Here is a 72089-nt window from a genome sequence, read left to right as displayed (position 1 = left end):
AGGGATCTTATTATGTAATTTTTGCTAGCTCATATTTTATTTTTTCCTTAAGAATATGATTTCTCTCTCAAAACATTCAATTTAGATCAATTGATAGTATGAACACAATGTAAAGGCTATCAAACTGCCTTCTGTGGGGAGGGGTGGGGGGGAGAGAAAAGCCAGATTGGGGAAACAATTGTAAAATTCAAAAAAACAATAAATAATAAAGTGAATGATGTAATCTTCCTCAGATTCTGAACAACTTTTTGTTTTATTTTGTTTTGTTTTTCTACTTCTGTATAGGGCTAGTATTTTCCATAGCCAGTCTAATAGAGTTGTCCTAGTTCTCTGAACTGCTGAGAGCAGATACATCCAACAGGACTGATCATCTCACAATGTTGTTGTTAATGTGTATATTGTTCTCTTGGTTCTGCACCCTTCATTTAGTCTCAGATCCTGTAATTCCTTCCATGCTTCTCTAGAGTCTGACCAATTATGAGTTCTTATTGAACAATACTATTCTATACTATTCATGAGCCATAACTTTTTTTAACAATTATCCAATTGATAGGCATCCCCTCAATTTCCCATTCATCAAACTTTTTTGATGTTGAAAAGAATTGGGAAATTGAGGGGGGCACCTATCAACTGGGAAATTGTTGAAAAACTTTTAATAAATGAATGCTATGGAATACTATTATTGTATACAGTCCTATTCTGAATTCTTTCTATAAGAACTATATTTTCTAAAATAAATCATGGATGGTAGAACTTTAGAGAAGCAAGGAAAGAATTACATATATTGATGCTGAGCAAACAGAGCAGAATGAAAAGAACATTGTACACAATAACACCAAAATTGTGAGTTGATCAGCTATGATGGATGCTGCTCTTTTCAGCAATTCAAAGATCTAGGACAACCCTGGGAAATTTGTTATGGACAACACCACACACATACAGAAAGGGAAAAAACAGAATATGAATGGATGCTATGTTGATTTAAAAAAACCAAAATCTTCTCTTATGCTTTTCCTTCCTATCCCACAATTTTCTTTCTTTTCTCTTAGTCCTAATTCCTCATACACAAAATGATTTATATGTAAACATGTTAAATGAAAATATACATGTGCAACTTTTAACAGATTGTTCCCTGTTGAGGGGAGGGGGAGTGGGAAGAAAGGGTGATGGGAAAATGTGTAACATAAACATGCAAGTGCATGAATATATAAAATCTTTTATAACAAGAAAATAAAATAAAATATGAATTAAAAAGAAGAAAAGACAATCAAGTGAGGAAGATAGAGGGAAAATTTGGAAGAAAAATGGGATTGATGTGGGAAAATCATGAAAATCTAGTCAGAACCTCAGTAAAGGAAAAAAATGCTAAGGTAAATACTACCATAGAACCAAAGTAGGTCAAATGGAAAAAAAGAAGTACAGAAAGCCAATGAGGAGAAAAATGTCTTAAAAAGCAGAATTGAGGAGGCAGCTAGATGGTGCAGTGGATAGAGCACAGCCCTGGAGTCAGGAGTACCTGAGTTCATATCTGACCTCAGACACTTAATAATTATCTAGCTGTGTGACCTTGGGCAAGCCAGTTAACCCCATTGCCTTACAAATACCTTTTAAAAAAGCAGAATTGAATAAATGTAAAAGGAGAAAAAATTCACAGGAGGGAAAAATATTCCTTAAAAAGTAGAATTAACTAAATATAAAAGAGGTACAATAGCTCATTGAAAGAATTAATTCCTTAAAAATTATAATTGAGCCAATGGAAACTAAAGAAACTTTTTGAAAAGTCAGAAATAATCTCACAAAAATGAAAAAATAAAAGACAATATGAAATATCTCATAGGAAAAACAGTCTTGAAAATAGATCAAGGAGAGTTAAGTAGAAAAAAAATCTTCAACTACCTGAAAATCATAGTAAATATAAACTGCCTAGACACCACCTTTCAATGAATTATCAAGGAAAACTTCCCTGATATTCCAGGAACAGAGGGTAAAATGGAAATTGAAAGAATCTACCAGTTGCCTCCTGAAAGAGTTCTCAAAATGAAGCATCCCAGGAATATTATAGCCAAATTCCAGATCAAGGGAAAATATTGTAACCAGTAAGAAAGCAATAATTTAAGTATTGTGGATCCCCAGCAAGAATATTACAAAGTTTAACATCTTATATATTAATGGATCATAGGTCTTGAAATATGATGTTCCTAAAGACAAAAGAGCTTGAATTACAAGCAAGAATAAACTACTTAGCAAAACTGAGCCAATTCTTTCAGGGAAAAAGATAGGCATTCAATTAAATAATGGAATTAAAAACTTTCCTGATGAAAAGATCAGAGTTGAACAGAAAACTCGATCTTCAATTATTAAACTAAAGAGAATCATAAAATGATAAACAGGAAAGGGAAATCACTAGACAATGTTGAACTGTTTATATTCCTACCTGCGAGGATGATGCTAGTAGCTCATAAGAACTCTCTCATTATTAGCTCAGTTAGAAGGAATATATATATATATATATATATATATATATATATATATATATATATATATATATATGAAAACAGAGGATACAGGTTACAGGTATGGGTTGAATATGAAGGGAGGATATCTAAAAAATTAAATTGAGTGACAACTAATGGCCTTGGAGAAAGGGAAATTGGGAGGCAAAATGGGATAAATTTTCTCACATAAAGAGGTGAAGAAAAGCTTTTACAGTGGAGTGGAAGGGAGAGAGGTAAGGGAAGGTGACTGTTATCAGAACTGGCTCACAGAAGGAATATTATACACAATAAATTGAGTTCAGAAATCTGTTTTACCAAAAAATTGAAATTCTGAGGAAAAAATTCTGGAGTCTGGAGTTAGACCACAGCATACTATTTTACCTTCCTAAAACTTGTTTTATATTTTTCCCGCCTTCTCAAATTATTTCCCTTTTAACCATATTTCTTCTTTCATAACATGGCCAATATGGAAATATGTTAAAATGATTGTACATGTATAACATAACAAATAGCTTGCTGTCATGGGGAGAGGAGAGTGAAGGGAGGGAGAAAAAAAGATGTGGAACTCAAAACTTACAAAAAGACCAATGTTGCAAACTATCTTTGCATATAATTGAAAAATAAAATAAAATTACATTCAAAAATATTCTATGATAAAAGATTTATTTCAAAAATACATAAAGAACTGATTCAAATTTATGAGAGCAAGAGTCATTCCTCAATTGATAAATGATCTATATGAACTGACAGTTTAAGGGAAGGAACTCAGGATATCGCTAATCCACATTAAGACACAATTCTCAAAATAAATAATAATTAGAAAAATTCAAATCACAATTCTGACATTCTTCTTCACACTCATAAGTTGGGCAAAAGTAACAATATAGATAGGTGCCAACTGTTGGAGGTACTGTGATATATTGGTGAGCTGCTGATAGACTTGTGAAAAGGTACAACTGTTCTGGAAAGTAATTTTGAATTATTTACTAATTGTAATTTAATACCAAATGACTTTCCCTGGGGATGAACATCACAGGGATGATGCATTTTTTTTATCTTGAAAAGGCTACAAACCAAGACCAAAGTGGAACAAAGTACATGATCTTTTCTTTGAAGAAGATTGTGCACTGAATGCAACCTCTGAAGCTGAGATGCAAAAATGTATGGATCAATTCTCTCCTGCTTGTGAAAACATTGGTCTAACAATTAACAATAAGAAAATTTAGATGTTACATCAGTCAGCATTGCACAATCCATATGTTTGATTATAGCAAATGGAAAAATTTTGAATACTCATAGGTTCACTTACCTCAGCAGTGTTCTCATAAACAAGGTATGAGATCAATACCCACATTGCCAGAGTTAGCTCAGTATTTGTGACGATCCAAAAGAAAGTGTAGGTGAAAAAGCGATATTAGACTGTTTACTAAACTGAAGGTCCATAGAGCCATTGTTCTGACCTCATTGCTATGAAAATTGGACAGTCTAACAGCTCCAAGACAGGAAACTGAATTGCTTTCATTTAAATTGTTTTAGGAAGATTCCAAAGATCATTTCACATGAGAAGACACCAGACCCTGAGGTCCTTTCTTGAGCTAAAATGAGAAGCATTTATACTGCTACAGAGGGCATAAGTATGATGGGCTGACCATTGTTAGAATGCCAAAAATATGTTTGCCAAAAGATTATTTTATGGAGAACTCACATAGGGAAAGAACTCATAAGGAGGTAAGAAGCAATACTGAGACACTCTGAAGGTCTTTCTTAAGAATTTTAGAATTGGTTATGCAACATGGAAGACACTGGCACAGGACCATGCAGTATCAGAAAGGGTGTTGCACATTATGAGCAAGGCAGAATTGTACAGTTCAATGGAAGCATGAGATACTTATGTTTAGAGTACACATCTCTGGTGTTCAAATGGACTATTTGTGCCCAACTTGTGGTAGAGCATTCTGAGCACATATTAGTCTGATCAGCCACAGTTGTACATGCTGTAATTCGTCTCTAACATAGTGATGTCATTTTGATCTTCTTTGATAACAAAGGAAAGAATCCAAACAATCAATCAAACAAAAACCAAGTGTCTTTTACCCAGGTATAACAATTCTAGATAAAAAGAGATAAAATAAATAACAAATTTGTAGAGATACAAGTTTATTACAGCTTTTATTGAATATTGTGAAAAATTCCTGGAATTAAATTTATGCTCATAAGTTGATGAATGACTGAATAAATAGTGATATATGAATAAAATTAAAAACTATTATACTGTAACAAATAAGAAACAGGTAATTTCAAAAAGATATAGAATGATTTGTTTGAACTGATGCAAAGAGAAACAAGCACATTCCCAAGGATAATTTATTCTGACATTAATATTATAAAAATAATTTTGAAGACATTCATAAACTTATGAAAAGTAGGGTTTTTATAATAGTAATATTATTATAAAACAAGCACCTTTAAAAGTTATAATGAGGAAACATAGTATCTCTAGATGAGAATTCATGGATGTATGGTACAGAATGAAATATTTACTGTTTTTTGTATACAGACTTTGAGGAAACTATTTTGCTCCAAAAATTTTGTTCCAAAGAATTAAATTTTTGTTTTCTCCTTTGTTCAGTGATTGGGAAAGGACAAACATAGATTTCTGCTAATTAAATAGCATACTTAAAGTAGAAGGGTTGAAGGGTTATAGGCATAGGCTTTTTCAAATACTTCTGGATGTGTTCATTGTTAGTTTTAGAGGATTATTTTCTTTTGTTACAAGAAAGATTACTCTCACTGTGAGAGTAATTTGAATTTGCAATTTAAAAAATTGTAGATTAAACTTTTTCCCTTTGTTTTAAGAAGTTATGGCCTCACTGCATTTGATTAGATAGGGGAATCAAATGGTAAGATCTGAATGTGGCAGCTAATGTGAAAGTCATGAAGCAGAGACCAATTGGAATGCTGTTGTAATGATCTAGTCAAGAAATTGTGTGGGTATAAAATAATCATTAAAGAAAATATTTAAAGGCAAAGACAGATGAATATTGATTGATGCTATCTGAGAAGGGCCTGAAGTAGGTCAAGAAATGTGTGAACTAATAATCTACAGAAGAGAGTAGGCGAGGATTAGCCTGACTTGAAGAGATTTCTTTATTAAAAAAGGAGCTTTGTTTGCAAAGACCAAGGTACAAAACATAATCATGGAAAAGGAGAGTGAAGCATTAGGGATAAAATAAATATTGATATTAATGTTGGCAGAAGTAATAGGACATGTATTTTCATCAAAGAAGAGAGAAATTCTGAATTATAGGTACTGGTGAAGGAAAAATGCAGGTATTGTTTAGTCAAAGTGAAAAGAGCAGAACATGTACATGGAAACTAAATTAGAATAGTGGGCAAGTCTACGTGTGTACCTGAGCAATGAGATGGATCCTTATCACTGGATTACAGGGTCAGAGGACATATTTATCAGAAAGCATTAACTTTTGTAACCACTGATAAACATTTTGCAAGTGTTTCCAACTATGTTTTTCACCATGAGTTTTGAGAGACCTGAGGAGTTGAGAAAATGTCTTGATGGAACAGGAGTCAATGTCCTAGCATTATCTTCTCCATTTTCTCATCCAAGCATTCTACACCCTTAGATTATATTGATGCTCTACCATGATTCATTGAAACAAAACTTTTGCTATCATAAAACAAATGAGAGTATAGCACCTCTTGCTGGCCTAGACATAGTCATGGAATGATTTAGAAAACAGTCTCTTCACCTATACAAGAGCATAAAACAAACACTAGACATTGCCATTACAATTAAGATCAATACCACTCTTCACGATAAACAATCTCTTGAAGGGTGAACAGTCAAAAAGTCCTATAGCAAACAACCTCCCAATTCTTCTTCAAATTCTAGTAAGGAAGAACTTGTGTTAATTGAAAATCATTTTCTTCCCTTCAAGTACTCTCCAACTCTTTACCTTCATCTACCTCACACTTCTAAGTCCTTATCAAATTCTGTTCTCTCTTGAACCTAGCTTTATATATGCTTACACTATCATCTCTGTTTTCTCTTATCTTCAATCTTAACCTTTTAACTTATTTCTTTCCTACAGACTATAATTATGGTTTGCTAAGCAAACATTTTCTCATCTTATACATTTTAAGCTTGTTTTTCTTCACCTTTCTGTTTCAGACTCTTGGTTCCTCTGGAAGGAACAATATTTATTTTAGAAATGCTCCCTTGCTAGAGACAATTTAACAATCTTCAGATTGTCATAATAAAGAAATTTATGAATATTCAGCATCATTACCATCAACAAGTTTAGATGAAGTCACAATTCCAAAAGCTTTTTAGAGTTCCTGCTCCTGTAAAATGACATTCTGACTCTGCTTTGCTGCCCTGGAAAAAGTAAAAGTATAACAGCACTTGTTTCATCCATGGATGTTTTATTTGCAATCTGGTCCTGTACTTGAATCAGTGAACTAGATTGAACTAGAGCTACATTAGGATAAATAGTATTGTAAGCAAATATCGATCTCAATAACTTTGTGCATCTCATTGTCAAATGTTGGGAAAGGGTGATACAGGAAAAAAGGGGAACTTTGGGAACTGCATAGGCAGACAGATAAGTCTGGTACCTGGCGATTAAAAGATTATTACATTGTTATGAACCTTTTCATTGGATTAAATCTCACCTCTTAGAATTAGTTAGATGTCTGTTTAAAAAACTTGACAAAGAGAGTAATAAGCACATAGGCAAAAAAGATAGAAATACATGGATAAGTAAATAGAGGAACTAATTGACGAATGAATGAATGAATGAATGAACAAATCTTTAATGCCATTATCCTTTGATTTTTACTAACAGTTTTTTAAAAATATTGATAACCAGTCCAAGTAAATGAAATAGTTACTAGATCTGTGATTTCATTGGAATAGAGAAGCCCCCCCCCCAAAAAAAAACTCTACTTATGCAGGTTAGCAATTCTTTTTGCAACTTGGGAGTCTTAGATAGTTGCTTAGAGGACTGAGAGGTTAAGTGAATTCCTTAAGCTCAAACAGTGAATGTATGTTGTAAAAATGATTTGGATTATAAAGGAAGCTAGAATATTGGAATCATTAGGAAAAATGGAAGAAAACCAAATGAAAATACTGTATACTTATATATGCAGAAGTTAAGTAGTATATAGAGGGTGTATAGAGAGGCAGGCTTGGAGTTAAAAAAGAACTGAGTACAAATCTAGTCTCAGACACTTGCACATTTTGTGACCCTGGACAAGTCACTTAATGACTGTCTATTTCAGGTTTCTCAACTGTAAGATGGAAATAATAATAACAACAACTACCTCCCAGGGTTATTGTAAGAATAGAATAATATTTGTAAAGTGTTTGGTACAGTGTCACAAGTAGGTGTTTAATAAATACTTGTTTCATTATATATGTCTACAAATATGCAAAAATATGTATGTGAATATAAAGGTATACTAATTAGATTTTTATTTTAACTCTCAAGTATTCTTCCTTGTATTGAATTACCCATAATCCTTTATCCATTTTCCCCAGTTTTCCCCACTCAAGCCAAGATGTATTTCATCTTTCCTACTTTCAGCAACAGCCCTTTGAATATTTGATGACAACAAGGATACTCCCAATTTATCTCTTTAACTGTGATATTCAAGAAGTTAATGAGGATGCCAATTTTGCTTTAACTTCATAAGTTTGAGGTTGAATTAACATATACAAGATAGATAAAACCAATAGATGGGCTTCTTTAAATAATCTGAGAGACATACAAGTACGAATAGAAATACACACAGACAGATGTATAAAAACACATGAGAACAGATTTAAACCTGGAATGCACTTTAAAGACTAATGCTTCCATTTTATTCATTAGTAAACTGAGGCCCAGAGAGATTAATTGACTTGTCCTGAGTCATATGGCTTAGGCAGCATTGGAAGTCATGTCTTTCTGACATATAATTCTAGTCTTATGCCCTATCCCCTGTAAAACTCTTGTCTTTTTCTTATACTCTCTTTCATCCTCACACAATGGCAAGTGTGAACACTTGGAACAAAATACCTCCCCCTCCAAAGAAACAGATGAAATCATATCTATAAGGATGCATCAATGAATACGAAGGAACTCCCATGGAAAAAAAAATATATAGACACACACATACGCAGTAGGAGAAACTTAAACTAATAGAACTTATTGGTATTTTTTACTATGGGTTTGTTTGCTGTAGATTTTATATGCAGTTTTAAGTAGGTCTTGCATGTAAGTGTTTAAGGGTTCTAAAAGGCTTAATTTAGGTCTTCTCTGTTTAGCATCTTGAATTAGAAACCTCTTAACATGAATCTTAGAAGTATGCTATCCTGAAGAGAGACAGATCTTCCCTTCTCCCTTGGGGACTGACTGCCGCTTACAACTGCCGAGTGAATAATTAGTTGTAATTAGCAGGAGAAATTAATGCCTTTGGAGATAGTCTGCCAAGTTTTTAAGCACTTTAATACTAATGGATTTTTTTTCCTTTGGAATAAATCTTTATAGAGGAAGCAAGTGCAAATTGATTTTTAAAAAGGCGCATTAGAATACTCAATTTATCTTTCAAAAACATTATGTTGAAAAACAATTAGATTTACCTTTTCTTTTATCTCCAATGCTGTTCATGGCTCCTTGCACATAGTAGGTGAAACTTAGTTATAGAAACTCAATGTTTGCTAAACTGAATTGAAATGCTTTGAGTTACATAATGAGGAATATCATGATCTTACCTGACACATAATGAACTCATCCAACTCCTAAATCACTCATCTCTTACTGGGAAAAAAAAAAGTAGAATATAGAATAAAATGTCAAAGCAGCAAGGAATCTGAGAGGTTATATAATTCAAAATGTCTAATTTTCACAAGATGGAAGTGAAGATCAGAGAGGAAAAATAACTTATGTGAGGCTGCACAATGAGCTAAAGCCATCATCCTACTAAAGTCCATATCTTTCACCTCTTAACCATGGTTTCTTCTGCAAGTGAAAACTCCTTCTCTTTGGTGATAATTTATGACCCTTAGCCATACTATATGTTACTACAAGTGACCATATCTCATGCACACATATATTTGTGCATAAATAATCTAGGAATCTTTAAAAATGCTCAATATGTATTCATATTAAGAAGTAAAGTAACAAAATGAGTGACAAAACTAGGGTTCCAAGGATGGATCAGCCTCTTTCTTACTTTACAGAGACCCAGAACTCAAACAGTACTTTTTTTTGATTTTCGATACCAAGTAGTTTCTATTATAACATTATATTCCACCAGAAAACCTTGTTTCTGCCCCATTTTGACATCATTTCTGATAGGTCATCTTTTGGCTTAATTTGCTAAGTTAAGTGGAACTTCATTCCATTTTCTTATAGGCTTCTATGCTATGCCTCCAAGTACATACCTTCTATGTCTTCCATCTCAACCTCTAGCTCCCCATTAGAATATTTCTTCCTTGATGGTGACGAACTATATTATTTGCTTCTATTTGTTTCTCTGGGAGCTTAGTACAGTGACTGAAACATAGCAAGTACTTTCAAAATATCTCAGTTCTCTCTCTCTCTCTCTTCTCTCTCTCTCTCTCTCTCTCTCTCTCTCTCTCATCTATAATCTATCTCTCTAGCTACCTATCTTGAGGAAAATTGTGTTTTAGCCTTTTTCGGTTGTGCCTGACTTTTCAAGGCCCCATTTGAGATTTTCTTAGCACAGTCACTTCCTTCTTAAACTCATTTTGACAGAGAAGGAAACTGAACCAAACAGAGTTGGGTGAGTTGCCCAGTATCACACAAGCTCAGAAATGTCTGAAGTCAAATTTTGAATTCAGGAAGATGAGTCTTCCTTTCTCCAGGTCCAGCACTCTGTCCAGTATAACACTTAGCTGCCCTATGGGGAGAAATTGGGACCTTAAATATTTTGCAACATCTTAATGATCTACCAATGTATACATTTCCAAACCATTTGGTAGTCTAATATTAGAAACTACTGAATTCCTAAGAAAGTACACAGTAAAGCAGATGGTCTCATCAACTATTGTAACAACTACTTGCTATCTTTGGATAAGAGACCCAGTAGCTTTGTCTAAATCTAAAAAGGAATTTATTGTCCATTGTATTTGATCTCTTCCTTTTGTATCCTGCCATTCAATAGGGACTGTTTTCTTATTCAGATAATAAATTTTACCGTTTATATTCCAAATTCTCTATTTCTCTCCCCTGGCTGATCCCTCACCTTTTCTATTTCCCTATCTCCTGTGAAATGCTTTATTTAGTTTAAATTGTTGCAGAATGCTATTGAATTGACTGGGTACTCTAAGAAGACTGTAGAAATTTTAAAAATCAAATGTGCAAACCAGAAATCTGATTGTACTATCAGCAAGAATAGATTCCATGGCATTCTAATAAATCTCTTTGTTTTAATTTTGGCTTATTTCTTTGACCCACAACATACCGTGCTTACAGACATGTCTTTTCCAATATGTTGAGAAAATTCTCTAACACTATCATTTATCTACCTCTCTATCTAATGCAAATCCAAACAAAATGCATAAGATTAAACAGATATAGACTCATTCAAGCCCTCTCTTCTCCCCTCCACCACCATTACTTCTGTTTTCACTAAGACATGGTGTATAAAATGTTACTTATTAAGTAAGGATAGCTTAAGAAAATTCATCAAGGAGATACTACTATATCATCTGAAAAGTAAGAGACACAGTAAAACAAGAAATTATCTGGAAATGTAACATGCTTCTTTAGAGTATTGATTTACATGCTGAACTTGGAGTCATAGGAACTGATTTCAAATCCACTCTCTGGAATTTATTAACTATTTGACCCTAGATGAGTCAATTAATCTCTCTGAGTCTTAGGTTTTTAGCCTATAAAAAGGGAAATAAGAGTGGCACTTACCTCCCAGGGATATTGTGAGGATCAAATAAGATCATGTACACAAAGCATTTAGAGTTCAAATTCCATTTCTGTTACCTCCTACTAGTGTGACTATGAACAAATTACTTAAATTTTCCAGGTCTCATTTGCCTCATCTTTAAAATGAGAGGGTTGTATTAGATAAAATGTCTTCCTTTACTAGATTTTTGCTGCTAAGTACTTATTGGAATTTTAGAAAACAATCAATGCTTCTCAAATTCTAGACAGAAGAACCAGTTGATAGAAATATTTGGTATCTGTGGAAAGTATATCTTTATAGCATATAATCACTGACACTTTCTGAACTGATGATATGTGATTTTTTTTTTTTTGATTAGCATGGAGTTTACCTTGATCAGACCAAGGAATTACAGCCCATTTTCATGGAACCTTCTTAACATCTATCTTGAATATTAAATAAGGGGAAATTATCAGAGTGAGCAAGATGATACCACAGAATCCCTGCAGTAAGTACAACCACTAGGAACAAACTCACACTTTTTAATTTTTTGAAATTGAAGCATAAAAATATGATTTTAAACCATATTTCATATTATAAATAAGATTTTAGCAATTTTTACTGTTTTTCTAAAATTCAAATGTCCTTATTCAAAATGTTCATATTTAATTATAAATTACTTTAAAAAATTCCTGTACAATGGAGATAGTTGCATAACAGTAACATGAAATAATTATATTCAGTAAAACTATTTTGTTTTACATATCACTTTCCTCAAAATAATTCCTTGAGATAATTTTTTTTTTAGGTTTTTGCAAGGCAAATAGGGTTAAGTGGCTTCCCAAGGCCACACAGAGGGGTAATTATTAAGTGTCTGAGACCGGATTCGAACCCAGGTACTCCTGGCTTGATGCTTTATCCACTATGCCATCTAGCCGCCCTGAGATAATATTTTGGACTAACATTTATAAAGTATTTTATGTTCTGATTCAAGTGCTTTAAATATATTATTTCATTTCATTTTCACAATGATCCTTGGAGGTAGGATCTTTTATTACTCTCATATTACAACTGAAAAACTAAGGTAGATAGAGGTTATGACTTGTCCAGGCTCACACAGAGTGAGACACTTAATTTAGATTTATAGTAAAATCTTTTTAACTCCAGGCCACTGAGCCTGCAATTCTCTCTCTCTCTCTCTCTCTCTCTCTCTCTCTCTCTCTCTCTCTCTCACACACACACACACACACACACAGTCACACACACACATGCACACACATGTATGTAAATGTTTATGCATTTATTTATATATGTATACATATATGCAAACATATATTATATCTTTGTGGTCATTATTATTGTTCAGTTGTTTCAGTCTTGTCAGACTGTGACCCCATTTGGAGTTTCCTTGGCAAAGATATTGTAGTAATTTGACATTTTCTTTTCCTGGTCATTTTGCAGAAGATGAAATTGAGACAAACAGGAAAAAGTCCCCAGGTTCACACAATAAACAAGTGCTCCTTGAAGGTAGGGACTATTTCATTTCTTTCTCTGTACTCTCAGTACCTAATGTAATACCTGGTGCTAATATATGCATTTAATAAATATTTGCTGATTGATTGATTGATATTCATTTCATTTTCTAGATGGACTTTTCTCCTGCAAGAGAATACTGACCCTGTTCCATGGCTCTGATTAGATTTTTCAGTGACTATTAATAAATTGGGGGACAAGTTTTTCAATCAGTCTCTGCCATATATGGTTAACAATACTCAGTCATTTTCTTTCCAACAATCTCTGAATAAAGTAAAAACATGAATGATTTGGAGCATGCAGAGTTTAAGAGTCACTGAAAGAAAGTCTCTCTGAGAGCCAAGAAGGACTAGTCAGAGTTTAGAATGATTAGTTGCTCAATCTTGTTTAACATTGGATCACTATCCTCAAGAACATGGAGGGGCAGTGAGAAGCAATAAAGTAGAAAGGACAAATAGTGTTGAATAAGGAATTGAGTAATAGGAGCTCAGAATAAATCCTGACTGTCACTTAAGGCCTCTATATTTGGCTGTCACTTCTCTTTGGACTTCAGTTTTCTCATTACTATAATGAGGGATGCTGGACTAGATGACATCTTATCCCTACTGACCTTAGATCCATGACATCTGGAAGAAGGAATGCAGAGGGGTTCAGTTCTACTAAAAATAACAGTAAGAGGAAAAAATATTATAATATTTAATATAACATATAAATATAATATAATATATAAAATGTAAATTTTAAAACAACTAGAAATAACTTGATTAAAAGGGATAAGCCTTTGGGCTTATAGGGGCAGTTCCCCAAATTTCTATTAGGTGACGAAAATTTTGTTCATCAAACTTCTTACATCTCGGGCCCATCTATTTTTTTAATTGCAAATATATACAGGATTCAGTTGTATGCATCACTCTCATCTGTATTGACCTGCTTGATACTTCTTAGCTGTCAGGGATGAATCATGGAACATATCATGACCTCTACTAGGACAAATCAAACTGTTTGTTAAGGGAAGTATATAAGATAAAAATAATATATTACTTATATCACAGGGTTAAACTGAAGTCCCTCCAGACTCCCTAAAATCTGGAAGTTGTGCAAACAATGATATCTTGAGAGAATTTGCCACCTGAAAATAGTCACTATTCAGGACCAAATATCCTGACAGGTATCGCAGAGGGTGACTGAAAATTCCTGTGCAAACTCCAGATATAGAAGACAGTAATTCTACACACATATCTGACATATATCTTACAACACTGTGATGTCTGCTTTCATCCTGAGACTTGGGACCAGAAAACAGTGGAGAAACTGCCAACAAATGTCAAATTTGTCAAATCAGAAAACTACTGCCCACATCTAGGGAGTCATCTGGGCACAAATTATACTACCAGAGACAATTCTAAACAGGAGAGGTCAGCCTATAAAAGAAAATCCCTTTCAAGAAGGAAATTCAGAAGCTAGAAAAAAAGACACTTAAACAAGAGGAGAAAAATGAAATCATCTAAATAAATTTATAGGAAAATAATTGACCAATGATACAGATTTTAAATAGACATGTACAAATGAAAAATATTTTAAAAAAAAATCCACATTATTTCTTCCAATCAGTAATCACTAAGCACTTATTAAACCTCTATTATATGTGGGGGTACTATGTATTCAAAGGAAAAAATAACTTTCAGAGAATTTAAGTTCTTAATCCAAATATATTTATTATGTCTAATATGTGGCATGCACTTTGCTAAGTCCTGGGGATACAGAAAAAAAGTCAAAAAGACAATTCCTACTCTCAAATGGAGAGACCAAGTTTGAGAAAACAAGCTATGTAGAGAATAAATTGTAAATAATCAGCAAAGAGAAGTTATTAAAATGAAGGGGAATCAGAAAGGGTTTCCTGTTGAATTTGGGATTTTAGATGAGGTATAAAAGAAACCAGGGAAACCAAAAGACAAAGAGTATTGCAGTATACAAAACAGTTGGTGAAAATGTCTAGAGAATAGAAAATGAAATATCATGTACAAAGAGCAGCAAGTAAGGCATTGTTTTTGGATCACAGAATATGTAGCATGGTATAAAAAGTGAGCAGATTGGGAAGAATGTGGTGATGTGGTGAGGGGAAGATTATGGAGGACATTGTAAGCTAGATTATATTTGATTCTGGAGCCACTGGAATTAATTGATTAGGACTGGTGGCATGATCAGACCTGTCCTTTTGGAAGATCAATGCAAGCACTTTGTAGAAGAGAAATTGGATTGTTAAGAAACATGTTAGGGAGAACCTTTAGGAGGCTGTAGTAATGGTCCAGCCATGGGGTGGTGAGGACCTGAAACACCAGTGGGAATGCAATGTTAAAGGAGAGATGTTGTTATACATAAGCCATAAATTTAAAGTAATATTAATAACAGATTGGATATTAGAGTATTTTGGGAAAGTAAAGTAATAAGAATGATGTATAAGATGCAAAGAGTGAAAGTTTTGTTTCCTCAATGCCAATTCTAATTTCTTCAATTTCTTTTTCTTCTCTTGTTGCTAAAGTTAACATTTCTAATTCAATACTGAATAGTAATGGTGATAATAGAATCCTTATTTCATTCCTGATCTTTTTGAGGAATGTTTTAACTTATTCCCATTACTTATAATGCTTATAATGCTTTTAGATAGATACCACGTATCATTTTAAGAAAACCTCCATTTATATATTCTCTAGTGTGTTAAATAGGAATAGATACTGTATTTTGTTAGACTTGTTCAGCAGCTTTTGAATTAATCATATGTTTCCTGTTAGTTTTATTATTGATATAGTCACTTATCTTGATTGTTATCCTAATACTGAACCTTCCCTGCCTACCTGGTACAAATCCTCCCTAATCATGGTATATTAAATAAGTAATAATTTGTAATTGCTTTGCTAAAACTTTTACATCCATATTCATTTGGGAGACTGGGCTATAAATTTTCTTTTCTACTATGGCTCTTCTTGGTTTAAGTATCAGCACCAGATTGATGTCATAAAAGGAATTTAGGAGAACTCCTCCTATTTTTAAAAATAGTTTATATAGAACTTGGATTAAATCTTACTTAAATGTTCAGTAGAATATCCTTGTAAATCCATCTAGATCTGGAGATTTTTTCTTGGGGAGTTTATTTATAATTTCTTCAATATCTTTTTTTCTGAAATATAAAGTATTTTATTTCCTCTTCTATTACTCTGGGTAGCTTATATTTTTGTAAAAATATCTTTATTTCACTCAGATTAACAAATTTGTTGCCATACAGTTGAGCAAAATATTTCCAAATTATCCCTTTAATTTTCTTCTCATTGGTGACGAGTTTACGCTTTTCTTTTTGATGATGATAATTTAATATTCTTTCTTTTTCAAATCATATTAACTAAATCATTTTGTATTTTATTATTTTTTATACAACCTACTGCATTTTTATTTTATTAGTTCAATATTTTAAAAATTTTATTAATTTCTTCTTTGCTTTTTCAGAATTTCTAATTTGGCATTTAATTGGGGAATTTTAAATTACTCCTTTTTCCAGTCTTTTTTTTTAATTTGCATGCCCAATTCATTGATCTACTCTTTATTTTATTAATTATAAGCATATAGAGATATAAAATTAAAGCTAAAAATTTTGATGGTTGCTACCCACAAATTTTGGTGTGATGTCTCATTGTCATTGTCTTGGATGACATTTTTTATTATTTTTTTTATTAATTCCTTCTTTAAATTTAGTTTATTATTTACTTTCCAATTAATTTTTAGTTTTTCTTTCATGAACCTTTATTACATATAATTTTTGTTTTCTCTGAAAAGGATGCATTCAATATTTCTGCCTTTCTGCATTTGATTATTTGGTTTTTCATGCCTTAGTATATAATAAATATTTGTGTAGGTGCCATGCAGAGCAAAAGGTATCTTCATTTATAGAATCATTCAATTTTCTCCAGAGGTCTATCATATCTAAATTTTCTAAAGTTCTATTCACCATTATTTTGTGGTTAGATATGTCTAATTCTGAGAGAAGTAGGTTGAGGTCCCCCAATATTATAGTTTTGCTTTCTATTTTATATCATGATGTATATACATATTTATGTTTAATAATGATATTACTTCATTTCCTATTAAAATGTATTTCCCTTCCTTTTCCCTTTTAATGTTTTTTATTTTGCTTTGTCTGAGGTAAGGATTGTTATCCCTGATTTCTTTTCTTTTCTTTTTTTTTAACTTTAGGTGAAGCATAATATATTCTGCTCTAGCCTTTTGCCTTTACTCTGTATGTATCTCTCTGCTTCAAATGAGTTTCTTGTAAACAATACATTGTAGGATTAGAGTTTATAATCCACTCTACTACCTCCTTCCCTTTTATGGGAGAATTCATCCCATTAGTATTTACAGTTAAGACTACTAACTCTGTATTTCCCTACCTCCCTGCTATTTTCATCATTTATACTTTTCTTTTTCCTTTCCCCTTATCCATCCTCACCAGTGTTGTGCTTTTTACTGCTCCCTTTTTATTACTCCTTTATTCCTATTAGCCACTTTCCTTTCCTTTCCTTCTCCCTTGCCCCTTTAACTTTTTTTTTAAACTTTAACCTTACTTTTACTTCTACTTTGGCCCTCTATTTTATCAATCTCATCTTTGCCTGTCTTTCACCCCCCCCTTCCTGCTGATTAGGATACTTTTTTAAACCTAAGTGGGAATATGTTATTCCCTTTTTGGACCAAATCTGTTGAGAGTAGGATTTACTCTGTGTCCACACTATCTAGTTTTCCTCTATGATAACTGTTCTTGTGCTTCTTCTGTAGTATTATTTATCTTCTTATGCCTAGCCTCCCCTGGTATAATACGTCTTTACATGTCTTGATTGTTTTAACCCTATATTGTACTCACAACCCCTCTGTACAAATTTACTCCTTTTATCTGTCCTGATATAAGAACAATTCTCAAGGGTTGATGATTGATTGTTTGATTTATTAAGCAACATTACCTCACAGTCAATTCATATCCAAAATCTCTATCTAAGTACACTCCTTTCATCTGTTTCATTAGAAATATACTTCTTAAGAGTCATAAGTAAAATTAAATTATAATCAATATATACCCAACCCTCTTCCCAAGTACCTTCTATAGAGATACAATCCTCATGTCCTAATGGATCATATAGTACAAAATCACTTCATGAATCATTTATACCCTTCTCTCTAAGTATACTCCCTCTAATTGTAGCTAAAATGTCAAATAATACAAAATCACTTCTTGATCTATTTATATTCTTACCCTCTAAGCATATTCTCTTCCTTTGTCCACATAGTACTACAACCCTCTTTAACTAAAATATTGAGTATTTGCTAACTAAATATTCAATAAAGATCAATTCATGATCTATTTATGTACAGATCTTCTCTAAGTGCCTTCCCTGCCTTTGGCCCAAATAGAAATATAATCCTTTTTAATTAGTATTAAGATCATTTCATATCTATTTATAGCCAAGCCCTCTAAGTAGAATACTCCAACTATATTCAGCCCTCATGAGCTAAAATATAAGTTAAAGCACTGTCACTTTTATGGTCAATCTCTACCACTAACCTCCCTCTAAGCATATTTATTTTTAAATTTCAGAAGAGAAATGTAATTCTTAAAGTTGCAAATATTGTCTTCCCATGTAGTGATGGAAACAATTTAATATTATATACATGTGTTTTTCTTCTTTCTGTCTACCTTTTTAAATATGTCTTGAGTCATGTATTTGAGGATCAATTATTCAACTCACTTCTGATCTTTTTTATCAGAAAAATTTGAAATTCCTCTATTTCATGAAAACCCATCTTTTCCCTGAAAATTCAGATCAGCAGTCAAAGTTTCAATTTCAACTTGTATTCCAAGATACTTTGCCCCTGGAATATATTTCAGATCTTAATTATTATGCAATCATGACTGTGATTCCTTGATATTTAAATTGTTTTTATGGTATACTTGCAGTATTTTCTCCTGTGGCTGAGAATTATGGAATTTGGCTTTGAATATTACTTGGAATTTTTATTCTGGAATCTTTTTCCTGGAGAGATTTATTGATTCTATCAAGGACTATTTTGTCTTTTTTGTTCCAGATATTAGAACACATTTCTTTGATATGTTCTTTTGTTTTTTACTATATACATTTTTTCCAACTACATACATTAGCAGTTTCTACTTATCATTTTTGGTGAAATTATTGACTTTTACACTTTCCCCGCCCCACTTACCCTTCCCTCTCCCCTTGCCCTGTACAGAAGACAACAGGATAGTCTTTACATTATTTTCACTCTATGCACTGATCAAAACTGAATGTGTTAAGAAAAAAAATTGAGGAAAAAATAAAATATTAGAGATAGCAAAATTATGTTTTAATTTTAAAGTTGTAGTTGTAGACAACATTTTATTAAATATTGAAAGCAATAATCTTTGATCTTTGTTTAAACCCCACAGTTCTTTCTCTGGATGAGATGATGAGATGGTATTCTTTGTCACAGATATCCTATATTATCCCTGGTTATTTGCACTAATGGAATTAGCAAGTCCATTAAGGTTGATCATCACCCCCATGTTGCTGTTAGGGTGTTTAATGTTCTTCTGGTTCTTCTCATCTTGTTCAGCATCAATTCATGAAAGTCTTTCCAGGCTTCTCTGAAATGATAATATCTTGATAGATATTTCCCATATTATTTTTTGATAGAGGCTTTCAGGTAGACCAGTAATTCATTAATTATCTCTTCTGGATCTATTTTCTAGGTAATTCATTTTTTCTAATAGGTACTTCACATTTACTTCTACTTTTCTGGTTCTTTTGTTTTTGTTTGATGAAAATTTGGTGTCTCATAGGTTTATTAGTTTCCATATTCCAATTCTACTTTTTAGGGTTTTATTTGCTTTAATTAACATTTGTGTTTCTTTTTCTAGTTGGTTAATTTTATTTTTAAATTAATTCCACCCCCCCCTTTCCAGTTTGTTAATTTGACTTTTTGTTGAGTTGTATCCTTCTCCAGTTGGTCATTTTTATTTTTAAAAGAATTGAATTCTTCAGAAAATATTTCATATTTTTTGCATGGCTCTCATTTCTTTTCTCCATTTTTCTTTTTCCTCTCTTATTCATTTTTAAAATCCCTTTTTTTTGAGATGATCCAAGAGATCTTGTAGGATTTCAAGCCAATTCATAAACTCCTTTGAGGCTTTACCTGTAGGCACTTTGGCACCATTTTTCTCTTCTGAGATGGCATTTTTATTTTATCTATTAGGATAGTAGCTATCTAAGCCGTCTTTTTACGTGTTTTTTTTTTTTGCTCATTTTGATACTTCAACTCTGCTCCTGGGCTAAAAGGAGTATAGTCCCAATCTTTTTGTGCTGTGACTAGGATCTAAATCCTGGCTTATCACTTGCCAAGTTGTTGTCCATGAAGGAGTTTACTCCCTACTTTACACCAAGCCATTGCTTAAGCAGTGGTTTCTTTCCTGCATTGGAGTAACCTAACCCAACCTCTTTTGTTGCGCCAGCATTCTCAGGGCTCAAACTACATCTCATCAAACAGAAATTGGAACTTTCACTGATCTGCTTCCATTCTGGCTTGCTGAACTTGACCTAAGCCATGCTGTGGCTAAGAACCACTTACTGACTTTTCAGTTCTCCCACCTATGCTAGGCTATAGTTCCCTTTTACCCAGAAGAGACAGATAGACCTTTGCTGAAATTCCTCCATGATATCTTGTGTTGAAATCTTGTTTCACTCTTTTTTTGGATCTGTAGTCATAAGATCTGAGTAGAAATTTCATTTAAAGATGTTTTAGGAAAATCTCTAGGTGATTCCTAATTTCATGCTCCCATCTTGTCTCTGTGATAGCTGTACAAGTGTCTGAGGCAGGATTTGAACTCAGGTACTCCTGACTCCAGGGCCAGTGCTCTATCCACTGTGCCACCCAGGTGCCCCAGTAATATAAATTTCTGCAGGCAACAGTCTATGTTTCTCCTTCTATGACACAAATATGATGAGTATAAGGATTGGGTCAAAGAGGGAGTAACATTCACACTCAGGTGCCTCTTCTCCCAGTAAGATTCATTTCTTCACCCCTTTATATTTTTTATCTTAACATCAAAATCAATTTATACCCATACCTTCTGCTTATGTAAGCTTCTAACTTTCCTAATAGAGACACAATTACAAGAATCATCTTCCTGTTACAGAAGCAAGCAGTTAAATTTTACTGAATAACATTTTTCCTTGTTTGACTTTTTATGGATCTCTTGAGGCTTAATTGTGAAGATCAAATTTTCTGTTCAGCTCCAGCCTTTTCATTAGGAAAATTTAAATATCCCTTATTTAACTGAATGTCCAAATTTCTCCTGAAAGATTCTGCTCAGTTTTGCTAAATAATTGATTTTTTATTCTATTCCAAGTTCTGTTTCCTTCCAGAATATCATATTCCAAGTCATCTGATGCTTTAATATAGCAGTTGCTAAGTCATATGAAATCTGGACTGTGGTTCATTGATATTTGAATTGTTTATTTCTGGCTGCCTGAAATATTTTCTCTTTGACTTGATGATTCAGAAATTTTTCCAATAGCCTGAACTAAGTAAAAATCATCCTTTGAAGAATCCACCAGGTCTTCGGGCCAAAATATCAGAGAGAAAACAGGCAATGTTATAAGTGCTCCTCTTTTCCCTCAAAAATAGCATGAAAGAAACATCTTTTTTGGTTTTGTTTTATGTATTTTATTTATTTATTTATCTATTTATTTATTTACTTAATATTTATTTTTTATTTATTCATCTATTCATTTATTCATTCCTTCATTCATTTATTGATTGATTGATTTTTGTTTTTGTACAAATGATGTTTTTATACATTCCTAAAATATTCTTGTTTCAGAGTAATCATAATACTCCTTCCCCCCTAAAAATATAGACCCACATAAGTGATAAAGTAAAGGAAAGAGAAAAAAATTAAAATTAAAAAAATAATGACAATAATAGGCACAGCCAGGTGGTGCAGTGGATGGAGCACTGGCCCTGGAGCCAGGAGCACCTCAGCCCAAATCTGGGCCCAGGCACCGAACAATCACCCAGCTGTGTGACCCAGGGCAAGCCACCTCAACCCCATTGCCCTACAAAAACCACCCCCAAATATGATAATAATAATAATAATAATAATAATGGTAATGACAATATTAATAATGATGATGATAAAGGTGGTCAGGTGGTGCAGCGGGCAGAGAACTAGCCCTGGGGCCAGGAGCACCTCAGCCCAAATCCAGCCCCAGACACCCAACAATCACCCAACTGTGTGACACTGGGCAAGCCACCCTAACCCCAATGTCCTACAAAAACCAAAAAATGGACCCAAAGTAAAATAATAATAATAATAATAATAATAATAATAATGATAATGATAGGGGCTGCAAGGTGGCACAGTGGAAAGATCACTAGCCCCAGAGCCAAGAGCACCAGGGAACAAATCTGGCCTCAGACATCCAACAATCACCCAGTTGTGCAGCCCCAGGCAAGCCACCCAGCCCCATTTGCCCTGCCACCCCCCAAAATAATAACAATAAAAATGTGCTTCAGTCTGTGTTAAAACACCTCCAACCCTGTCATGGGTGGATCATATTCTTTATGATAAGTCCATCATAAAAACTACTTCCATATTTTTCCACTATTGCCATTGCTGATTGCAACTCCCTACATTTGTTCTTCCCCACTACCATGTATTATATTTTCTCTCTCCTTTCACTCTGTTCCTCTTCTTAAATGTGCTGTAGGGTAGCTGAGTGGAACAGCAGACAGATTCCTGGTCCTGGGGACAAGAGGCCCTGAGCCAAACATACCACCCCTTAGACCTACCATCCACCTGAAATTATGGTCCTGGACAGGCCATCCAATTCAAGCTCCTTGCAAGAAGTAAAAAAAGTGAATGTGTTATATCTGATCAATCTCCCACAACGGTCCATCCTCTACTCCATCACTCACATCCCCCATTCCCCATCCTCCTTCCTGTTACCCCATAGAGGAGTGTGTGTGTGTGTGTGTGTGTGTGTGTGTGTGTGTGTGTGTATACATATATATATATATATATATATATATGTATATATATATATATATATATATATATATATATATATATATGCTGTTTCCTTTTCTAGCCACCTCTGATGAGAGTGAACGTTCCCCCATTCCCCTTTGCTTTCCCCCTTCCATATCATTGCAACAGCTCATTGTAAAAAAAATCTTATTATATGAAATATCTTAGCCTATTCTACCTCACCTTTTTCTTTTTCCCATTACATTTCCTTTTTTAGCCATTGACTCCATTTTTTATACCACAATATACCTTCATATTCAGTTTTCTCCTGTGCTTCATCTATAAAGGCTCTTTCTACCTTCTCTATTAAATGAGAAGGTTCATATGAGTATTATCAGTATCATTTTTCTCTGCAGGAATATATGTAGTCCATCATCATTATGTCCCTCATAGTTTACCTTTGTCCTCCACTCTCTATTCTTCACCCGAGTCCTGCATTTGAAGATCAAACCTTCTGTTCAGCTCTGGCCATTCCAACAGGAACATTTCAAATTCCCCTGGTTCATTGAAAGTCCATCCTTTTCCCTGGAAGATGTCATTCAGTTTTGCTGGGTAGTTGCTTCTTGGTTGCATTCTGAGCTCTTTTGCCTACCAGAATATTATATTCCAGGCCCTATGGGCTATTAATGTAATTGCTGCTAAGTCTTGTGTGATCCTGACTGCAGCTCCACGATATTTGAGTTGTGTCCTTCTGGCTGCTTGTAATATTTTCTCTTTGACTTGAGAGCTCTGGAACTTGGCTATAATATTCCTAGGGTTTTTTTTTTCTTGGATCTCTTTCTCAGGAACATCGGTGGATTCTCTCAATTTCTATTTTGCTCTCTGCTTCTGGGATATCAGGGCAATTTTCCTGTAATAATTCTTTGAAAATGATATCAATGCTCTTTTCCTGATCATGACTTTCATGTATTCCAATAATTTTAATATTATCTTTCCTGAATCTGTTTTCCATATCAGTTGTTTTTCAATGAGATGTTTCACATTTTCTTCTAATTTGTCCTTATTTTTGGTTTTGAAGTATTGTGTTTTCATTTCTCATAAAATCAGCCGATGCCCTCAGTTCCATTCTACCTCTGAACTATTTGTTTTCCTCAGAAAGATTTCTTATCTCTTTTTTCCATCTGACCAATTCTGCTTTTTAAAGCATTCTTCTCCTCAATAACTTTTTGAATTGTTTCATCCATTTTACCTATGCTGGTTTTTTTTAACATGTTATCTTCTTCAGCATTTTTTTTGGATCTCCTTGAGTAAGCTAGTGACTTCATTTTCATGTTTTTCCTGCATCTCTCTCATTTCTTTACCCAATGTTTCTTCTATCTCCCTCACTTGATTTTCAGAGTCTTTTTTGCACTTTATCATAGTCTGAGCCCAATTTCCATTTTTTCTTGCAGTCTTTAGATGCTGGAGCTTGTACTTCCTCATCTTGAGATTGAGTATTTTGATTCTTCTTGGAATCATAGACAATGTATTTCTCAATGGTATTCCTCTTTTTTCCTCTGCTTACTCACTTCTCCAGCCTGTGCCTGGTTTGGGGGCTCTTCCTGAGATTTTAAGTATTATTGGGACACCACCCCACAGGGATCTCCATGTGTGAGACTCTGTACTCCCTCCTGGTCTATGAATGACCACAAGTGCACTCCTCTGCCATGGGGCTGCAGTGGGGGGGGGTGCCCTGCTGTTCTATGTGGGTCCTAGAGTGTGATCAGTATCTGAATGTGGTCTGATCCCCAGAGTCCTGTTTCAGGGCCAGAGGAAAGACCTAGGCAGTCTCTCTCCTCTCTCCACTCAGCACTCATGCCTAGAGGCTCCTGCTTACTAGCTCTGCCTGCTTCTGATTCCTGGATCTGGGCTGCCCAGAGGGCCATGCTGCTCACTGACTGCCCTGAGGGCTGGGCTTCACGCACTTGTTCTGGCAAAAGTCCCCTTGCTTATTCCCCAAGTTGTGCCCAGTGTTCCCCGGGGTGTAAATCAGGAAAGTGCCCCAGCTGCCATGAACTGCAGCTCCCATCACCCTGGGGCTACCTCCAGGAGGCTGACATTCCTTCACTCTGGCAGATTGCCCCTCTAACCCCATGGACCCCAGTCTTTGCATTGTTTTACAGGTTACCTTGGGCTGGAGAATTGCCTCAATGGATCTCTCTGAGGGTTCTGTCTCTCGAAAATTCAGTTAGAGTCCTTAGTTTATAAGTTTGGAAATATCAAAGAGAGAGCACCTAAGAAATATCCTCTCCTTTGACCTCCGCCCCTGAAAGAAATACCTTAACAGAAATTCGATCAACAAAACCCAGAAAGAGAAACCAGGTGGAAAATGAGAATTGGTCTCCAACCCAGAAAGACTTCCTTAAAGAAATCAGGGAGGAGTTTAAAAATAAATTGGAAAATTTGTGAGAGAAAATCTACACCTTGCAATAAGAAAGAAATCCTTGGAAAATACAATTGGACAAATGCAAAATGAGACTAAGTCTCTCATATCTTCTTTTGGGCAAATGTGAAAACAAAATGATTCCCTCAAAACTACACTTGGGCAAGTGGAAAACTTCCTCAAAAATAGAATTGTCCAACTGCAAAAGCAGTTGCAAAAGGTAAATGAAGAAAATTCTTCTCTAAAAAATGAATGGAATTGAAGGAAACTAATGACTTCATGAGATGAAACAAATAAAATCAAAGGATTGAAAAAAATAGAAGAAAATGTAAAAAACCTAATCAGCAAAATCACTGACCTTGAGAACAGATCCAGAACATACAACCTGAGAATTATAGGCTTTTATGAAAACATTAAAGAGAAAAAAGCCTGGACATAATATTGCAGGGCTTAGTGATGGAAAATTGCCCTGATATCATGGAACCAGAGGGCAAAATAGTTATTGAAAGAATACATTGATCACCTCCAGAAAGAGATCCTAAAATATAAACACTCAGGAATGTTGTAGTCAAATTCCAGAACTATCAGATAAAAGAGAAAATCCTGCAAGTATCCAGAAAGAAACAATTTAAATACAAAGGAGCCATAAGAAGGATTACCTAGGACCTGACAGCACCAACATTAAGGGATTGAAGGTCCAGGAATGAGATATTCTGAAGAGCAAGGGAGCTCAGAATGCAGGCAAGAAACCAATACCCAGCAAAGCTGAGCTTTCTCTTCCAGGGGAAAAGATGGATATTTAATGAAATTGGAGACCGCCAATATTTCCTGATGAAAAGACCAGAGTTAAATCAAAAATTTGGACATCAAAGGAGGGGGCTGAAGAGACACATGGAAAGGTTAAAAAAAGGGAAAAGAAAAAAGAACTGCTATCTAATAAGATGAAACTGGTTATATAACCACTTTGGAGAAAGAGTTTCATAACTCTTGAGAATTGTAATTCTATTAGAGAGAGAATATACTTAACCAGAAGTGATGGACACTCATAAATTTTCTGTGACTCAGATGGAATGATAGAAAAACAATATCTCCTGAAAAAAACGGACAGTAAGGAGAGGGGAGTATGGAGGAGACTGAATGGGGTAAATCTCATTACATCAAGAGATACAAAAGCCCCACTGTAATAGAGGGGAAGAAGGGAGGATGTGAGAACCACCTGAATCGTTATCTCATCAGACTTAGCTTAAAGTTAAATTAGACACACTCAGTTAAGAAACTTATCTTACATTTCAAGTATATAAAAGGAAAAGGGGAGGGGGGAAAGGGAGGGGGTAAAAAAGGGGAGCTAACAAAAGGAAGGAAAGAAGGGGAAAAGAGATAATGGAAAGAATGGGGAGGGGGTTAATATAGGAGGGCAAACACACTGAATGTGGCATTATTTAGAAAGAAAACATTGCTAAATATGGATAAAGGGAAAAGGGGGGAAAATGCAAACAGAAGGAAGATAGCATGGAGGGCAATAAAGAGTTAGTAATTATTACTTTGAATGTGAAAGGGATGAACTCTCCCTTAAAATGTAGGTGAATTAAATGGATTAAAAACCAGAATCCTACAATATGCTGCTTACAAGAAACCCATTTGAAGCAGAGAGATACATATAGAGTAAAGATAAATGTTTGGTGCAAAATAAATTTTGCTTCAGCTGATGTGAAAAAGGCAGGGGTAGCAATCCTTAGCTCAGACAAAGCAACTGCAAAAATAGATGGCATTAAAAGAGATAAGGAAACTATATCTTCCTAAAAGTTGCCATAGTCAATGAAGTAATTTCAATAATATATAAATTCATAGAGGAGACGTTGAAAGAGCTACAGGAAGACAGAGACAGCAAACTCTACTATTGGGAGACCTCAACCTCCTGCTCTCAAATGTATATAAATCTAATCATAAAATAAACAAGAAGGAAGTTAATGGGGTAAATAGATTGTTAGAAAACCTAGGAAATGATAGAGCTATGGAGGAAATTGAATGGGGATAGGAAAGAATATACTTTTTTCCTTCAGTACATGGCACTTACACAAACACTGACCATGTACTAGTGCAAAAAAATATAATGACTAACGGCAAAAAGGCAGAAATAGTGAATACATATTTCTAAGATCATAATGCAATAAAACCCATAAGCAATATTTCACCAGGGAGAAATACACCCAGAACATATTGGAAACTAAATCACCTCATTTTAAAGAATGAGTGGATCAAGCAACAAATTACAGAATGAATTAATTATATCATTCTAGATAATGAAAATAATGAAACAACAGACCAAAACATATGGGATTCACTCAAAGCTGCTGTCAGGTGATTATATTATATCTTTAAATGGTTACATGAATAAACTGGAGAAAGAGGAAATCAATGAACTAAATATGCAATGACAAAACTAGAGAAAGAACAAATTAAAAACCAAATTTGAAATTCTAAAAATTAAATGTGAATTTAATAAAATTGAAAGGAAGAAAACTATTGAACTAATAAATAAAACCAAGACCTGATTTTATGGAAAAACCAATAAAATTGATAAATCTCTGGCAAATTTTATTAAAGAAAAGAAAGAAGAAAACCTAATTGCTAATTTCATAAATGAAAAAATGAACTCACCACCAATAAGGAGGAAGTTAAAATCATAATTTGGAATTATTTTGCCCAATGCTATGCCAATAAATTTGACAATCTAAGTGAAATGGATGAATATTTACAAAAATATAAGTTGCCCAGATTAAATGAAGAGGAAATTAAATATCTAAATAACCCTGTCTCAGAAAAAGAAATTCAAGAAGTTATTTTTGAACTCCCTATCCAAAAATCTCCTGGGCCAGATGGATTCACAAGTGAATTCAATCAAACATTTAAGGAACAATTCGTTCCAATTCAAAATAAACTTTTTGAAAAAATAGGTGAAGACGGAACTCTGCCTAACTCTTCCTATAACATCAATATGGTGCTGATACCAAAACCAGGAAGAGTTAATTAGAGAAAGAAAATTATAGACCTATCTCCTTGATGAATATAGATGCAAAAATCTTTAATAAAATCTTAGCAAAATGATTACAGGAAATAATCACTAGGATAATACATTATGATCAAGTAGGATTTATCCCAGGAATGCAGGATTGGCTCAATATTAGGAAAAATGTTAGTATAATTAATTATATCAATAACAAACCTATCAGAAATCATATGATCATATGAATGGATGCTGGAAAAGCTTTTGACAAAATACAGAACCCATTCCTATTAAAAACATCAGCTAGTGTAGGAATAAATGTGTTGTTCCTCAGAGTAAGAAGCAGTATCTATCTGAAACCATCAACAAGCATTATATGCAATAGAGTTTGGCTAGAAACATTCCCAATAAGATCAGGGGGAAAAACAAGGATGCCCATTATCACCAATACTATTCAATATTGTATTAGAAATGATAGTTTCAGCAAAAAGAGAAGGAAAATAAATGGCAGGAATTTGAATTGGGTAGGAAGGGACAGAACTCTCACTCTTTGCAGATGACATGATGGTATATCTAGAGAATCCCCCCAAAAATCATACACAAAACTAATAGAAATTATTAGCAACTTTAGCAAATTCACAGGATATAAAACATATCCTTTTAAATCCTCAACAATTCTATATATGGCTAACAAGACATAGCAGAAACAGCTAGAAAGAACAATCCCATTCAAAATATCCTCATACAATATAAAATACCTGGGAGTCTATTTGCCAAGACAGATTCAACAACTTTTTTGAAAACAATTACAAAAACCCTTCCCACACAAATAAAATCAGATTTAAATAATTGCACAAGCGTCAATTGCTTCTGGATAGGTCAGGGTAATATAATAAAAATGGCAATTCTACCAAAATTAACCTACTTGTTTAGTGCCCCTTCCAATCAAAATTTCAACAAATTAATTAGTTATAATCATCAGTCATCAAAACTGTCTGGTATTGGCTAAGTAATAGAGGGGTGGCTCAGTGGAATACACTAGGTGCAATAGCAGGAAATGATTATCGTAATCTGCTGTTTGATAAACCCAAAGAGTTCAATTATTGGGATAAAAACTCTCTATTCAATAGAAACTGTTGGGAAATTTGGATGTTAGTTTGGAAGAAATTTAGATTAGACCAGCACTTCACAACTTATACCAAGATAAGACCCAAATGGATACAGCATTTAGACAAAAATATAATATTATAAGCAAACTAAAAGATCAAAGAGTAGTTTACCTGTCAGATCTATTGAAAGGGAAGCAGTTTATGAGCAAGGAAGAGATGGAGAGCATCATTAAAAACAAATTAGATAATTTTGATTACATTAAATTAAAAAAATTGCATAGACAAAATCCACTATAACTTAGATCAAAAGAAATGTAGTAAATTGGGAAACAATTTTTAGAACTAGTACTTCAGACAAAGGATTCATTTCTAAAATATAAAGAAAACTGAGTCAAATTTTCTGAAAAGCAAGCCATTACCCAATTGGCAAATGGTCAAAGGATATGGAAAGGTAATTTACAGCTGAGGATTTCAAAGTGATCTGTAGTCATATGAAAAATTGGTCCAAATCATTACTTATTAGAGAAATGCAAATTAAAGGCATCTCTCATGTACTCCCTTGCAACTCTCAGACTGGCCAATATGACAAGAAAGGACAATGATTAATGTTGGAAAAGATGTGGGAAATCTGGCACACTAATACATTGTTGGCAGAGCTGTGAACTCATTTAACCTTTATGGAGAGCAATTTCGAATTATGCCCAAAGGGCAACAAAACTGTACATACTCATTGATTGAGCAATACCACTACTAGGTCTATACCCTGAAAAGATTATGAAAAATGGTAAAAACATCACTTGTAAAAAAATGTGGTGGCAAAGAATTGGAAATCAAGTAAATCTCCTGCAATTGGGGAATAGCTTAGCAAACTGTGGTATATGTATGTCATGGAACTCTATTGTTCTATTAGAAAGCAGGAGGGACAGGAATTCAGGGAAGTCTGGAGGGATTTGCCTGAACTGATGCTGAGTGAGATGAGAAGAACCAGAAATACACTGTACATCCTAACAGCAACATGGGGGTGATGATCAACCTTGATGGACTTGCTCATTCCATCAGTGCAACAATCAGGGACAATTTTGGGCTATCTGCAATGAAGAATACCATCTGTATCTAGAGAAAGAATCGAAGAGTTTGAACAAAGATCAAAGACCATTACCTTCAATTTAGAAAAATAAATGATTATCTTATTACATAATTTTGCCATCTCTTATACTTCATATTTCTTCCTTAAGGATATGATTTCTCTCTCATCACATTCAACTGGGATCAATGTATACCATGGAAACAATGTAAAGACTATTAGAATGCTTTCTGTAGGGGGTGGGGGAGGGAAACAAGAATGGGGGAATTATTGTACATCTCAAAATAAATAAACTTTCTTAAAAAAAGAAAGAATCCACCAATCATCTACTGAAAGAGAACAATTCCATCAACAATGCAACAAACCAGTCTTTCCAAATTACCTCAACATTGATCATTTTCTCTTTTGTCATTTGGACAAATGATAGGTGTGTCACAGTACATCAGAATTATTTCAATGTGCACTTCTCTAATCAATAATGATTTAGTTTTTTGCACATGACGATATATATCAGTAATTTCCTTATCTGAGAACTGCTTATTCAAATCCTTTGATCATGCATTTCTGGAGGAGTTGTTTATTTATCCAACCATTCTGGAAAGCATTTGAAACTATACTCATGGGCAATAAAACTATTCATATCCTCTGACCAAACAATACCACTACTAGGTCTATATCCCAAAGAAAGGATAAAAATGGGGAAAAATGTACATGTCCCAAAATCTTTATAGCAGCTCTCTTTGTAATGGCAAAGAATTAGAAAATAAGGGGAAACCCATCAATTGGGGGGAATCACTGAACAAATCATACGATAGGAATGTGATGTAGTACTATTGTTCTGTGAGAAATTATGACTGCACAGACTTCAGAAAAACTTGGAAACACTTGCATGAACTTTTGCTGAGTGAACTGAGAAGAAACAAGAGAATAGTTTACATTAACAGCAACCTTGTGTGATCATGACTATGATGAACTTAGTTCCTCTCAGAAGTTGGGTGATCAAGGAAAATTCTAAAAGACTCCTCATGAAAAAGGTCATTCACATACAGAGAAATAAAATGAGTCTGTATGCAAACCAAAGCATATTGTTTTCATTTTTTATAGCTTGCTTTATTTTTTTTTTTAATTTTCTCCTGGTTTTCCCCCCCTTTAGAACTGATCCTTCTCTCACAACATGACCAATAAGGAAATGATTATATATATATATATATATATATATATATATATATATATATATACACATATATATAACCCATATGAGATTACTTATTATCATGGTGAAGGAATAGACAAATGAGTGAAATAGAAAAATGTGGAACAGAAGAGCTTACAAAAATACAAATATTTATAACTCTATGTGTGTACTTGGTAAACAAAATAGCATTAAAAAAGAAATTAGTCCTTTATCAGAAACACTAATTGTAATAATTGTTTACCAGCATTTAGCCTTACTTCTTTTTTTTCCTTTTATGGTTTTTTCAAGGCAGTGGGGGTTAAGTGTCTTACCAGAGTCACACGACTAAGCAAGTATTAATTGTCTGAGGTGTTATTTGAACTCAGGTCCTCAGGTCCGACTCCAAAGAGTACTCTATCTAATGTGTCAGATAGTTACTGACTCAGTCTTACTTCTAATATAGATTGAATTGATTTTATTTATGGAATAAGTTTTAATTTAATGTAATTAAACTTATCCATTATGCATTTTATAATGATCTTTATCACTTGTTTGATCATGAACTCCTCTTCTCCCCATAGATCTGAAAGATAAACTATTCTTTGTTTTCCTTAATGACTATGGTATCACACTTTATGCCTAAATCCTGGACTCATTTTGACCTCATCTTAGTATAGGGCATGAGATATGGGTCTATGCCTAGTTTTGACCATACTATTTACTTTTATTGATATTTTATTTTTACAAATACATGATATGAAAGTTTTTCAACATTCATCCATATGTATATTTAGATTTTTAAGTTACAAAATTTCATTCCACAGTCCCTTCCCAACCCCCTCCCCACATGGGCAAATAGTCAGGTTAACATTGTACATACATATTTGTGATAAACCTGTTTATAAGATTAGTCATTTTTGGTGTGAGGAATTGGGATTAAGGGAAAGAGATACAGAAGAGATATTTTTCACAAAGTGTTCATCAAATTTTTGAAGGTTTTTTTTTAAATTTTGTTTTGTTTTCTCTTTGTTCCTCTGGATGGAGTTAGCATTGTCCATAGCCAGTCCAATATGCTTGTCCTAGCTCTCTGAACTGCTGAGAGGAGCTGCTTTAATCAAGTTTGATCATCTAATAATATTGTTCTTAATATGTACATTGTTCTTGTGGTTCTGCTCCCTTCAGTCAGCATCAGATCCTATAACTCATTCCATGCTTCTCTAGAGTCCAACCAATTACAGATCCTTATAGAACAATAGTATTCCATGGTATTAATGCACCATGACTTGTTTATTCATTCCCCAATTATTGGATATCACCCCCCCCCAATTTCCAATTCTTTACCACTACAAAAAGAGCTGCTATGAATATTTTGGAACATGTCTGTCTTTTCTCATTTTTGTGATTTCTTCTGGATATAGGCCTAGAATTGGAATTGCTGGATCAAAAAGAATGAATGTTTTACTGTTCTTTGGGCATACTTCCATATTTCTCTCCAGAATGGTTGGATCAATTCACAGCTCTACCATTAATGCATCAATGTCCCAGTCCTCCCACAATCTCTCCAACATTGATCATTTTCCCGTTTTCTTATTTTAGCCAATTAGATAGGTGTGAGGTGATATTCCAGAGTTATTTTAATTAGCCTTTTTTTCTAATCACTAATAATTTGGAACTTCTTTCATATGATTATATATAATTTTAATTTCTTCATTTGAAAACTATTTATTCATTTCCTTTGACCATTTATAAATTGGGAAATGACTTATAATCTTATAAATTTGGTGCAATTTTCTTTATATTTTAAAAATGAGACCTTTATCAGAACTCCTAATGGTGAAAATTTTTTCCCAGATCTCTGCTTTCATCCTAATTTTGGTAATTTAATTTATTAATTTAATATAGTCAAAATCATTCACTTTGCAATTTATAATATACTCTATTTATTGTTGGTCATAAATTTGTCCCCTTTCCATAGGTCTGATAGATAGAGTATTTCTTTGTCTTTTAATTTTTCTACAGTGTTGTCATTTGTGTCTAAATCCTTTACCAATTTTGACCTTAGTTTGGTATAGGGTGTGAAGGTGAGTCCATGACTAGTTTTTGCCATACTAATATTCCAGTTTTCCCAACAATTTTTGTAAGTATGGAGTTCTTATCCCAGAAGTCAATGTCTTTGGGTTTGTCAAACAGTACATTAATGTAGTCTTTTACTACTGCTTCTTTTGAACCTATCCTAATCCACTGATCCATTACTCTATTTCTTAACAATATGAGGTAGTTTTGATGACTGTTGCTTTATAGTATAGTTTAAATCTGGTAGAGCTAGATCCTCTTCCTTTGTACGTTTTTTTTTTCATCAATTCACTTGTTTTTACTTGACATTTTGTTACTGCAGATGAATTTTTTTCTGGCTAGGTAAAATAGTTATTTGATTGGTGTGGCAATGAATAACTAATTTAATTTGGTTATGAGTAGGATTGTTACTGAGTGAAGCCTCCCTCATGTATCAATGAGTCTTCCTTTTTCCCAAAGCCATGTCAGCAAGAGTTGCAAAGTTTCACTTCCCCAAAGTCAGGTGGCAATGAATGTTATTCAGAACTATGGTGATTAAATCCATATTCGGAAGGATACAGAATTATCTCTCTGATAGAGTAAAGAAAATTATCTCTCTTTTATGTGATAAAAACTAAATCTGAATAATTATGCAAATGGGGCATTAAAATGCTTTGTACTGATTGACTAGTTAATTGCAGAAAGATTGTGAGCCCAACTATCTAGCCAATAGTTAGCAGATCACAGGGCTGGAACTGTGTTAGAGACTAGGATAAAAGCGGCACCTTTGCAATTCACCCTCCTCCTAGAGCTGTAACTCATGTTACACAGATTGTGCCTACTACTTGAGAAGAGCAAATAAACTCCTTTTTTCTTTCTGCTAGGGGTCTTCTGATTCTTCTTTTTTAAGGAGAACCAACACAGTAACACATGGATCTGACCCCACACAGGTAGAATTGTCATTTTTATTATATGAGCTCAACCTAACCATGAGAAATTGACATTTTTCCAATTAATTAGATCTAACTTTATTTGGATGAGAAGTGCTTTATAATTGTGTTCATACAGTTTTTTGGGGGGAGTTGTTGTCATACTACTTTCTTGTTTTTCCTAGAAGTCTTTATCATAGAAACTGATTCAAATAGTAAATTACTCTGGTCATTTATTATTGTTTCTTTTATAACTAATCTATTCCATTGGTCCATCACACTATTTCTTAGCCAGTACCAAATTGTTTTGATGACTCTGCTATATAATAAAAATTTTGATCTGATATGGCTAGGCCATCTTCCTTAGCATCTTTTATTTTTCATTCATCCTCTTGAAATTCTTGTCTTTTGCTTCTCCTGATGAATTTTATTACTATTTTTTTCTAGTTCCATTGAACAATTTTTGGTAGTCTGATTAATATGGCACTTTAGATAGAATTGTCATTTTTCTTACATTAACTCAGCCCACCCATGAGCAGTAGACAATTTTCAGTTATTTATAACTGACTTTATTTGTGGAAAAAAGTGTTTTGTAAATATGTTCGGGAGCAGAGCCAAGATGACAACAGGAGAGGAAGATCTATTAGTAGCTCTCAATCAAAATTTATAAACTAAGGACTCTAACTACATTTTCGAGAGACAGAATTCACAGAGGGACCCATTGAGGCAGTTCTCCAACCCAAGGTAACTTGGATAAGACTAGAAAGGCTCCTCTCCATGGGGTTGGAGGGGTTGCCTGCTAGAGTGAAGGAACTTCAGCCTCCTGGAGGCAGACCCAGGGTGCTGGGAGCCACAGCTCACAGTAGAGGGGGCAGTTTCCTGACCTACAGCCCAGGGAGCCCCAGGCACAACTTTGGGGACCAGTGGGGGTACCTCTGCCATAGTGAGCATGTGAAGCCCAGCCCTCAGGGCACACAGCAAGCAGCGTGATCTGGGAAACCCAATTCCAGGAACCAGAAGCAGGAGCTGGTAAGCAGCAGCTCCCAGGTCTCCTAGTTTTGAGCCTAGGGAGGGGAGTGGAGAGAGACTTCCGAGCTCTGTCCTCTGTTGCTGGAGTAGGAGTCTGGGGTTCTGACTAGATTCAGATTCTCATCACAGTCTAGGCTCCCCAAAGAACAGCAGGCCCTCCCACCTCAGCCCCATGGTGGAGGGGTGTGCTTGTGGTCATTCACAGACCAGGATGAAAAACAAACTTCACACACTGAGATCCATGGGGGTGGTCCCACTAATACTCAAAAGCTCCGGAAGCACCCCAAAACCAGGCACAGGCTGGAAAAATGAGTAAGCAGAGATAAAAGAGAAACACCATTGAGAAATACTTTGCCTGTGATCCCAAGAAGGATCAAAACACTCAGTCTGAAGATGCGGAAGTCCAAGTTCCTGCATCTAAAGACCCCAAGAAAAACAGAAATTGGGCTTAGGCTATGATAGAGCTCTAAAAAGACTTTGAAAACCAAGTGAGGGAGACAGAAGAAAAATTGGGAAAAGAAATGAGAGAAATGCAGGAAAAACATGAAAAAGAGGTCAGCAGCTTAGTCAAGGAGATCCAAAAAAAATGCTGAAGAAAATAACATGTTAAAAACAGCATAGGTCAAATGCATAAAACAGTTCAAAGAGTTATTGAGGTTAAGAATGCTTTAAAAAGCAGAATTGGCCAGATGGAAAAAGAGATAAGAAAGCTCTCTGAAGAAAGCAAATCCTTCAGACAAGGTATGGAACTGAGGGAGGTTGCTGATTTTATGAGAAATCAGGACACAATACTTCAAAACCAAAAGAATGAAAACTTAGAAGAAAATGTGAAGCATCTCATTGAAAAAGAAAACAACTGATATGGAAAACAGATTTAGGAAAGTTAATTTAAAAGTTACTGGAAGACCTGAAAGTCATGATCAGGAAAAGAGCCTTGACAACATTTTCAAAGAATTACTATAGAAATATTGCCCTGATATCCTAGAAGCAGAGGGCAAAATAGAAATTGAGGCAATCCACCGATGTCCCTGAGAAAGAGATCCAAAAACAAACCAACCCTCAGCAATATTATAGCCAAGTTCTAGAACTCCCAAGTCAAAGAGAAAACATTACAAGCAGCCAGAAGGTCACAATTCAAATATCATGAAACTGCAGTCAGGATAACACAGGAATTAGCAGCAACTACATTAAAAGATCATAAGGCTTGGAATATAATATTCTGGAAGGCAAAAGATCTTAGAATGCAACAGAGAATCAACTACCCAGTAAAACTGAACATCCTCTTCCAGGGAAAAAGATGGACTTTCAATGAACCAGGGGAATTTCAAATGTTTCTGTTGGAATGGCCAGAGATGAACAGAAGGCTTGATTTTCAAATACAGGACTTAGGTGAAGCATAGAGAGTGGAGGACAAGGGTAAAATATGAGGGACTTAATGATGATGAACTACATGTATCCCTGTATAGAAAAATGATACTGATAATACTCATATGAACCTTCTCATTTAATAGAGCAGATAGAAGCAGCTTTTATAGATGAAGCACAGGACAAAATTGAATTTGAAGATATATTGTGGTGTAAAAATAGAGTCACTAGATAAAAGGGAAATGTAATGGGAGAAAGCAAAAGGAGAGGAGGAATAGGCTAAGATATTTCATATTGTAAGATTTTTCATTATTACAATGAGCTATTGCAATGATATGGAAGGGGATAAGGCAAGGTGGAATGAGGGAATCTTTGCTCTCATCAGAGGTGGGTAGGAGAGGAAACAGCATATATACTCAATGGGGTATAGATATCTGGAGTAAGAAGGAGAGAAGGGGGACGGGGGAAAAGGGGGGATGTGAGTGATGGAGGATAGGATGGATCATGGTGGGAGAGTGGTCAGATATAACACATTTTCTTTTTTACTTCTGGCAAGGGCCTGGGATTGAATGGCCTGCCTGGGACCATAGGCCCAGGTGGGTACTGGGCATAAGGGATGGTATGTAGGCACAGGGCCTCTTGGCCCCAGGCTGGGGATCTGTCTGCTGCACCACTCAGCTACCCTACAGCAGAGACAAAGTGAAAGGAGAGAGAAAATATAGTACACAGTAGTGGAGAAATAGGAATTGAGGGAGTTGCAATCAGCAATGGCATCAGTGGAAAAATATGGAAGAAACTTTTGTGATGGACTTATCATAAAGAATGTGATCCACCCATGACAAAGCTGGTGGTGTTGTAACACAGAATGAAGCACATTTTTTATTATTATTTTTGGGGAGGGTTTGCAGAGTAAATAGGCCTGGGTGGCCTGCTTGGGGCCACATAGCTGTGTGATTGTTGGGTGTCTGAGGCTGGATTTGGACCTGGGTGCTCCTGGCTCAAGGGCCAGTGCTCTGCCTGCCACCTGGCCACCCCTACTATCATTATTATTTGTTTTTTTATATTGAGTCTTTTTTTTGTTTTTTTTTCAAGGCAAATGGGGCTGGGTGGCTTACATGGGGTCACACAGCTGAGTGATTGTTGGGTTTCTGGGGCCAGATTTGGGATTGGGCACTCCTAGTTCCAGGGCCAGTGCTCTATCCACTGATCCACTGCACCACCTGGCCATACCTACAATTATTATTATTATTATTAATTTAATTTTAATTTTTTCTCTCATTATTGCTCATGCAGGTCTATATTGTTTTGGAGGGAGGGGATATTATGTTTACTCTTAAACAAGAATATTTGGCAATGTATTGAAAAACATTATTTGTATGAAATAAGAATAAATAAATTAATTAATTAAAAAATTAAAAATTAAAAAATACAAAGTATGTTCGTATAAGTTTTGAGTTCGTCTTGATAAACATCCTTTGAAGTATTTTATGTTGCCTACAGTTACTTTAAAAGAATTTCTTTCTATCTCTTGTTGCTGTACTTTGTAGGCTATATTAGAAATGCTGAAGACTTTTTGTGGATTTATTTTATATCCTGCAACTTTGTTAATATTGTTAATAGCTTCAAGTAGTTTTTAGTTGATTTCTAAGTATCATATCATCTGCAAACTCTGTTTTCTTATTGTTTTTAATTCCTTCAATTTATTTTTCTTCTTTTATTACCAAAGCTAACAATTTTATTAAAATTCTGAGTTATAGTGTTGAAAATGAGTTTCTCTTGTTTCATCCCTGATATTTATGACACCGTTTTAAGCTTATCTCCATTACATTTAATGTTTGCTGATATTTGTAGATAAAGACTGATTTTCATTTTAAGGGAAATTCCATTTAGTTCTGTGTGCGCTAGTGCTCTTATTAGGAATGAGTGTTCTTTTTCATTAGATGTTTTTCTCCATCTATTGATATTATCACAATATTTCTGTTAGTTTCATTTACAATATGGTCAAGCATATTGTTTTCCTAGTTTTTAACCATCCCTGTATTCTTGGTATAAATCCTATATGATCACAGTGTGTTATCCTAGTGATAACTTGCTTAAAACTTTGTTAATATTTTATTTAAAATTTTTGTATCAATATTCATTATGGAAATTGTTCTATAATTTTCTTTCTTAGTTTTTCTCTTCTTAGGTCAGATATCAAAGCAATATTAGATTCAGAAGGAATTTGATAGAACTCCTTCTTCAATTTGTTTTCAAATATTTTTTATAGGATTAGAATTAATTGATCTTTAAATATTGGTCGTAATCTGTTTGTCCCTGAAGTTTTTTGTTTGGAAAGTTCAATGATAGTTTATTCAATTTCTTTTTCTGAAATGGAACTATTTAAGTATTTTATTTCCACTTCTGTTCAGCTGGGCAGTTTATATTTTTGTAGATATTCTTCCGTATCATGTAGAGTGACAGACAACTGACAGTTGAGAACAATTCCGAAAAATTATTTGAATTTCCTCCTCCTTGATGGTAAATTCACCCTTTTCTTTTTGTTGCTCATAATTTGATCTTCTTCTTTCTTTTTTCTTATCAATTATCCAAATGAGTATCTATCTTGTATTTTCCCCTTAAACCCAGCTTTAAGTTTTATTTATCATTTCAAATGTGTTTTCTTACTTTCAATTTTGTTAATCCCTCCTTTAATTTTCAGAAATTTTTATTTAGTATTTAATTGGGAATTTTTAAATTGTTCTTTTTCAACCATTTTTGGGTCATGCCCAGTTTGTTGATCTACTTTTTCTCTATTTTCATTCATCCAAAATATATTCTCTTAGAAATTATAAGATGTCCCCTAATTACTGCTTTGGCTGCATCCCACAAATTTGTATCATTATTGTCATTGACTTGAATGAAGATATTGATTGTTTTTATGATTTTTTGTTGATCCATTCATTCTTAAAAATTAGATTATTTAGTTTCCAAATAATTTTTAGTTTATTTTTAAATGGTGCTTTATTACATGTAATTTGTATTACATCCTGATCTGAAAATGATGCATTTAATGTTTCTGCTTTTTTGCAATGATTTTAAATTTATATGCCCTAATACATGTTCAAATGTTGTGTAGGTGCCATGTACTGTAGAGAAGTATATATATTCCTTTATATTCCCATTCAATTTTCTCCAGAGGCCTATCATATTTTACTTAAAAAATTCATTCATCTAATTAGCTTCCTTCTATTTTTATGTTTAGATTTATGTCTTTTGAAAAGATGAAAGTTGAATTCCCTCACAAAACTTATAGTTATGCTGTCTGTGTCTTCCTCTTACTCCTTTAATTTTTTTTTCATTTTAGAATTTGGTTGTCATACCACTTTGTGTATAAATGTTTAATCTAGATATTACTTCATTGCCTATGATTCTTTTGGGCAAGGTGTAGTTTCCTTTTTTAATCTCTTTTAATGAGATCTATTTTTGATTTTGCTTTGTCTGATAACAGAATTGCTACCCCTGTTTCATTTTTGATTCATCTGAAATATAATGTATTCTGGTCCAATCTTTTCCCATTACTCTGTGTGTATCTTTCTGGTTCAAATGTGCATCTTGTAAAGAACATATTGTAGAATTCTGGTTTTAAATCCACTGCCATTTATTTTGTTTTGTGGGAAAATTCATTCCATTCAAATTCACAATTAGGATTGCTATTTCTGTATTAACCTCCTTCCTATCTTCACCCCATTTGTACTTTTCACTCTCCTTTCACCCTATCTGCCTCACCCATGTTTTCCTTCTGACCACTGAATTGTGATTCCTTCTAGCTGCCTCCTCCCTTTTCTTTTTCCTTTATGTTTCTATTTTTGTCCACCCTTCTGCCCTCCTTTTTAATACACCTGTCCTTCCACCTTTTACTTCTTTTTGTCTCCTAATTCTCTATAGGTAAGATATATTTCAAAATCCAACTGATTGAGCCAAATCCTATGAGAGTAAGATTCAAGTAATTCTTGCCTCTTCCTTTCCCCCCTCTAATTATTAGATCCTCTGTGCCTCTTCATGTGATATAATTTACTTTATTCTACTGCCCCTTTCCTGTTTTTCGAGTAGTACATATTTTATAATGTCTTAATTTTTATATCACCCATCAAAAATAAACTTCTGCCTAGACACTCTAAGAAGATTGCTTCTAATATAAATATCATTCTCAAGAGTTCCAAATATCAATCTTCTTATGTAGGAATATAACAAGTTGAATTACAAATTTTTTTCTTTTCTGCTCTTTAATTATTTATGTATCTTCTGTGACTCATAATTAAAGATTGTTTTTTGTTTAGCTCTGGGCTTTTTATCAGAAAAATTTGGAAGTCTCCTATTTCATTAAATTTCCATCTGGAATTTCCATATTGAAAGAGTATGCTCAGTTTTTCTGGGTATTTGATTCTTGGTTGGAGTTTAAGCTCCTTTGCTCTTAGGAATATTATATTTCTGGGACTTTGATACTTTAATTTTGATGTTGCTAAATCCTATGTAACTGACTGTGACTATTTGGTTTTGGGATTGGTCTTTTTCTGTATTTCAGTGGGGTTAAGTGACTTACTTGCCCAAGTTTGGATTTAAACATCCTGTCCTCCTGTCTCCATGTTTAGTGCTCTATCCACTGCACCACCTAGATACCCCTTGAATTGCTTATTTATGATTGACTGCAATATTTTCCCCTTGACCTAATAATTCTGAAGCTTGGTTATTATATTTCTTTGAGTTTTCATTTTGGGTTTTTTATGGGAGGTGATTGTTGAATGATTTTGATTACTATTTTATCCTCTGGCTCTAAAATTTAAGGGCAATTTTCCTTGAAAAATTTTGTTCAGGTTCTTTTTTTATCATAGCTTTCAAGTAGTCCAATAATTCTTAATTATCTCTTCATATCTATTTTCTAGTCCATTTTCCAAATTTTTTTCATTTTTAAAACTTTACTCCACTGATACTGGTTGTTTCATATAGTCATTATTTTTTCCTTGCCGTATTCTAGGTTTTAATGTGTTATTTTCTTCAATTAACTTTTGTATCTCTTTTTCATTAGGTCAATTTTACCTTTATAGTAGTTGTTTTCTTTTTTGTATTTTCCCAATTATGTTTTGAAAAGAATTGATTTGTTCAGTCCATTTTTTTTATTTCCTTTGCTAAACTATTTAATTCCTCTTGCATTTCTTTTCCCATTTCTTCTCCTTGATTTATACAATTATTTTTTGATTTCTTCCAGGAGGTCATTTGGACTTGTGACTAATTCACATTCCCCTCTTGTAATATTTCCCCTTCACTTGTGGTATTATTTGTTTTGTCATCCCCTTCTGAGACATTGTGATCTACCTTCTCGCAATAGCAGTGTTCTATAAGGGATTTTCTCTAACTTTTAAAAAATAATTTTGAATTCTAGTCCTGAACTATAGTGGTCACTGTCCCAAATGTCTTTTGTTGGGGGGGGGGGATTCTGTGTGTCAAGACCTCCAATGCTAGGGACTTGCTCATTGCACTGTAGTTACCATGAATGATGCTGTCTCTGCAGGAGCTCCAGGGCTCTCAAGTCACCAGCCGTACTAATGTTGGAGACCACATAGGAGGCCTGTCGTGCAATTGGCCCCCGAACCAGGATGGAGGGGCCTCAACTTTTGATATTTTCTGTTTCTGACAGTCCCCAACTGACCTCCTTGGTATTCCTCCTCTGCTGGTCTTGGCTTCCCACAATGGGCTTTGCTCCCTGCACCAGGCAATGTTCCACTTTTACCCAAGTAAGACATATTTTCCCTGAAGTACTTTCAATAAACCTTAAGATGGAAAATACTCCACTTTATATTTTTGTGGGTTCTGTTACTCCAGAATCTGGTAAGAGTTTTTATTTATTTTGTTTCTGAGGGAAGCGAGGGAAAATGTAAGGAAATTCCTGACTTCTCTTTTCCATCTTGGTGCTGCCTCCAGTTTTATTTTTTAATGTGTTGTTTTATTTTTCAATTTTACCAATTGTGTTTTTGAAGGAGTTGTTTTCTTCATTCAATTTTGGTGCTTCCTTTTCTAATCTATTTACTCTCTCTTGCATACTTCTAATTTAATTCCTTTCTTTTTCTACCTGATTTTTAAAATTCTTTTTGTTCTTCTTTGTGGCTTCACATATAGGCATTTTGCTTCTGCTTTCCTCTTCTGAGTTTGAGTTTTGATCTTACCTTTCAGCATAGTAGCTTTCTATAGTCAGGGCTGTTTTCTACAAGCAAAGTTTCAAAGACAACATGCAAATTTGAGACAAGTCCAGTGAGAATTCTTGAAAGAACTAAAGAAAAAGATTAGAGTAAAAGAGGAACATTGGGGAAAATAAATTAAAGTTATGCAAGATAAGGAAAATTAATAGAATGGTAAAAGGAGCAAAATATTTCTGGTGAATATATCTTAAAATAAAAATTATTCAAATAGAAAAATCAGTCCAACAGATCACAGAAAGAAAATAATTCTTTTAAAATTATAAATGAGCAAGTGGAAGCTTGTGATTAACACATCAAGACACTGAAATAAAGTAAAAAGATGAAAAAATATCATCGAAATATACATCTGGCTCCAAAGACCACAATCTCTATTATAAAATTTTGATAAAAGTTGATGAAAAAAATTGGAAAACAGCATGGCCAAAACTAGGTATAGACCAACATCTTATAGCATATACCAATATAAGGTCAAAATGGATACATGGTTTAAATATTAAGTTTCATACCATAAGACAATTTGGGGAGCAAGGAATAGTTTACCTATCATATCTATGGAAAAGGGAACATTTTTACGTCCAAGGAAGGATCAAAGACCATTATTAGATATAAAATAGATAATTTTCATTACATTAAATTAAAAGGTTTTGCAAAAACAAAATCAGTATAATCAAAATTAGAAGACAAGCTGAAAGTTGTGTAATAATTTATATAGCTAATGTCACTGTTAAATGCCTCATTTTGCAAATGAGTCAATTTTATAATAATACAAATCATTCCCCAATTTCTAAATAGTCAAAGGATAATAAATAAGCAGTTTTCAAATGAAGAAATCAAAGTTTTCTCTAGTCATTGAAAAAATACTCTAACTCTTTAATGATTAGAGATGCAAATTAAACCAAATCTAAAGTACTATCACATACTTATCAGATTGACTAAAATGACAGAAAAGGAAAATCACTAATTTTGGAAAGGATGTGAGAAAATTGGTGCACTATTACATTGATGATGCAGCTGTGAACTGATCCAATCATTTTAGAGTGGAATTTGGAACTAGGCCTGATGGTCTATAAAACTGGGAAGATCCATTGATGTAGCAAAACCACTATTATGTCTGTTTCCCAAAGAGATTATAGAAAAGGAAAAGGGATATATAAAAATATTTATAGCATATATTTCTTCTGGTGAAAAAGAATTGAAAATTGAGGGGGTGTGTAGAGGGCCAATGTCTGTGGAGTTGGAATGCAGGTGTCCTTGGCTCAAAGGTACCAGATATCAAGCATGTATTATTGCTCAGTAAATGCAATCTTTGGCTCACCAATGAACCTTGGCCTAAAGAACTGCTGAATTTGGAGTGTATGGGAAAAAATTCTAATAAGGAAGTCTAAAGTCTTCAAAAGATAAATATTGTAAATATAACCAGGAAAGCCATGCATCTGGATTTCATTTTACTGGTCATGTGTGAGATAAGTTTTGTTATAGGAGTCTGGATATTCAACAATAAAGCTAACAGAAAGTTATTCACAACATTAAGTTGTTTGTCACTTTTTTTTTGAACCTGACTCTCTTCAATATCCAGATCTAGGCCAGGGGTGTCATCAATTGAGGAATGACTGAGCAAGTTTTGTATATGAACATATTGGCATATTATTGTGCTTTAAGAGAGAAAAACCAGACAGATTTCAGGAAAATATGGAAAGTCTTACAACAAATGATGTAAAGTGAAATAAGCAGATCCAGGATAATATTGAAAATGCTAATCATTGTATAATGATAAGAATGATCTCTTTTCAACAATTCAGAGATTCAAGTCAATTCCAAATGACCCATGATGGAAAAAGTTGTCCACATCCAGAAAAAGAACTGATGGACTCTAAATTTAGTTTGAAGCATATTATTTTCACTTTTTTACATATCTTTTAATTTGATTTGTTTCTTCTTTCACAATATAACTAATGTATTTCACATGACTACACATATACAACATATCAAATTGCTTTCCATTTTATGGAGAGGGGAGTTAAAGAAGGAAGGAAGAAAAACTGGAAACTAAAAATCTTAGAAAATGAATTTTAAAATTGTATCTACATATAATTAAAATAAAACCACCTGAAAGATAACAATAAAAAGAAAAATACAACTAATCTTGTGAATTTTGAGAAAGGTGAGATAATTTATAAATTATGGATGATCTGAAAGTCATAATCAAAAGAGGTGACCTCCTATTTCAAGAAATCTTAAAGGTAACTACTCTGATATCTTAGAAGGAAAGATTAAACTAGAAGTTAAAAGACTTTATCAAATACCTCCTCAAAAAGACAGTAAAATGAGAATTCCCAGGAATATCATAGCCAAATTTCAGAGCTCCCAGAGTGAGAATAAAAAATCTTTCATAATCCAAAAGGAAATCATTCAGATACTATGGAGTTATAGACAGTTTCATACAAAATTTAGCAGCTTCCCTATTATAGGAATAGAGGACTTGAAATGTAATATTACACGTGGCAAATGAGCTTGGATAATAAATAATAATAATAATAATAATAATAATAATAATAATAATAATAATAATAAACCCAGAAAACCTAAGTAAATTTTTTGTGGAGGAAATAGTCAAAATTTCTGATGGAAACAGCTAAACACAAAATTTCATTCGAAAACAAAAGACTTAAAAGAAACAAACAAATAAGTAAACATGAAATCATGAAGGATTTAATAAGCTTAAGCAATGTACATTAATTTATGGGGAACTGATAGAGGTAATTCTTAAGAACTTTTTCATCATTAGTGAGGTAAGAAGGAGTACATCCATAGAGAGCACAACTGTGAATCAATTGTGTTATGATCTAAATAAAAGAAAAGGAAGATGAGAGACAGTATGTACTAAGGGAATGGACAAGGGAGCCAAAAATATGGAGAAAATTATTTCACATAAATCAAGCACACAAGCAGAGTTTTTATAGTAGAATGGAAAACAGTTGGGGGTGATGGACAGTATTTGAAACATACACATGCACATAATTTGCATAGAAATCTAATTCCTCTGATATATAAGTTGATAAGAATAAGATAAAGAAAGAGGATGAAAAATGATAGGTCAGATTAAGGGAGGAGTTGATTAGGAAAAAGAAATTGATCATGTTTGAACTCCCTAAGGAAAAGAAAAATTCAGACCTGGTGAATTCTTCCAAATATTTAAAAAGAAATTGATTTCTATTCTATATAAACTGTGAAAAAATATATGAAGGAGCTCTACTAAATTCTTTGTATAGGTGGAATATGATTTTGATATCTTAGCTAGAGAGAAAAAAAAGAGGAAGAAAGCTATAGATGAATTTTTCTAATGAATATTGATGCAAAAATTAAATAAAATACTGGAAAAAGAAATTATAGAAACATATATTATAACAATATATCTTATCTTAGGAATGTAGGACTTGTTCAGTATTGGGAAATCCATAAATAAAATTGATTATATAAGGCAGAAGATTATTTCAATAAATAGAGAAAAAGATGAAATAATATTCATTCCTACTAATATTGCTAGAAAGCATAGGAATTAATGGAGCATTTCTTTAATAAAGTTAGGAGCAGCTAGTTGATGCAGTGGATAGAGCACTGGCCCTAGAATCAGGAGGTCCTGAGTCCAAATTTGACGTCAAATACTTAAGAATTGCCTAGCTATATGACCTTGGCAAATCGCTTAATCCCACTGCCTTGCAAAAAACACAAAAAAAGTATTATATCAAAATACAGGACCAAGCATAAAGATGAATTTTCCAAAAAGAGGAAGAAGGAAGATTGTTCATCGTCAACCCTATTATACAATATTATACTCGAAATGCTGGTTATAGCAAAACGATAAGAAAAATAAATGGAAATGATAAGAAGACAGAAGAAGAAAATAAAAGTATCATTCTTTGCATTGCTGTCATTTTTGTAGTTTTCTAAAGTGAGCACTCTTTTAGCTTTTTTAAATTCATCTTTGTTGTTTTAGTTCTGCTCTTGGGGTATAAGGAGTATAGATCCAAGTTTTTTATTTTGCTGTGGCTGAGGTCTGTCACTTGCTTGGTGTTAGCCAAGATTTTTTCTATGCAATCCAGGCCTTGCCTTTGCAGAGGTTTTGTTTTTCCTCCTTTATGTCCAGGTTCTGACTTAACAATGTTTTGTTCCTGACCCAGTCCTGTCTTTTCCCCCCATGTATTCAGGGTTCAGTCTTTGGGGCTGGAGTCCTTCCTGCTGGCTTTCTATCTAGCTACCAAGACCTCTGCTACTTTTCAGCTGTCAGGACCTGGTTTGCACTGTTTCTAAAAACCTCCTGCTAGCTTTCCCCACTCTCCCACTTCCTGGACTTTCCTTCTTTCCCCTCAAAGAGATGGGCCTTCAGTGAAGATCTTCCATGATATCTACAGCTAAAAACTTTTATGAATTTTTTTTTTCTTTTTCATGGTGGGATCTATAGTGTGATGTCAGAGTAGAGGCTTCATGTATCTTTGGGTAGGGTAAAGTTCCAGGACCATGCTAGCTTCAAGCAGCCATCTTGGCTCTGCCCTGGAAGTTAATCATCTCTTTTTGTAAAAGATGTGCTTGTATACTTAAAGAATACTAGGGAATCAACTAAAAACTGAGTTGACAAAATTAATTTAGTAAAGTCATAGAATATAAAATAAATTCACATAATTCATCTCTATTTCTGTATATTATCAATAATATAATGGGGTACCTAGATGGCACAGTGGGTAGAGCACTGGCCCTGGAGTCAGGAGTACTTCAGTTCAAGTCTGGCCCCAGACACTTAATAATTACCTAGCTGTGTGGTCTTGGGCAAGCCACTTAACCCCATTGCCTTGCAAAAAAAACCCTAAAAAAATAAATGATACACCAGGAAATGGAAAAGAAATTCCACTTAAAATAAGTGGAGACAACAAAAATACTTGGAAACTTATCTGTCCAGAGTAACCTACCAATTATTTGAATACAATTACATAATGTACACATATATACATATATATATATATACACATATATGCATATATAAATATATATAAAAGCACAGATTTAAACAACTGAAGAAATATTTATTGTTCATTTATAAACCAAATGAATATAATAAAGTAATGCTACATAAATTAAATTATTTATTTGGTGTCATGCAAACTAACAAATATTTTTTGTATAGCTCTAGAAAAATAATAAAATTTACTTAGAAGAACAAGACATCAAAAATATCCAGGGAATCATTTTAAAAATGAGAAAGAATTTTGCCTAACCATGCCTGATTTCAAACCAAATCAAACACAGGAATTATTGAAACCATCTCGTGCTGTTAAAAAGTTGAGTGCTGTATTAGTGGGATTGACGAGACATACAATTCCACAGCAGAAAACAACCATAGTAATCTAGTGTTTGATAAATCCAAAGCTTTGGATACAAATAACTCAGCAATACAATTAACTCCTATTGAACAAAAATTACTGGTGCAACTGAGTATCAGTTTGTTAGAAATCACACATCAAGCAACATGTTACACTGTATATCCAGGTAAATTTCAACTGTGCATGTGTGATTTGCACGTAAAGAGTGACATAAGAAAATTAAGGGAGCATGAAAATTTCTACCTGTCAGATTTATGTATAATGGAAAAATTTAGAACTGGACAAGAGATTGAGAGTTTCATAGGAAGTAACAGATAAATTTGATTACATTAAATTAAAAAGTTTTTACTTTTCTATGCATTCAAAATTATAAGAAAACCAGAAATCTATGAGGTAATATTCACAGCGTACTTCTCTCTTAGAATTCTCATTTCTCAAATATATAGGGAACTGAGACAAATATATAAATAAGAACCATTTCTCAATTAACAAATGAGCAAAAATATAAATAAGTAGTTTTCATAAGAAGAAATCAAAGTTTTATATTGTCATATGAAAAAATGCTTTAAATCAAAGAAATGCGTTTTAATACAATAGAGAAATATCATCTATATTTATTGAATTGTGATAGAAAAGAAAAATGAAAAATCCTGGTGAGTATATGAAATAAATATGACACTTTTTGCATTGGTTGTATTTTGAACTGGTCCAACCCTTCAGGAGAACAATTTGGATGGATGGCCAAAGGACTATAAAACTATAGATACACAAACACATGCATGTGTATGTGTGTGTACATCTATCTATCTATCTATCTATCTATCTATCTATCTATCTATCTATATACATATATAAAGAGAGATTTCACTGCAGACAGTAACAGCAATATTGTAATAATGGTCAACTGTGAAAGACTTCAACACTCTGATCGATATAATAGTTCAGGATAATTCTGAAGAGCTCATTATGAAATATGCATGCACGTGACAAAATGAAACATTTTTACTTTGTGTTTTATGTTTTTGGAACATGGATATATGTGATTAGTTCATAAGTATAATTAATTTAATATTGCTTTTTTGACTTCTCTTTAGGTGGGGTAAGACTGGAGTGAGGGAGAGAATTTGGAACTAAAAATGATGTTTAAAATAAATAAATAAATGATGAATTGGGGAGAAATCACTGAGTTATGTTTGAATGATGAAGTGAGAAACTAAATTGTAGAGAATTGTAAGAATGAAAGAGAAAAAATGAAATTGAGACACCTACTGTTGATGAGAAGTGAGAAGAGAAGAGAAGAGAAGAGAAGAGAAGAGAAGAGAAGAGAAGAGAAGAGAAGAGAAGAGAAGAGAAGAGAAGAGAAGAGAAGAGAAGAGAAGAGGTCTGGAATGAGGGTGTGAGGATGACTTGAGCATAAAGAGGGTTGAAAAATATTACCTTTTCATATGAGACAAGAGTGAAGGAGAAAATGATCACTGAAAGTCACTTGTTGATATGAGATTAGGAAAAAAAGAGGATCTCTCAGTAAATTGAATCTATTCAGCAAACTATGAGTCATAATTCATAGCCAAATTGATGTGGGAGGGCAGATCATGAGAGGTTTGATGAATAATTAAAAATTTTAGAAGTGCTATTTCTGTGAATGAGATGGAGATATGAAAGCGATATGAAAGAATAACATTGCAGCAGTAGTTTTCAATATGTAGTTAGGCTCTATTTGTATAAGATCCTATCTGCAGATTTTCATGATTTTCTTCAGCTTCATAAAGTAGTGTTTATAGAAGTGATGGCAGGAAATGATGGTAATGAAATAACATTGAAACTTGGCAGGACAAAACACTCATTATGAAAAGATCATAAAGGATTTAAGAGAATACAATATAGATTTTAACTAGTTCACCAAGAGGTCAAGATGAGGAAGGGAGGAAAGTATGATTAGTTCAGTGGTGATAGTATTATAGAGAACTGAGGACTCAAGACATTGGAGATCATTATGTAGATGAAGAATAAAGATTTCAAAGTAAAGTTTTCCAAAAATGTATTGTGATCAGATAAAGGGATTTCAGAGTTCATGAGCATGGAAGTAGAGAATTGCTGAATGCAGGCAAGAAGAGTGTGACCATTTATTTATATAACTGAAGTGGGCTAGAGAAGCAGACATTACAAATCTATAAATGAGATTTGAATCCAGATATCTCTTTATACTAAGTCTTTTTTCTTTTTTTTCACAATAGTAGTTTTTCCATGCCTATAGCTAGATGGTACAATAAATATAATGCCAGAACTAGAATTAAGAAACCTGAGTTAAATGCAGCTCAAATAGTAATTAGTTGTGTTTGGGTTACTTAACCTCAATTTGCTTTTGTTTCCCTATCTGTAAAATGGGGATAATAAAATCACTTATCTTTGAGAGATTTTGTGAAGATCAAAGCATTTAGCACAGTCTCTGACTTACAGTAAGCCATGTAAATGTTAGCTATTATTATTATTATTATTATTACTATTATTATTATATCACATTATCTACAATCAATGCAATTGGCTTATTTTGGTACTTATGCTACAAATCTACTACACTATCCACAGTGCACCAATCAATCAGTCAAAACGAATTTGTTAAAATTCCTAAAATGAAATTAACTCCTTTTCTTGTGGAGTTCACATTCCATTAGGGAGACAAGTTGCACACATATAAAGAGATATAGAATGTAGACCTACATATATGGGTATATACACATATATGTATTTAGTTTGAGAAGGAAGACATTCAAGCACAGGAAATGCTTCAAGTAGAAAGTGTTTTGAACTTATGCAGTTTGGTATTGAACTGCATTTTGAAGGAAATGAAAGCTGGTTTTCTTAGGTATAATAAAGTATAAAGTATATTCTCAATATGGGGATGACTTGTGCAAATACAGGGAGATTGAATATAGAGTACCATTGCATGGAAACTTCTGATTTTTCCTCTTTCTTTCTTTCTTTCTTTCTTTCTTTCTTTCTTTCTTTCTTTCTTTCTTTCTTTCTTTCTTTTTTTCTTTAGGTTTTTGTGAGGCAAATGGTGTTAAGTGGTTTGCCCAAGGCCACACAGATAGGCAATTACTAAGTGTCTGAGACCAAATTTGAACTCAGGTACTCTTGAATCCAGGGCTGGTGCTCTATGCACTGCACAGCTTAGCCACTCCCCCCATTCTTTCTTAAAACAGATCTTTAGGACTTCTGGCCAAGATGGCTGAGAGAAGACAGGCACAGTTCTAAAGTCTCTAGATCGTTCCCCATGTATCATATTGAAACAAACCTCTTAACAGAAATCTGACCCACAAAACCCGGAAAGAAAAGCCAGGAGAAAGAATATCTACCTCAGGATTTGCCTTCTGCAGCTTTGGGTGAGTTCAGGCAGGAGAGTTTGGCTGCAGAGGGCATATCAGCCCCGATCAGCCAGATTAGTGACTGAATTGGATCCAGGGAGTTTGAGGGCCCAAGAGATGGACCTGCTGGATCAGTGGTGGGGCTAGATGTGGGGGGAGGGCTTGAGTCACCTAGGAAGCAGTGGCATGCTGACCCTTATAAGCTTACTGACAGGGATGGGGGGAGAGTTCCAGTGCAGGAGAGCTGTGGACACCATCCCTGGGTTCCTCAGGTCTGAGGAACTCTGAGTCCACACCTCCATGGCAGCTGAGGCCTCTTCCCAGAACAAACAATTGCAGACTACTTCTGCCTCAGGCACAGGTGTGTGAGCAGAAGAACCAGCCCAGATGACAATAGGAAGAAGGATGACCTCACCCCAGGGTAAAGGCAACATTGATTGAAGGCAAAAGAATTCAATAGCTCCAATCCCTCCCTTCAAGCTAAGGGAGAAGGCCTCAGTCAAGGTCACAGACATTCCAGAGAAAGCAATCAGCACCTCCTACTGGCCAGCCAGAGAAATTGCACTGAGTAAAGCCTCTAGCAATCCCAATACCAAACCCCTGTGAAGCAGCCCCTCCCCAACTGAAGGTCTTAGCAAAAATGAAGAAGGGTCAGTAGAAAGGTGGAACCATAGAAAAATTCTTGGAAGGAAAAGACCCTAACTCAGAGAGACCTAGAACCTTTGAGGAGAATATGATCTGGTCTCCAGTACAGAAAGACTGCCTTGAAGAATTAATGAAGGAGTTTAAAAATCAACTGGGAAATTTGGGAGAGACAATTAATACCTTGCAACAAGAAAACAAATCCTTAGAAAATACAATTGGACAGATACAAAATGAGAATAAGTCTCTCAAATACTCAATTGGGCAAATGCAGAAAGAAAATAATTCTCTCAAAACTTCAATTGGTCACATGGAAAGCTCTTTCAAAAGTCAAATTGACCAATTGGAAAAGGAAATGCAAAAGGTTAATGAAGAAAACTCTTCCCTAAAAAAAGAATGGAGTCTGCAGAAACTAATAACTTCATGAGACAGCAAGAGCCTGTCAAACAAAATCAGAAAATAGGAAAAATAGAAGAAAATGTAAAACATCTCATCAGCAAAACCACTGACCTCGAGATTAGGTCAAGAAGGGGAAACCTGAAAATCATTGGACTTCCTGAAAACATTGAAGAGAAAAAAAGTGTGGACTTAATACTATAGTATCTAGTGATGAGAATTGCCCTGATATCATGGAACAAAAGGCAAAGTAGTTACTGAAAGAATACATGGATCCCCTCCAGAAAAATATCCTAAAATGTAAACATCAAGGAATGCTGTGGTCAAATTCCAGAACTATCAGATAAAAGAGAAAATCCTGCAAGCAGCTAGAAAGAAACAATTTAAATATCAAGGAGCTACAGTAAGGATTACACAGGACCTGTCTGCATCAACATTAAGGGATCAAAGGGTCTGGAACAAGATATTTCGAAGAGCAAAGGAGCTTGGAAGGTAGCCAAGAACTATCCTGCAAAGCTGAGCCTTCTCTTCCAGGGAAAAAAGATGGACATTTAATGAAATGAAGAATTCAAAAATTCCTGATGAAAAGACCAGAGCTAAATAGACATCAAACAGGAAGTTCAAGAGACATATGAAAAGGTAAAAAAAGGGGGAGCGGTAAAAGGAAAAGGAAAAAAACTGCTATCCAACAAGTTGAAATCAGCTATATCCCAACGTGGGGGGAAAAGGTTTCATAAATCTTGAGAATTGTAACTCTAACAGAGAGAATATACCTAGCTAAAAGTGATGGACATTCTTGACCTATCCATGAGACTGCTATCCAATGGAATGTAACTGGCTTTAACCCCACTTGGGAGAAAGACCCTAATAACTCTCAAGAATTTTAACTCTATTAGACAGAATATATTTAGCTAGAAGTGACAGATACTCAGAATTTTCTGCAACTCAGATAGAATGATTTTTAAAAACACTACCTCCTTGAAAAGGGAGACAGGAAAGAGACAGGAGGAGGGAGGGAATTGAATGGGCTAAATCTCATTACATTAAGAGGTACAAAATACCTATGGTAATAAAGGGGAAGAAAGGAGGAGAAGAGAAACACCTGAATCTTCTTCTCATCAGTCTTGCCTTAAAGGCAACTTACACATACTTAGTTAACTTAGAAAACATCTAACCTTTCAAGTATTAAAAGGGGGAAAAGGGGAGTGGGGAACAAAGAAAGGTAGGGGGAGTGGGGAAAAAGGGGAACTAACAAAAGGAAGGGAAGGGAAAAGGGAAAAGGGAAAGGGGGAAAGAACAGGGAGGGAGTGATATAGGAGGGCAAACACATTTAAGGGGGTGACATTCAGAAACAAAATACTGGGGAATATGGATAAATGGAGGGGAAAGGGGGGTAAAGTACAAACAGAAGGAAGATAGCATGGAGGGCAATAAAGAATAAGTTATAATAAGTTATAAAACTTTGAATGTGAATGGGATGAATTCTCCCTTAAAATGTAAGCGTAAATGTAATATGATTTCGCTCTCAGCACACCCAATTTGGATCAATGTACAACATGGAAACAAAATAAAGACTGACAGATTGCTTTTCGTGGGATGGGGGTGGGGTGGGGGAGGAAGGTAAGATTGGGAAAAAATTGTTAAACTCAAAACCTTTTAAAAAAAGAAATCTTTAAACTTGGGGTTTTGGTTAATAGATGATTATCAGGAAGAGCCTTTATAGGCTAAAATAAAGATTTTTTCCCCTATCCTCCAGATGCACAAAATTGAAAATAAGTAGGTTGCTAATTTTCAGAGTTTGGTTAATAATGAATAGCTGTTCAAGGAAATCATTTTGACAGCTATATGAAACATCATTTCAAAGTACTCCTTTAGTAAACTCAAAATATGTGAGGTAACATTTCTAAAGGTATAGTAATCATCCTGGGTGACTCAGCTGAAAAGTCTAGTATTAGTATAAATATGATTTGTATCACATGAGTCCATTTTCTGAGCTTATCCTTCTAAGACCTAATTTATACTACCCTTAAACTGGTGGAATTATTTCTCAGAGGAAGGTCTATTTCAAGTTCCAATAGTAACCCTGTGAATATGCACCACTATTAATATAGCTCAAAAGTAACTCCCTATGTCCTTTTATTAACAATAAACCAGTAAATATTAAAATTTAATAGTAAAAATAGTAGCTTGGAATCATTCATTCCTGTAAACCTGGAGTGCACTTTCCCACAAATTTACATATGGAAAGAGTGAGCACAGAACAGATTTGTAGTACAAAAAAAGGGAGTCACAGAAAAAGAAAAAAAGACCTAAGGCAACTTACATCTTTGGAACTGCAGGGGTAAGGAGTAACTGATGTGAACCTAACTCTTGATAGACAAGTCTAGTTCTTGCTTTTTTTTTTTTTAAACTTTCTGAAGCATCTTAATGGGTTCAAAACTTGATAATATTTGATAGAGTTGACATTTTTCTTCTAACTTCCACTTTTGGCCTAATGTTTTTATATAGTTAATTATTATTTTTAATATTTTGTTTATTTGTTTTCTAATTACATGCAACAGTAGTTATTACCAATAATTTTTGGCAAAGTTTTACCCTTCCACCCTTCCCTACCTCTCCTTATCAGAAAGCAATCTGATATAGGTTCTGTATTTATGACCTAAACATAAGATCGATGAACATAGATCGATATCAACCATCTTGTGAGCGAAGAATAAGATCCAAATGGAAGGAAGAAAACATGAGAGAGGGAAAAAATGGAATAATATTTAAGACAACTTTTAAAAATTGAAGACAGAGGCAGTTTGGTGGCACAGAGGAGAGAGCACTGGCCCTAGAGTCAGGAGGACCTGAGTTCAAATTCAACCTCAGACACTTAATAATTACCTTGAGCAAGTCACTTAACCCACTTAACCACATAAGCCTTAAATAAATTTTAAAAAGAAAATGAAAATCAACAAAAAAAATTGAAGATAATAAGCTTTGATATTACATAGTTCCTTCTCTGGGTGGAGATTGTATTTTTCATCACATCTTGTAAAATTATTTTTGATTATTGTATTGATCAAATAAACAATGCATCAGAGTTGATCATCATACTATGTTGTTAATATTAATAATGTTTTTCTGCTTCTGCTCATTTGACTCAGCATCAATTCAGGCCATTCTTTCCATACTTTTCTGAAATCCCATCCCTCATGTTTTCTTACACAATGATGTTCTCTCTCTCTCTCTCTCTCTCTCTCTCTCTCTCTCTCTCTCTCACTCACACACACACACACACACACACACAAACACAAACACACACACATACTACAATGTGTTCAATCATTTCCATTTGATAGACTTCCCATTAATTTCCAAATCATTGCCACTCTAAAAGGAACTGCTATGAATACTTTGTACATCTGGGATTATCCCCCTTTTTCATGATTTCTTCAGGTTACAAATCAGAGAGTATGAACATTTTTACTGCTCTTTGGTCATAATTCCAAATTGCTCTCCAGAAAAGTTGGATCAATTCACAACTACCCTCCAACAATGTCACATTGGCCAATTTGGGAGAGTTGAGGCGGTACCTCAGAGATGTTTTAATTCGCATTTCTCTAATTAATAATGACTTAGAAGATTTTTTTTTTATTAGACTGGAGAAAGCTCTGATTCCTTTGTATGAGAATTGCATTTCCACATCCTTTGATCATTTAGCAATAGGGGAATGATTTTTTTTTGACAAATTTGACCCGGGACTCTATATATTATAGAAATGAGTCCTTTGTCTGAAAAACTAGTTATAAAAATTGTTCCCCAACTTACTACATTCCCTTTAATCTTGGTGGCAATGGTTTTTCTTATGCAAAATCTTTTTAATTTAATGTAATCAAAATTATCCATTTTTTTATAATGTTCTCTCTTCTTGATCATTAATTGCTCCCATTTCCATAGACAAGGTGAATTATTTCTTATTATAAGTGGCTTATATTATGTTTTATGTCTAAATCTTGTACTCATTTCAACTTTATCTTGTTGATGTTGATGCTGATATATGCTTAGTTTCTGCCTTACTATCTTCCAGTTTTCCCAGTAGTTTTCATTGAAGAGTGAATTTTTTATCCTAAAAGGTGGAATCTTTGGGTTTATCAAGCAGTAGATAGCTTTAGTCATGTATTTCTGTCTCTTTTACATTTAATCTAGTCCTCTGATGTACTACTTTTATTTCTCAGCCAATATCAAACATTGATCACTGATGGTTTAGAGTATAATTTTAGACCTAGCATGTCTAAGTTGCCATCATTTTATTCTTTTTCAGTAATTTCCTTGATATGCTCCAGATTTTGGTCCTCCATATGAACTTAGTTATTATTTTTTCTATCTTAATATGGTAATTTTTTTGGAGGTTTGATTGATTGATATGGCAATAAATAAGTAATTAAATTTAGGAAAAATTTTCATTTTTGTTATATTATTTCAGTCTATCCAGCAAGTGATATTTATTCAGTTATTTAGATCTGATTTTATTTGTGTGAAAAGTGATGTGAAGTTGCTTTCATAAATTTTCTGACTAAGGCTTGGCAAGTATACTCCAAAGTATTTTATGTTGTTTGAATATATTTTATTTTATTTTAAATTATTTATTTTGAGTTTGACAATTTTCCCCCTAATCTTTCTTCCCTCTCCCCCACCCCACAGAGAAGGGAATTGATCAGTATTTACATTGTTTCCATGGTATATATTGATCCAAGTTGAAAGTGATGAGAGAGAAATCATATTCTTAAGGAAGAAAGATAAAGTATAAGAGACAGCAAGATCAGACAATAAGATATCAGCTTTTTTTGTTCTAAATTAAATGTAATAGTCTTTGGTCTTTGTTCAAACTCCACAGTTCTTTCTCTGGATACAGATGGTATTCTCCATTGCAGACAGCCCCAAATTTTCCGATTGTTGCACTGATGGAATGAGGGAGTCCATCAAGGTTGATCATCACCCCCATGTTTCTGTTAGGATATACAGAGTTTTTCTGATTCTGCTCATCTCTCTCAGCATCAGGTCATGCAAATCCTTCCAGGCTTCCCTGAATTCCTATCCCTCCTGGTTTCTAACAGAACAATAGTGTTCCTGACATACTTGTACTACAGTTTGCTAAGCCATTCCCCAACTGAAGGACATTTACTTGATTTCTAATTCTTTGCCACCACAAATGGGGTTTCTATGAATATTTTGGTACAAGTGATATTTTTACCCTTTTTATCAACTTTTCAGGGTACAGACCCAGTAGTGGTATTGCTGGATCAACGAGTATGCAGGTTTTTGTTGCCCTTTGGACATAGTTCCAAATTGCTCTCCAGAATAGTTGGATGAGTTCACAGCTCTGTCAACAATGTAATAGTGTCCCAGAAATCCTACAACCCTTCCAATGAAGATCATTATCCTTTCTGGTCATATTGGCTAGTCTGAGAGGTGAGAGGTGGAACCTCAGAGAAGGTTTAATTTGCATAAGTTTTGATTTAGAGCAATTTTTCATATAACTATGGGCTGCTTTGATCTCCACATCTGTAAGTTGCCTTTGCATATCCTTTGATCATTTTCAATTGGGGAATGGCTTTTGTTAAAAAAAAAATTGATTCAGTTCTCTGTATATTTTAGAAATGCATCCTTTGTCAGAAACATTAGTTCTAAAGATTGTTTCCCAACATATTACATTTCTTTTGATCTTGGTTACAGTAGTTTTGTCTGTGAAAAAGCTTTTTTCAATTTAATGTAATTGAAACCATCCTAGTTTGTATTTAGTGATGTTCTCCGACTCATCCTTAGTTGAAAACTGCTTCCATTTCCATAAATCTGACAGGTAAACTAGTACTGTTCTTCTAGTTTGCTTATAATATTGTATTTTATGTCTAAACCTGTATCCATTTGGATCTTATCTTGGTAGAGGATGTGAGGTGTTACTCTAATCTAAGTTTCTTCCATATTACCTTCTAATTTTCCCCAGCAGTTTTTAGCAAAGACAGAGTTTTTCTCCCAATAGCTGGACTCTTTGGGTTTATCAAACAGCAGGTTACTATAATTGTTTCCTGCTATTGCACTTAGTCTATTCCACTGGTCCACCACTCTATTTCTTAGCCAATAGCAGACAGTTTTGATGACTGATGCTTTAGAATATAATTTCAGGTCAGGTAGGGCTAAACTACCCTCTTTTGAACTTTTTTTTCATTAAATCTCTGGAAATGATTGACTTATTCTTTCTCCATATGAATTTAATTAGAAGTTTTTCTAACTGATTAAAGTACTTTTTTGTAATTTTAATTGATAGAGCACTAAATAGGTAGTTTAGTTTTGGTAGAATTGTTATTTTTATTATATTAGCTTGACCTATCCATGAGCAGTTGGTGTTTAAATGGTTATTTAAATCTGATATAACTTGAGTGAGAAGTGTTTATAATTGTTTTCAAAATTTTTGAGTCTGCCTTGGCAAATAGATTCCCAGGTACTTTATATTGTCTGAAGTTACTTTGAATGGGATTTCTCTTTCTAGCGTTCTTCTGGCTGTCTCTTGCTAGTCATATATAGAAAAGTTGAGAATTTATGAAGGTTTAATTTTTATCCTGCAACTTTGTCAGAATTGCTAATTGTTTCCAGTAGCTTTTTGGATGATTTCTTGGGATTCTCTAGGTATACTATCATGTCATCTACAAAGAGTTAGAATTTAAACTCTTCTTTTCCAATTCTAATTCCTGCAATTTCTTTTTCATATCTAATTGCTGAAGGTAATATTTCTAATTTGATATAGAATAGTAGTGGTGATAATGGGCATCCTTTTTTCACCCCGATCTTATTGGGAATGCCTCTAGCATCTCCCCATTGAATATAATGCTTGTTGATAGTTTCAGATAGATACTGTTTATTATTCTAAGAAACAGTCCATTTATTCCTACATTCTCTAGTGTTTTTAGTAGGAATGGGTGTTGTATTTTATCAAAAGATTTTTCAGCATCTATTGATATAATCATATAATTTCTGATAGGTTTGTTGGGGATATAATTAACTATACCAATATTTTTCCTTATATTGAACCAACCCTGCATTCCTGGGATGAATCCTACTTAGACAAAAATGTATTATCCTAGCAATAACTTGTAACCATTTTGCTATGATTTTTTTTTAAGATTTTTGCACCTATGTTCATCAGGGAGATAGGCCTATAATTTTCTTTCTCTGTTTTAACTCTTCCTTTTTAGGTAGCAGCACCATGCTGTTGCAGAAAGAGTTAAGCAGAGTTCTTTCTGCCCCTATTTTTCCAAAGAGTTTTTATAAAATTGGAACCAATTGTTCGGTAGAATGCACTTGTGAATCCATCAGGCCCTGGAGAATTTTTTTCTGTGATAGGCTTGTTTAGGTATTTAATCTTCTCTTCACTTAACTGGGGCAACTTATATTTTTGTGGATATTCATCCATTTCACTTAGATTCTCCAATTTATTGGCATAGAGTGTGGCAAAATAAATCTGAATTATTACTTTAATTTCCTCCTCTTTGGTGGTGAGTTCATTTTTAATTTATGATACTAGGAATTTTGTTTTCTTCTTTATTTTTTTAATGAAATTGGCCAGAGGTTTATCAGTTTTATTGGTTTTTTCCATAAAACCAGCTCTTGGTTTTATTTATTAGTGCAATAGTTTTCTTGCTTTTGATTTTATTAATTACTCCTTTAATTTTTAGAATTTCTATTTTGGTATTTAATTGGGGATTTTTAATTTGTTCTTTCTCTAATCCTTTTAATTTCATATTTAGTGCCTTGATTTCCTCTTTCTCTAGTTTATTTATGTAACCATTTCAAGATTTAATATATCCCCTGACAGGCACTTTGAGTGAATTATATAGGTTTTGGTATGTTGTTTAATTTTTGTCATCTAGGTTAAAATAATTAATTCTTTCCATAATTTGTTGATTGATCCACTCATTCTTTAAAATGAAGTTATTCAGTTTCTAATTAATTCTGGCTCTATGTCTCACCTACACAATATTGCATATGATTTTTATTGCACTGTGATCTGAGAAAGGTGCATTCACCATTTCTGCCTTTCTGCAGTTGATCATTAGGTTTTTATGCCCTAGAACATGGTCAATTTTTGTACAAGTTCCATGAACTGCAGAGAAAAATGTATATTCTTTTCTATCCCCATTCAATTTCCTCCATAAGTCTATCATATCTAGTTTTTCTAACAATCCATTTACTTCCTTAACTTCTTTCTTATTTATTTTATTATTAGATTTATCTAGAACTGCGAGTGGGAGGTTGAGGTCTCCCACTAGTAGAATTTTGCTGGTTCTTCCTGTATTTCTTTCAGTTTCTCATTTAAGATTTTGGATGCTATCCCATTGGGTGCACATATGTATGTATGTATGTATGTGTATATATACATATATGTGTATATTCATATATATGTATATTCAGCAAAGAAATCAATTTATTGTCAATGGTACATTTTAGGAGGATATAGTTTCCTTCCTTATCTCTTTTAAAGCTATTGATTTTTGCAGCTGCTTTGTCTGAGATAAGGATTGCTACCCCTGCTTTTTTTTTCACTTCAGCTGAAGCAAAATATATTTTGCTCTAACCTTTTGTCTTTACTCTATATGTATCTCTCTGCTTCAAATGGGTTTCTTGTAAGCAGCATATTGTAGGATTATGGTTTTTTATCCACCCTGCTATTCACTTATGTTTTAAGGGAGAGTTCATCCCATTCACATTCAAAGTTATAATTATTAACTCTTTATTGCTTTCCATGCTACCTTCCTTCTGTTTGTATTTTCCCCTATTTCCCTTTATCCTTATTCACCAGTGTTTTCTTTCTAAATACCACCACCTTCAGTGTGTTTTCCCTCCTATATCCAACCCCTCTTCTTCCTTTCCCTTCCCTTTCTTCTGTTAGTTACCCTTTTTCTTCTCCTCCATTTCTCCATTCTCCCCCTCCACTTTTCCCCTTTTAATACTTGAAAGGTAAGATTTTTTTAAGTTAAATGAGTTATGCGTGTAAGTCAACTTTAAGCCAAATCAGGTGGGAGGAAGATTCAGATGTTTTACATCTCCTCCCTTCTATTCCTCTATTAATAAAACTCTTTTGTACCTCTTAATGTAATGAGATTTACCCCCATTCAATCACCTCCCTCCTCCATTCTCCTTTTTGTCCCCCTTTTAAAGGAGAAGGTGTTTTGAATCATTCTACCTGAGTCATAGAAAATTCTGAGTATCCATGTTTTCTAGCTAAGTATATTCTATCTAATAGAGTTGCAATTCTTGTGAGTTGTTATAAGCCAAGTAGGGTTATAGCTATTTTCAGCCAATTGGATAGCAGTCTCATGGATAAGTCATTAGTGTCTGTCACTTCTGGCTAGATATGTTCTCTCTGTTAGAGTTACAATTCTCAAGAGTTATGAGAATCTTTTTCCCATGCTGGGATATGGCCAGTTTCATCATATTGGATAGCAGTTTTTTCCTTTGCCCTACCCCCCTTTTTACCTTTTCATGTGTTTCTTGAACTTCCTGTGATGTTCAAATTTTTTACTTCACTCTGGGCTTTTCTTCAGGAATTTTTGAAATTCTTCCAGTTCATTAAATGTCCATCTTTTCCCCTGAAAAAGAAGGCTCAGATTTGTGGGATGGTGGATTCTTGGCTGTATTCCAAGCTCCCTTGCTCTTTGGAACATCTCATTCCATATCCTTTGATCCCTTAATGTTAATGCAAGCAGGTCCTGCTTAATCCTTACTGTGGCTCCTTGGTATTTAAATTGTTTCTTTCTGCCTGCTTGCAGGATTTCTCTTTTATCTGATGGTTCTGGAATTTGGTTACAACATTCGTTGGTGTTTTCATTTTAGGATCTCTTTCCAGTGGTTTTCAGAAAGATCAATAATTCTCAGGTTGCCCCGTCTTGATCTATTCTTGAGATCAGTGGTTTTGCTGATGATGTATTTTACATTTTCGTCTATTTTTTCTATTATTTTGTTTTTTTTAACTGACTCTTGCTGTATCATGAAGTCATTAGTTTCTTCAAATTCCATTCCTTTTTTAAGAGATGAATTTTCTTCATTTACCTTTTGCAAGTCCTTTTCTTATTGTTCAATTGTATTTTTGAAATAGTTTTCCATTTGACCAATTGAGGTTTTGAGAGAATTATTTTCTTTTTGCATTTGCCCAATTGAGAATCTGAGAGAATTATTCTCAATTTTTATTTGTCCAATTGAGGATCTGAGAGATTTATCCAAATTTGCTATTTGTCTAATTGAGCATCTGAGAGAATTAGTCTCATTTTTTATTTGTCCAATTGCATTTTCCAGTGATTTGTTTTCTTGTTGCATGGTGTTAATCTTCTCTTGGGTTTCTTTTCCCAAAATTTCCAATTCGTTTTAGACTCCTTCCTTATTTCTTCAAGGAATTCTTTCTGTGCTGGAGACCAGATCATATTCTCTTCAGAAGTTCCAGATCTCTCTGAGTTAAGTTCTTTCCCTTCCAAGAAATTTTCTATGGATCCACTTTTCCTCTGACTTTTTCTTCATTTTGCTAAGACCTTAAGTGGAGAGGGGCTGGTTCACAGAGGTTTGATGTTGGTATCCCTAGAGGCTTTGCTCATTGAATGTAATATCTCCTGCTGGCCAGTAGGCCATGCTAGATGATTTGTTACTGAGTATATTTTCTCCAGATGGCCAGTACGAGGTGCTGGTTGCTTTCCCTGGAGTGTCTTTGACATTTATTGAGGCCTTCTCCCTTGGCCTGGAGAGCATCATTGGAGCTGTTAAATATTTGTCTTCAGTCAATGGTGAGCTATACCCTGGGGTGAGGTCTTCATTCTCCCTATTGTCAGCTGAGTTGGTTCTTCTACTCACAGACTTGTGCCTGGGCAGAAGGTCTGCAAATGTCTTTGTTCTGGGAAGAGGCTTTAGCTGAAATGGAGGAATGGACTTGGAGTTCCTCCGAATCAGAGGAGGCCAGGGAAGATGTCCACAGTTCTCCTCCACCAGAATTCTTCCCCCAGACCTGTCGGCAACCTCCAGATGATCAACACCAATACCAATGACTCTGCTTCCTAGTTGACCCAAGCCCCTGTGGTCGACCAGGCTCTAGCCACCCCACTGATCAATAGATCCAGTTCTTGAGCCCTCAGGATCTCAGGCTCCAACCCTGCTTCTAATCAGGCTGATCCACAGCTGATCCACCCTCTGCACCTGGACTCACCCATGTCTGTGGAAGACAAATCCTCTGGTGGATGGTCTTTCACCTGGCCTTTCTTTATGGGTTTTGTTGATCATATTTCTGTTGAGAGGTTTGTTTCATATCATATATGAGGAAAGATCAGTTCCTGTCTTCTCTCCTCCATGTTGACCAGAAATTCCTGAAGTTATTTTTAATGGCATTTCTCTTTCTATCTCATGTTGCTATATCTTGTTAGTAATATCTGGAAATGCTGGGAATATATTTATATCATGCATCTTTAAAAAAGTTGCTAATAGTTTTCATTAGTTTTTTACATGATTTTCTAGGGTTCTTTAGGGATACCATCATGTTATATAGAAATTGTGAGTTTTGTTTCTTCATTATTGATTCTGATTCCTTCAATATCTTTTTCTTCTCTTCTTGCTAAAACTAACATTTCCAATATAATTTTGGATTATTATGGTGATAAATGATATCCTTGTTTCAATCCTGATCTTATTGGGAATGCTTATAGCTTATACCCAATATATACAATGATAGTTGATGGTTTTAGATAGATATTGCTTATTGTTTTAAAGAACACTCAATTTATTCCTATTTTTTCAAGAGTTTTTAGTTTTAATGGGTACTATATTGTTTTCTAATTTTTCATCATGTAATGAGAGTAGCATATGATTTCTGTGGAAGTTGTTATTGATTTGGTCAACTATGATGATATTTTTCCTCATATGGAACCAATTCTCCATTCTTGGTATAAATCCTCCTTGATCATGGAGGTTTATCTTAATGATTATTTGCTATTAATCACTTTGTTAATATTATTTAAAACTTTTGCCTCTCTGTTCATTAGTGTAATTGGTCTATAATTTTCTTTCTCTGTTTTGACTCTTCTGGCGTAGGTGTCAGCCCCATGTTGGTATCCTTGAAGAAATTTGCAGATCTCCTTCTTCATCAATTTTTTTCATATAGTTTATATAGAATTGGAGCCAATTGTTCCTTGAAAGGTTAATGAATATCACTTATGAATCCTTTTGTCCCTGGTGATTTTTCCTTAGAAAATTTATTAATGGCTTGTGGAATTTGCTATTATTTTAATCTGGGTAATTTATATTTTTGTAAATATTCATTCATTTCACTTTGAATATCAAATATATTGATGTACATTTGCGCAAAATAGTTCTGAAATATTATTTTAATTTCCTCTACATTGGTAGTAAATTCACATTTTCATTTTTGATATTAGGAATTTGATTTTCTTCTTTCTTTTTTATATCAATTTAGCCAAAGGTTTATCTATTTTATTAGATTTTTTTCCATAAAACAAACTCTTGATTTTATTTATTATTGGGACATCCCCCCCAGCAAGAACCTCAGGGTGTGAAGTTGTGACTACTCTCCTGGTCTGTGAATGACCACAAGCTCACCCCTCTCTCATGGGGCTGTGAGAAGGGTCCCTGTTCTATGGCAGACCTAGACTGTTACCAGGTTTTCTTGCTTTCAATTTTATTAATTTCACCTTTAATTTTCAGAATTTCAAATTTGGTATTTATTTTTAATTTATTTAAATTTAATTTACTTTTAATAAACTTTTAATTTATTCCTTTTTTTAGTTTCCTTGTTAGGTCATTGATCTCCCCTTTCTCTATTTTATTCATGTAATCATTTAGAGATGTAATATTTCCACAGTTGCTATTTTTATTGTATCCCATAAGTTTTGATATTTTGTCTTGCCATTGTCATCAACTTGGATGAAATCGTTTTTTCTATGATTTGCTGTTTGATCTACTTATTCTATAAAATAAGATTATTTAGTTTCCAATTAGTTTGCATCTATCTCTCCATCATTTTTATTGCATGTGATTTTTATTGCATCATGATCTGAATAGGATTCATTATACAATTCTGCCTTTCTACATTTAATTGCAAAGTTTTTATGCTAATAATTGTCAATTTTGTTTAGGTGCCATGCACCACAGGAAAAAAAATTATACTCTTTTTTATCTCCAATCAATTTTCTGCAGAGATCTATTTTTTTGTTAGATTTATCTAATTCTGAGAGAGGGATGTTGAGGTCCTGCAACAGTAGAGTTTTGCTGTCTTTGTCTTCCTATAATGTATTTAGCCCCTCCTGTAAGTCTTTGGAAGCTATATCACTTAGTGTATACATGCTTTAGTATTGAAATTACTTCATTGTCTATGGTACTTTTTAGGAGGATAAAGTTTCATTCTTTATCTCTTTTAATGAGATCTATTTTTTGCAACTGCTATGCCTGAAATAAGGATTGCTAACCCTGCCTTTTCACTTTGACTTAAGAATAAAATATTCTGCTCCAGTATTTTCCCTGTGTTTATTTCTCTTTCAAATGTATTACTTGTAAGGGACTCTGTAGGATTCTAGTTTTTAATCTATTCTGCAATCTGCTTCTATTTTATGGGAGAGTTCATCCTGTTCAATCCAGAGTTATAATAACTAACTCTTTATTACTTGCATGTTATCTCCCCTCTGTTTGTATTTTCCCTTTCTTTTACCATATCCTCATCATCCACAGTGTTTTGTTTCTGAATATCACCTCCTTCATTGTGTTCACCCCTTCTATCATGACTCTCCCTTTCCTTTCCTCTTTCCATTTTTCCCCCTTTTCCCTCCCTCCTTTCTATCAGTTCCTACATCTTTTTCCCCCTTTCCCCCTCCTAATACTTGAAATTGAATTTCTACAAACAAATGAGTGGGTATATCAACCCTTTGAGCCAAATCACATGAGAGTAAGATTCAAGCTATTCTTTACCCCATTTTTCCTCTATGCAATTGGTCCTTTGTACCTCTTCATGTGATGTAATTTATCCCATTCAATCTCCCTCTTCCTCCCATCTCTTTACCTTCTCCCTCCTTTCTAATGTAACATTAAAAAAATCATTCCGGGGTGGAGCCAAGAAAACTGCAGGAGAAGAACCTCTATTAGGTTTTCTCTCCAAAAAAATGTCAAAAACCTTAAAATTATGACTCTAACTCAATTTTTAAGAGAGAGAGAGAGAGAGAGAGAGAGAGAGAGAGAGAGAGAGAGAGAGAGAATCCACAGAACAAGCCAGTGAGGCAATTCTCCAGCCCAAAGTAACTTGGAAAATAGTGGGAAAACTGTGTTCCACGGGGTTGGACAGGTGGCACCATGCTGGATTGAAAGAAATTCTTCCAATTCTGCCTACTGAGAACAGCCCCAGGCTACCTGGGAGTGCCAACTCCTGGCACCAGGAGCAGTGCCCTGATCTGCACCCCAGGGAGCACCAAGCACAACTTCAAAGATCAGCAGGGAGACTTCTGCCAGAGCAAGCACAAAGCCCAGGCCCTCTGTGCGGCCCTGGCACTCAGCACAGCAGTGGCAACATGGAGCCACCCAGCAGGAGCCTCCAAGCAGCTGGGTTCTGAGTGCTCAGCCCACATAAAATAAGGAAGGGAGACTTCTGAGTTCTGTCATCTATCCCTGGAACAGGACTCTGGAGCTTTGACTGCATTCAGACCCTGGTCACAGTCAAGGACTGCCATAGAGCAGGGACTCTTTTCACAGCCCCATGAGCTTGTGGGCATTCACAGACCAGGAGAGTAGTCACAACTTCACACCCTGAAATCCTTGCTGGGGCAGCGGGGGATGTTCCAATAATACTCAAAATCTCAGTAAGAATATAATTCCTTAAAAGGTAGAATGGAGTTAAGTGAAGCAGATGAATTTGTGAGAAATAAGAAGCAATAAAACAAAACAAAAAAGAATGAAAACCTAGAAGAATACTATCTCATTGGAAAAACAACTTACCTGGAAAAAAAAAGATCCAAGAGAGATAACTGAAAAATTATTAGACTATATGAAAGGATGACTAAAGAAAGAACCTAGACTTCATTTCTCGAGAAACAATCCAGAAAACACTGCCTGGATATTCTAGAAGTGGTGGGTAAAGTAGAAATTGAAAGAATCCATTTATCACCTCCTGAAAGAGTTACCAAAATAAAAACTGCCATGAATATAATATTCAAATTTTAGAACCCCCAAGTCAAGGGCAAAATATTATAAGCAATCAGAAAGAAACAATTCAAATATCATGGAGCTACAGAAAGGACAACACAAAATTAAATGGCTTCTTCATTTAGGGCTCATAAGCTTGGTATATGATATTCTGGAAGGCAAAATAACTTGGATTACAACTAAGAATCATCTCCCCAGAAAAACTGAACATACTTTTTCAGAGGAAAAGATAGACTTTCCTGGTAAGACAACCAGAGCTGAAAAGAGAATGTGGCCTTCTAGTACAGGACTGAGGTGAATAATAGAGAGGGTGGATGGGGAGAATAAATTATGAGGGACTTAATGATGTTGAACTGTTTTAATTCTTGCTTGAGAAGATGATATTGATAACTCATATAAACCTCATTTATTAGGGCAGTTACAAGGAGCACAAGGCATAAAAGAGAGTTGAACTTGAAAGTATAATGTTAAAAAGATAGAGTTAATGGGGGAGAAAGGAATGTAATGAGAGAAAGGGAAAGAAGAGTTGAATGGAGTAGGTAATTTCACATAAAAGTTGCAAGGTTAAGCTTTTTCAATGGAATGGAAAAGTGGGAAGGTGAAGGGGAGTGACTGAGCCTTTACTCTCATCAGAAGTGGCTCAGAAAAGAACTAATATGCACACTCATTTGGGTATAGAAATCTATCTTACCCTAGAAGAAAATAGGAGAGGAAAGGGATGAGAGAAAATGTATTGGGGAGGGGAAGGGAGTATAGTTGATAGAAAAGAGGGAAGATTGTGGGAGAGGGTAATCATCTGGACTACACATTTAAGGAGGTTCAGGGTGAAAGGAGAGAGAAAGTAGACTAAATGGTGGTGGGATGGAATAGGTTGGAGGGAAATACAGTTTGCAAAGCAACTGTGGTAAAAATATGGAAGGTATTTCTCTGATGGACTTGAGATAAAAAATTATATACATTCCAAAGAAAGAGCTGATGGCATCTGAAAACAGACTGAAGCACACTGTTTCTTTTTCACTTTGTTGTTCTTGAGGTTAGTCTCTCTTTGTGGGGAGTGGAGTTATGTTTTCTTTTACAATATGACCACTATAGTAATAGTAATGTGTTTCATGGCTACACTTTTTCAACTTATACCAATTAACTTGCTTTCTCAATGTGGGGGAGTGGGGTGGGAAGAAGGGAAAGAATTTGGAACTAAAGTTTGTAGAAGTAAATGATGAAACTTGCTTATGCATATAGTTGGGGTAAAAAATTATATATTTTATATTATATGATAGATAAATTTTTTACCACAGCTACCACACATACATACACAAACACAGTGTGTATATGTATATGAAACAAACAAAAAATACAGTACCTACTCTCAACCATCTTGATGTAAAATCTCCTAATTTTTCCTTGAATCCATCTCTTGCTTTCTTCTTTACTGGACCAGCTGCTATTTCTAAAGGGTCCATTCCCCCATTTCCCCATTGTCTTTGTAGCCATGTCTACACATAGTGATTATTTCCAGTTCTTAAACTTATTCCAAAACTCTTTTTTTCCATTTTTTTTTGCAAGTGAACTTTAATTTATTATTACTATTATTACAATAATTTTGTTATAAGAGTAACATAACCCCCCCCAAGAAGATGAAAAAACTCAATAATAGTGAGAGAGAGAGAAAAAGATATACTTCAGTCTGTGTTCAGATTCCAATGCCTCCATCTCTGGGGTGAGTTGCTCTCACTATCATAGGTTCACCATATAAGCTGCTTCAATAGCTTTCCCACAGTTACCACCACTAGCTGTACATTGAATCTATTCCTCCCCACTCTCATTTATTCTATTTTCTCTCTCCTTTCATCTTTTCCCTGTCCAAAAGTGTGTTGTATCTGAGTACCCTCTCCTTCCATCTTCCTTCTTTCCTATCACCCAATTCCCCCCTTGCTTCACCCCATTCCCCCTTATCTCGTCACTTTCCTCTCATTTTTTCACTAGGGTAAGATAGATTTACTCACTCTATTAAGTATATATGTTATTTCCTCTGAGTCATTTCTGGTGAGAATGAAGGCTCACTCATTCCCCTTGCCTTCCCTCTTTCCACTCCATTGAAAAAAAAGCTTATTCTTGACTTTCATGTGAAATTTCTTAGCTTCTTCTTCATCTCCTTTCCCATCCTCCCAGTACTTTCCTTTACCAACCATTGACTCCAATTTTACTATATTATACCATTATATTCTGCTCCTTCCTGTCTACATATGCTCCTTCAAACAGCTCTAATAAATAATAAAGTTCATATGAGTTATCAATATCTTCTTCCCATGCAGGAATACAAACAGTTCAGTATCATTTAGTTCTTCATAGTTATTCCTTCTCATCCACCCCCTCTGTGGTTCACCAGAGTCCTGTACTTGGAGATCAAACTTTCTTTTCAGCTCTGGTTGTTCCAGTAGGAAAGTTTGAAAGTCCCCTGTTTCATTGAAAGTCCATTTTTTCCCCTGAAAGTCCATCTTTTCCCCTTAAAGAGATGTTTGCTTTTGCTGGGTAGTTGATTCTCATTTGTAAACCAAGATCTTTTGCCTTCTGGAATATCATATTCCAATCCCTATGAGCCTTTAATGTAGATGCTGTCAGATCCTGTGTAATCCTGTCTGTGGAGCCTTGGTAGTTAAATCTGGCAGCTTTTAGAATTGTCTCTTTGATTTGGGATTTTTGGAATTTGGCTATAATATTCCTGGAAGTTTTACTTTTGAGATCTTTTCCAGGAAGTGACTGGTGAATTCTCTCAGTTTCTATTTTACCTTCTGCTTCTAGAATCTCAGGGCAATTTTTCTGTATTATTTCTTGAAAAATGAAGTCCAGGTTCTTTTCATGATCATGGCTTTCATATAGGTATATAATTTTTAATTTATTTCTTCTGGATTTGTTTTCGGGTTCAGTTGTTTTTCCAATGAAATATTTCAAATTTTTCTTCTAATTTCTAGCTTTCTTTGAAAGAGTTTTATTTCTTCTTGCTTTCTTGCAAAGTCATCACCTTCCTTTAGTTCCATTTTGCATTTGAAGGAGTTATTTTCTTCATAAACGTTTTTTATCTCCTTTTCCAGATGGCCAATTCTGGTTTTTGAGGCATTCTTCTCCTCATTTGCCTTTCATTTTGATTTTTCCATTAGGCCTAGACTGGTTTTTAACATATTATTTTCTTCAATATTTTTGTATATCTTTCACCAAGCTTTTGATTGGTTATCATGAGATTTTTGCATCGCTCTCATTTCTCCTCTAAATTTTTCCTCCATCTTCCTTAATTATTTTTCAGTCTTTGAGCTCATCAATAGTTTGAGCCCATTTTCTATTTCTGTTGGAGGATTTGGATATGGAAGCTTTGATTTTCTTGTCATCTGAGTATGTGTTTTTGATTTTCTATGAGACTAGAGTAATTCTCTATGGTCAGAGTCTTCTTTCTCTGTTGTTTGCTCATTTCCTCAGCTCAAGCCTATTATACAGCACTTCCAAGGTTTAGGGATTTTTTGGGGGGTGGACACTCCAATAGGACCTTTATTCTTCCAAGACCTTATGCTCTCTTGCTTGTGCTTTGATATACCCTAGAGCTGTAAAGAGGGGTCCTGCTTGGCTATCTTAATGTAGAAGCCTGAACTGCAACCTGAATCTGAGTGTAGGGAAACAGCAAAGTCCTACATGGAG

Source organism: Macrotis lagotis, chromosome 1, assembly GCF_037893015.1.
Source record: "Macrotis lagotis isolate mMagLag1 chromosome 1, bilby.v1.9.chrom.fasta, whole genome shotgun sequence".
NCBI lineage: Eukaryota > Metazoa > Chordata > Mammalia > Peramelemorphia > Peramelidae > Macrotis > Macrotis lagotis.
The sequence above is the reverse complement of the archived record's forward strand: the minus strand, read 5'-3'. Positions refer to the sequence as shown.